Below are 72,089 nucleotides of genomic sequence, written 5' to 3' on the forward strand. Positions count from 1 at the left end.
TTGCTCTCATCCATTGGAGATTCCATTTTTGGACACTATATGCCACTTGAAAGGGTTTAAGGATATGTGATAAAGTCTTCATCATTCAAATACCTTACATACAAGATAAACACTCCTTCCATGAACGAATGAATGCATATATCATCTAAGAGAGATTCAAGAAACTTCCTTAGAAAATCCTTAAAAGAAGTATTCATAAGTCGTTGGAATGTGGTTAGCGCTTTGTGAGACCAAATGGCATAACTTTATAAGCAAGTACACCATGTTCTGTAACAAAAGCAGTCTTCAGGAAGACCAATGGAAATTTGATAATATCATGAGTATCCATCTAAGAAATTGTATGCTTCTTTGCTAAGAGAACATGTTCTGAATATGGCAAGAGGTAATGGTCTCTTCTCGTAAACTATATTTACCTTCTCGAGATCAACACATACTCTCAATTTTTCATTATTTTTAGGTACAACCACAATTGGTGAAACCCAGTCCATCGAGTGTTCAATCTCATAGATGAATTCACATTCAATAAGCTTGTCAATCTCTTCCTTAATAATTTTAGTGTACTTGGGATTCATAGGATAGGGTCCTTGTTGGATAGGTCTAGCGTTTGGTACCATGGGGATTGTGTGTTGCACAACCTTAGTGGGGTACTCTCTTCATGTCATGGTGGTAAGTCCATATAAAGAAATCCTTATATTTCTTGAGGAGAGTTCCACTTCCTAAATTTGGGTGAGGTCTTTTTCTATAAAGATTGCCTTAGGGTCTTCTGAAGGTTCGGCCAAGTCTACTTCTTTTACATTAACCATACCATCATAAACTCCTCCTGCCTCACTTGTTGGTTTTCATGTGCCATTATTAAACACTAACTTATGGTCTTCTCCAATTGTAAAAGATTTATAGTACTCCAGTGCAGGGTGCAAGTTGGCTCATGATCTTCTTTTGCTACTTTAGCTATAGCTTTTTCTTCCTTTACCTTTTGGGCCAGCTCTCTATTTTTCTTTCATCTGGTTGAACAACTAAGCTTTGGTTTGTCAATGATATCCATTTTTGCTATTAACTTAGAGGGAGGAGGGTGGAAATACATAACCTTTTGTAATTCCTCCCCCAATTGTTAATAAACTTGTGATGTGCACCAAATGCATTAACATACTGTAGCCAAGTAGTAGTCATCCTTTCTTGCAGCCTTTTATGATGATTGGCTGCATAATGCTTACATCTCTGCCATTTTGAGATATTCCATGGTTTTTTTAGAATGCTCATTTCTTTCTTTAGATTCGAACTAAATGTCGAGTTTTCATAGCTACTAGTATCTGTTTCAATTTCACTTCCCAAGGTTTCTTTGGATATTATTAGTTGTGTTTTATTCGTGGTTTTTGCAAAGTTGGTGTCGTTTTTGGTTTGCATTTCAGACTCACCATCGATGCTTGTGTTAGAGTCATCCCATGTGGATTCAAGCTCACTATATACAATCCCTTCAATATCAGAGTGTAGACCACGAATCATTTGGAATGGTATAGGGTTTGTCAGTTCTTCACCCTCAAGGGTAATCCATGTAGACCCTCTCATACCCAAGCCATTATATGTATCTAATTAAGATCATTTTCAGGTTCTATGGCTTGTTTTTTAACATTCTTATAGGGCGGGTTCTTCCCTACATTGCTCTCTTCTCTAACAGTATTTCAATGGGACTGAATGGATGGTGGTGTCAAAATGATTTTCAATTAATTCTCCATTTCCCATACAATGTACACAGCCAATGAACAATATCAACCCTGATGATTAAATCATCGAATTGGAGGAAAACATGGTTCTTAGACTAGTCGTGTAGTACCATCATGGCTTCTCTCATGAAAGGATGTCCTAAGATCATTTCATACAATTTAGGCTATTTGGAAAAGTCCATAATGATGAAAGTATGTTTAAATCGATGTTTAAGCACCTCGATCTTAATATATCACAACCACCCAATAGATTTGGTGATTGTTCCATCAACCATCTTGACAATAATATCCGCGACTTCAAGATGCAGCTTGGCCATCTTTTCTCGGTATTTTTGGTAACTATGCTTACTCTCGTGCCCCCATCTAGGACTCCCATTACTATGATGCCCTTGGTAATGATTGCTAGCAATGCATTAGACTCATCACCTTCAAAATACTGGCCTAGTTTATTGAGTGGAATTTTAACCCGGACTTAGTGTTTTATTCTTCCATTAGGGGTTTTGATTCGAGCACGACTCAAGGTGTTTCCATTGCATAGTGGTGGCATGCCTTGTGTATGTGGTAATCCTATGTTGAGTTCTCAATTAAGAAGAGCTCTCATTGCTACAAACAACTCAGGATCTCCAGTTAAGTGGGAAGTTATATTTGTGCTTATCTATGGAGCCATAAAATCTAGCAGTTTAGGAATGTTTAGAGGCAAACCTGTCACCCCCTTTCCATAGGAAGGTGTTGGTGAAAGTGGAATACTCATGTGTGAGATAAACTCAGGGTTATCGTACTCTAATTGTCCTTTTTGAACCAATAAAGAATCAAACTATGAGTAGTGGATGCCTCAAACTCTTCTATGATGACACCTGGCACTTCTAGGCGTTTGTGAGTCTCAACAAGTATTGAGGTGCTTGGGTGCACAGTGTCTAAGACTCTCACCTGTTTGGGTTTTGGTTCTAATTCCTAATGTGTCTTACTACCTAAATCATTGAGCTCTTGGACTTGCTCAATATCCTTTCTAAGGAGGGTTGGGATAAGGTCCTAGTTTTGCTTTGTGTGATTTTGGTTTCAAGAGCTCTTGTTTCCTTTAATGTCTCAATTTTTGTTTCCTTGGTTTTGGTTTGTATGTCCCTACTATGTTCAAAATCAGCTTATGTATCTCATTTTTTGTTTCCTTGGTTTTGGTCTGCTATGTTCAGAATGAGCTTATGTATCTAGAGAATCTGAGTCCTCATTTAGGTCCCTTATGAAGACTAAAGATTGGTTCTTGTGGTGTTCCCAAGTTTTTCTTTTCCATTTCTCTTACTTTCCCATTCTTAAACGAGTTCTTTCTCCTATGGCCCTTCTTCTTTTTAGACCCTGCTACTACCGAGGCAATGAATTATTGTTCAAGTACATGTTGGTTCTGCTAGTAGCCCCAGCGGGTGATAGTGTTCAAGTGTGTAAGATTAAGTTTTTTTAGGATTTGCATTTGCATTTAATCACTCACTTCAATCATGTTTATTGGTGTAATGACGACGAGTCCTATTTGCGGATTTGTTACCGTAGGTTCTTTCTTGGGGCAATCTTTAATGTAATGATCTACGCCACAACGATTATAAGTGGCAAGTGGCATGTTTGAGGATGCAACCTGGTTAAGTTGAGGAAACTCTATAGGGCACTCTGAGACTTGATGGGGACCTTAGCAGTGGTAACACTAAAGAGGCATCCTTTTTCATGTAGTATTGATATCGCCCCCTTGTTAGTCATGGATAAACCAATGCAGTAAAGAAAGAATTAACATTAAACATGATGACATAATTAAACAATAAATAGTTGATTAATACATATAGCAACGACATTGCACATACAATATGAAGACGGAAAATAGACTTTATATTTCTTAAAGTTCTTCTCCTTCTTGATCACCCATTCTTCATTCATGGTTGGTTATAATGAGCACTTTTGAGCATGTATATCGTTATATCAGCTTTGAGAAATAGAATGACACATGATTGTTGGAATCCTATTCCTAAACTACCCCTAAGCTAAGGACATAAGATCAAGGTGGCGGGTTATTTCCTAAGCTAACACCTGGCACACCATCCTTCCCCTTTAGGATACCTAGATTTTAGATCTCTTCCAAATTTCCAAAAGCCTACTGGTCTTCTCTCTGCATCTACTCTTCGATTCCAGTGGTTGCATCTAGAGTCAATTTGTCATGGATTTTCTTCATTTTCTTCTCTCTCAGGAGTAATCCTTTTGCCCCTAATGCTGATGTGAGTGGGTTTAGCACACTACCCATGGTAGCTCTTACACATTATATTTAAATTTTGGTTGAACACTGCATGTGTGCTTATAAGGGTTGCTTGTTTTGCAACAAAGATTACAAAAGTTTTCCAAAAGGGAAATGACCATGATGCCCATGGAAAGGATAAATGCATGAAGGTTTTACCAATTTTTTCCTAGTCAATAACTCCCAAAATTCCCATGAGGTTATTGCAATTGTTCGTGCAGCTATTTCCTCCTTGTTGTAGCGGTTGGGTAGAGCTACTAATTGTAGCTCGCTTGTTTTGTTGCCTTCTAGCTTTTTCTTCTCATCGGCCTTCTTGGCCGATGCAGGCTTCTTGCCGGCCTTGTTGGCCTTCTAGGCCCTTAATTGAGGGTTGGGATCTTCAAGTTTCAGTTCTATCTATGTTGTTACTCTTATGTTTTGCTCTTATGGATAGCCCACAACGCTTTGCTTCTCTTTCTAGTATGAGAGCTTGGCTTTGTTAACCTTATAGCCTAGTGTTTTCTCCTCTGCACTACTTAGACTGATCAAGTGTGGCTCACTAGCACTTAGTTCTCTAACCTTTGATGACCATGTGTGTCCATTTACAACATGAATAGTGTCCTAAACCTTTGGTAGTATAAATAGTTCAACAAGAGCAAATATGACCCTATAACAGCTCCACCTATTGTTGCTGCAAGAAGACCTACTTATGGTCAACTAGTTCTTAGTAAATATATTCTTGAAAATTTACTCTCTTTAGCAAAGAATATGCACACTACCTCCCCATTACTATAAGGAGAAAAGAAAAAACTATTCAACCCCTCATGAATTACTATTTGAGCTTGCAAGGAGCTTACCTATGCTACTTGATCCTGCCATAGACCTATGCATAGCTAGCTCTTGTAACATGTTTAAAACACATGGATCTAGCCATGGCTATGGTGTGGTAAGGTGTATAAAAATGGATTAACATCAACATATTGACAAACAAGACTGTAAGAAAGAGATTAATACTAATGACAAAGTTAATTATAAAACATAAAGCATAATGATAAGAAAGAAGTTAAGACTAATGACAAAGCTAATGATAAAACTTAGAGCATAATGACAAGACACAATTTAGCAAAAGGTCATATGATAATCGATGAGATAGAGTGCCTTTTTATAGACTTGAATAAATCTCCATTAGACATCAATCATGGCCCATAAGCTTGATTAAGTTCTCCCTAATCTTTCCTAGATTTGAGCACCATCTCCCTTGAGGTGAGCACCAAGTTGGCCTCTTCTTTCCCACCTTCTTCTAGGCACCTACTTTTAGCCTCCACAACATAGGTTGGCCATTCCATGCAATCCTTCTCATTTGGGATCCCTTTGAACCTCTACACCATAGTCTATGTCATGGTGACTCGGTACATAGAGATGAATGGGTGGAAGAGAGAGAGAGAGAGAGAGAGAGAGAGAGAGGATAGTACACACACATAAGGGAGAGAGAATTGTTGCATAGCACAATAATCATTATATTATGATAATAATTCCACCATGTACAATGCTTTATACAGGCACCAAGGCCCTATCTTATGTTCTCTTAATAAGAGAGTGTTCACACCTAAAGTGTTTATAAACTTACTAGACTCCAAAATATCCAACATACTCTAAACTTATTGACTCATGCAACTTCATTATCTCAACCATCAAGGCCATATTGGCAATGTGTGTATACGTCCTCTTTTTCTCCTCTAATGTCTTTGATCGGGCTCATCCTCTCAAGCGAGGAAAGGTTTCTCATCAAAAAGCTACTTCACCCACTTTGGATATGACAATATTTGGATATGTAGGCTCCTCCATGCCTCAACAGGCCTAGTACCTTCGTCTTTAGATTCCACCTTCTATGGAATGGGTGTGACCTCCGGGGGACCTCCCCTATGCCATTGATGATGTGGAAGCCTATGGTACTACATATAGTGGATATGCCTACTAGGCTGTATCTTCATTGAAGGATAAAGTGGATGGATCTTTATTCTCCACCTGATGGGGATGTTCCACGAACACCACATCATGGCTAACCACGATCTTCCTTGCCTTAGGGTCTTAAATTCTATAACCCATATTTCATACCCTAGGAAAATAGAATTTCTGATTTTGGCATTCCACTTGGTCCTTGATGAGTCTAAAACATGCATAAAATAACCATATTCACCAAATGTTCTAAAATATGACACTAAAGGCTTCTTGTGAGAGTTGAGGAGTCATCCCCTTCACCACCTTGGTGTATATCCTATTGAGCATATGCATTGTTGTGTTAAGAAATTGTATCTTCCTAGGGTATAGTATAAAGTCAAGGGATTATAGACTTTACAACCCTAAGGTAAGGAAGATCATGGTTATCCATGATGTTGTCTTCATGGAACCACCCTATCAGGTGGAGAAAGAATCTCCATCCACTTTATTCATCAAAAAAGATATAGTTCATCAGGCACAACTACCAGATATAGTATCGTAGGCTCTTGCTTTCAATGAGACAAAGGGAGGTCCCCATTTCATGGGAGGTGAAGTCTAAACATGGAGATGACAGGCTTGCTAAAGCACACAGGAGACTACCATATCCAAAGACTGCCATCTCCAAATTGGGTAAATCAACGTTTTGGCCAAAAAGCTCCCCCAAAAATATCCAAAGACTACCATATCCAAAGACTACCATATCCAAAGACTGCCATCTCCAAATTGGGTAAATCAACGTTTTGGCCAAAAAGCTCCCCCAAAAATAGAGGATGAGCCAACAAGTGTTCATGCTAGTCAAAGGGATTAGGCATAGACATGCATTGTCAATATGGCATTGATGGGATGAGATAATGAAGGTGCAGGAGCCGCAACAAGTTTGGAGGAGGCACATGCAAATCCAAACTAGATTGGGTCCATGTAGAATGAATATGATTCCAACATTCATCATGATGAACCACACTTAGATCTAGTCGATCATCCACAGTACAAATTGGAAAGGACAAGGCATGGCTAGTGATGAAGAACCTTCCATATGTCGAGGCATTAGACTTTCACGAGACATTGCCCCCACAACTAGATTGACCACCATTCGCATGGTGCTAACTTTTCGATAAAGGAGTTAACACAATAGTGCATATACTCAATAGGATTTACTCCAAGGTGGTGAAGGGGATGACTCCTCAACTCTAGTAAGAATCCTTTAGTGTCATATTTCAAAACATTTGGTGAATATGGTTGTTTTATGCATGTTCTAGACTCATCAAGGACAAAGTGGGATGCCAAAAGAAGAAATTGTATCTTCCTAGGGTGCAATATGGGTTATAGAATTTAGGACCCTAAGGCAAGGAAGATCGTGGTTAGCCATGATGCGGTGTTCATGGAACATCCCCATTAGGTGGAGAATGAAGATCCATCCACTTTATCCTTCAATGGAGATCTAGCCTAGCAGGCATATCCACTAGATGTAGTACCCAGGCTTCCGTTTCAATGGCAAAGGGGAGTTCCATACCCATTCCATAGAAGGTGGAATCTAAAGACGACGGTAATAGGCCTGTTGAGGCATGGAGGGGCAGCCTACATATCCAAAGATTGTCATATCCAAAGTGGGTGAAGTAGCTTTTTGATGAGAAAGCTTTCTTGGCTTTAGAGGATGAGCCCAATTAAAGAGTTTAGAGGAGCATAAGAGGACATATACACTAATTGTCAATATGGCCTTGATGGTTGAGATAATGAAGTTGCATGAGCCAATAAGTTTGGAGGATGTTGGATATTTCGGAGTCTAGTAAGTGCATGAACACTTTAGGTGTAAACACCCTCTTATTAAGAGAACATAAGATAGGGTCTTGGTGCCTGTTTATAAAGCATTGTACATGGTGGAATTATTATCATAATATAATGATTGTTGTGCTATATGCAACAATTATCTCTCCCTTATGTGTGTGTATTATCGCATCTCTCTCTCTCTCTCTCTCTCTCTCTCTCTCTCTCTCTCTCTCTCTCTCTCTCTCTCTCTCTCTCTCTCTCTCTCTCTCTCTCTCTCTCTCTCTCTCTTGAGCTTACTTGAGAGCGGCAGTGCTTCTAGGCACATTTCCAAGAGCCTAGGATGAAGGGCTGGCTTTTTGACACCCTCATCACACCAACCTTGATGTATGGAGTAGCTTTTTGGGGGCCAAATTTATCCGATGAGGATTGGCAGAGCGAGTTGAGAGGCCCCAGGTCATGATGTTCTCCCGTATAATCCGTAGCAAACCATCAGTCCCACACCAGATTATCCAGGCAGAGTTTGCTGCAACCCCGATGGTAGTGGAGGCACTCTTCCAGATAGTCACATACCTTCATCGCATCAGTCACATGGATCCCCATAGTACCCGAGGCTTGCCATGGAGTCCTCCAGACAGCTAGCACTTGAGGGGCACTCTAGAGTATGGTATGCACTAGTTTCCACTTGGTTCTCAGTATATGGGCTCTGCATGGACCGCCTACCCCCCCTTCAGTATAGTTTGGGCTCCCTTTTTTTCAACTGTCTCACAAGGATATCGACCGGGTTAGAGCTGTATCTGGCCAATCGCAATCCGCATGGCATGGAACATCATCCTGGAGAGTGGAGATAGGTAGAGCTGAGTGCATCTTCAGAGCTGGGAAGCTTGTACATGAACACCTAGAGAGGAGAGGATCGGGTGACTATGCCACACAAATGTTGAGACGGAGGAGCATTACATATGCCGCTGCCCAGTATACTATGAGATCCGCGGGAGGTTTCACTGTCTCTATTTCGTGAGGGATTCGATCCACTCTCCAGGATCATTGACTTCCAGTACTAGCATTGCCTGCGCCTCTTCCTGCTTGAGCTCCGCAGACACAGGGACACCTTCTTGAGACACAGGCCCCAGCCACCTCGCCCCCTCCCTCGACAGCCAACCATCACCAATTTCTTTTGGACCGAGGAGGTGGAGGACACCGACATAGTGGATCTTGTGGACCCTCCACGAGCTACTCTGGACCTACCCCACCCACCAAGAGGAGTAACCTCGGACCGAGCCTCTGCACTCCAACGTGCCCGACGCCCTCGACCCCACCGGCGGCCCCACGAGGCGGCCCCACGATCACCTCATCAGCTCCAGATCCAGGACATGCTCCACCGCCATCGAGCTACCTTTCCACGTGAAATAGCTGAGGGAGACATCTCGGCCATACTCGTCAACCCCATGCTTGACATTTTGGAGAGTGGTATACCATCTATTCGGAGCTGATGTTGCCCCCATGTTTTTATGTTCTTAGTATTCCATGACAAGTTTCCATGGACAGTTTTGTATCGCCCCAATGAGATAGCTATATTTATGTTTTCATTCTGTTTTATTTTCCATTCCATGATGAGATATGCCACATACATTATTGTACCACTTTGGTCTCATAGGCCCATTGGGTCTTCAGTAGATGCGTAATCTCTCTCTCTATATATATATATATATGTGTGTGTGTGTGTGTGTGTGTGTGTGTGTGTGTGTGTGTGTATTGAGTCACTATGGCATCTCACCATTGTTGAAATAGCAAGTGATGCTGGGTAAATGTTAGGAGCAATGGGGAGTGGTATGTGACTATCAAATGATTGTATGAGTTGCATAATCCATAGAGTGTGGCTTAAAGGTTTAAAGGGATCCCAAATGAAGGACTATATGGAATGGCCAACCTATGTGGAGGCCAAAATTAGGTGCCTAGAAGAAGGTGGGAAAGCAGAGGCCAAGTTGGTGCTCACCTCAAGGGAGATGGTGCTCAAATCTAGGAAAGATTAGGGATAACTTAATCAAGCTTATGAGCCATGATTAATAGCTAATGGAGATTTATTCAACTCTATAAAAAGACACTCTATCTCATGGATCATATGACCTTTTGTTAAATCGCGTCTTGTCATTATGCTCTAAGTTTTATCCTTAGCTTTGTCGTGGTCTTAACCCCTTTCTTATCATTATGCTCTATGTTTTATCATCAACTTTGTCATTCTTTCTTACATTTCTTGTTTGTCAAGATGTTGATGTTAATCCATTTTTACGCACCTTAATCCACCATAATCATGGCTAGATCCATGAGTTTTAAACATGGAATAAGAGCTAGCTATGCATAGGTCTATGGTAGGATCAAGTAGCATAGGTAAGCTCCTTGCAAGCTCAAATAACAATTCATTAGAGGTTGAATAGTTTTTTTTTGCTTAATCTATTTTCCTTATAGTAATGGATAGGTAGTGTCTTTGTTGCTAAAGAGAGTAAATTTTTAAGAACATCTTTAATAAGAACTAGTTGACCATAAGCAGGTCTTCTTGCAACAACAATAGGTAGGTGGAGCTGCTATAGGGTTCATATTTGCTCTTATTTTACTGTTTATATTGCCAAAGTTTTAGGACACTATGCATGTTGGAAATGGACACACATGGTCATCAAAAGTTAGAACTTAGTGCTAGTCAACCACATTTGATCAAGTAGACTATCAAGATGGGAAAGTATCAAAAGCTTTCTCTTAGATGTTACGGTCCATTTAAAATCCTTAAGAAGACAAACTTGAGCTGCCAAAGAGCTCTCGAGTACATCCTGTTTTTCATGTCAATAGACTCCAAAAAACCCTTGTCCATGTACCCCTTTAGATAACCGTTCAATTTTCCTCTCATTCTACTCATGCTCTAGTGCTCATTAGCACCTCTAAGCATGCTAACATCACTATTCCAACACCCCCCTTTGATGTAAGCATGGTCATTACCATACTTTGAGAGATGAAAGTCTCCCCCTTAGTGCCCACTCAGGCCTTTAACAATGTGGTGTCACTTTTGGGTGTAAGATTCTTACAACATGAGATGATTACAAAGATAGAGTCATAAGTCTTGAGCTCATAAGCTTTAAAATAACATGTCTTGGGGTACATCAATTACATCATTGGGTTGAACATTCACATTATTTGTAAACTAATAATTAAATTCATCATGACTAAATTTGTTACATTTCTTACATTGGGGCTTCCCTTGTTTTACAACAAAACTTCTTTATGGCCTTTCATTCCACAAAAGTCATGAGTGCTTCTTGATGGTGCTTGTCCTCATCCTTGTCCTTGTCCTTGTCCTCTTGATGTCGATGCTCTACCTCCTCTTGAATAGAAGGCCCGCTCAATATTTGATGTAGAAGCTTCACCTGCATTTTTTAGTTTGGCTTCTTAGTTAAGAAGAGAAGCCTCTATGTCATGCATTAAGAGGTTATCCATGTTTGATAGATATTCAACAAGGCCACTATACCCTTCAATGTCACAACTGGCTAGGAGAATGGCTTTGGATTCATCTCCTTCAAGATTTTTATCTATGAAAGTAAGCTGCTTAACACTCTTGTACTTATTTATGTGACTCATCATAACATCATTAGATTTAAGCTTGAGATCATATAATTGTATAAGCAACTTAACCTATGAGTGCTTAGATTTAGTGCCAAAAATCATATCTAGTTCATCCCATGCCTCCTCAGCATTAGTAATGTTGAAATTTGTGGTGCCATTGAGATCAAGATATGAATAGAGGACCATGATCAGGAGAATGCAGCCACATCACACTTGGACATTATCCCACATGAGAACATTTGTAAGAGATGTACCCTCCTTATATAAAAAGGGGCATTTTCAAGCAATGAATACAACCTTCTCTCAAGTCTTTCTATAAGTACAAGTTTCCATCTTGTAACCTAATTAAACTTAAGTCAAGCTTGATTAGTCCAATTAGCTCATCATTATGTTTGTAATTAGGCTTCATCCTCCACAAGATTAGATTAGCGTAATTAGTGTGATTAGGGTTAGTTGCCATAGCCATTGATTAGGGTTCTATAAATTTCATCATGGTATCAGAGCCTTTCCTTTCTCCTTGAGATTCTCATTAGTATCTCTCTACCATCATTTACACTAATCATGTTATTAAGGCACTAATTCTAACCTTGTCCTCTCATCTCCTTTGTGGCTCAAACTTGTCAAGCTAGGCAACCCGATTCCTTGGAGGAATCATCATGAATCGACACCTATGGCCTGAAATCCACGCAGAACTGCGAACTGGTCTTTCACGCCATTCTCTCTATAGGCTTGCAATTAGTCAAAACCCTCTTAGGGAAAGCTTAGCCATAGCTTAAGCTACCCATATCTCAAAGGTGAGCTCAAACCATCCACTGTTGAGCTACAGTTTGCAAAAAACAATCGTTAGAAGTCGCTAATTTGCACTGATTTATTAAGTTACCATTGGGGGAGTTGTTGGGCTTGGGAACTTTCACTCAACTAAGGTGCCAAAACCCCCATCAAATTTGCCTTGTACATGCTAAATTTGATCCTCAAAATTAGCTACTATTAATGAAGGATTAAGACCTAATTAGTATGATTAACAGTTCAAAATAAAAATTGATGTTGTAACTTATGAGTGGGGGTAGCATATGACACTTGCAAACACTCACATGCATTTAAATCATATCACTACATGTGTTTGCACTTAAAAGTCCACTGCATTGCCAATTTATAGCAATTAAACATTGTTGAGAATCAAACTCCAGTAAGACATTTACAGTGGCATCAAGCACTATCACAAATGTTGAGGGAAGGATTTCATACCGGGGCCACACAAATGAAATATCTTCTCATGCACAAGAAGCTATGGAAATTAATTAAGAAAAATGCACCTGCTAATCCAATTGAGGATTGGACTGAGAAAGATGAATAAGCACTAACATTAATTAGATTTCACTTAGGTGGTACTAATATTATCATCACATTGATTCCAAAACCACACCAAAACAAGCATGGGATGAGTTAAAGTTAATATTTGGTTCCAAGGCTAAAAAATCCATTTGAAAATAGAATTTTATCATGACCCAATTGGCTGGCATTAATGCAAAGATAGGTGAAAATGATGTAGTTACCATACTTATAAAAAACATGCCAGAGGATATATGGTGTACTAGTGACCACTATAAAGAATTTACTTGAACCAACATTTGAGGGTCGTATTTCATCACTACTTGAAGAAGAGAAGCTGCTAAAGAATGAAACACAAAGTATACCAAGGGAACAAACATTCTACACCAACAAGGGCATAAAAGGATCCTACCACTACGAAAGGAAAAGGCACTTTAAAAGCAAATGCAAGCTCAAACACAAGCCCAAATGTGGACACTGTAACAAGCTCGGAGCACAAGGAAGAAGAATTCAAATTGAAGAACTAGGAGGCCAACTACATGGAGGCTGTATCAAGAAAAGAGAAGATCCCCGGCGAGCATCTCTTCTAAACCAAAGCTACATCGACAAGCCTCACCACCTTAGCCCATGATTGTAAAAGGTCACCGATGAGTAGACCTAGTGCTTTGTATTGTGTGTTTCTTATCACACCTGACCACCTAAGAGTAGCAATTTATGCACCTAGGGGGGGATGACATCTTGTATTACCACACTTGACCACCTTAAGGAGCAAGTTGCACTAAGAGGAAGTGATGGATCTTTTGTAATTCGCATCCAACTACCTTACAACAATAGCATATACATCATGGCACCAAGAGGGGGTATTGAAATTTGTGGTGCCATTGAGGAAAAGGTATAAGTAGAGGACCAAGATCAGGAGAATGCAACCACATCACACTTGGACATTATCCCACTTGAGCACATTTGTAAGAGGTGTACCCTCCTCATATAAAAAGGGCCATTTTTAAGCAATGAATTGTTAACCCATTCCTAGGGTTAACAAGAGCTACCGCCATAACAACAAGGAGTCACGGTAGATACACCAATGGGTCATACATTCAAGATATGAAGCAATGGTGTCCAAAGATACAACTTGGACAGGCGCCCGTAATGGTGTGTTTATGGCGATTTCCACTTCAAGAGTGTGTGGTAGCAAGTTAGGGTGAAGTCCTAAGTAATGTACTTCATGAATATATTATGAGAGTAGTCATTGTAATGGCAAAGGGCCTCTTATGAGCCTAAAGTGCCCGACCGGCCACCACAGTTTAAGTGAGTGTGAACACTTATGGCCATGTATATAAGTGAATATCTCTCATAATACAACATACTCTCCCATTGTGCAATTGAGTCTTGCTCTTGCTAATCTCTCTCCCTAATGCATGCTAGTGAGTATGTGTGAGTGAGTGAAGTGAGGTGAGAAGGAGGAACGAGTACCCGTAGTACAACGCGACGGTGTGACAACGCTCGGCTGGAGGCACAGTGGAATTGCTTCTCAAGGAGTTGTAGAGCTTGGAGACCTCAAGGGTTATTACGAGTTCGGCCATTAGGTAATTTCTTGTTGAATATGTTTCAAGGGGGGTTAGGGTGAGCATAACATTTTTGGCGCTGCTGTCGAGGAGCCATCCCTTGGCTTTTTCCATCGTTTTTCCTCTAATATACGCATTGACGATTATCGTGATTAAAGGTTTCCTATGAAAATTTATGGATTTGATGGTGATTTGTGTGTAATTTGGTGTAGAATAATTCTCTTTTTTCTTTTTGTAAAGAATGCTTTTTGCTTAATTTTTTTATTGTGGTTTTTCATATTCTTAGGGCTTGCACATAGTTTGTATTTGGCTTAGTTTACATCCATTGCATCAAACAATGCAATAGAATGCAATTTTTAGTGAATGTTTGTTCTCTTTAGTGTTAAACATAGAACTAAAATCATTAATTTTAGCTAAGTTGTGTGTTTTTTATTTGAATCATTTGCATTAGAGTGTTAGCAAGTATTAGGAGAAGCTTATTCTTTCAAAAAAAATCTCAAAACTATCAAAAAATCCTTGAATTCGACTAATTTCTCTTAATGGACTGCTTTTTGCCATTAAGAGTAATTAATTCACTTCAAGAGATAAAAAATTTAGAAAATGTGTTATTTGGAGTCTAAATTGATCATGTGAGTAGTCAAAATTAGTATTTTTGAGTGTTTTGAGAGCATCTAGATGCATCAAAACACCTAATTACATTAATTTCTTCATCAAATTGAAGGAATTTGACTCTCTTTGCTTTTGAGTGTTTTGAGAGCATCTAGATGCATCAAAACACCTAATTACATTAATTTCATCAAATTGATGGAATTTGACTCTCTTTGCTTAATTTTGCCTTAAAAGAAGAGACCAAAATTAAGAGTCTAATTAATCTCCTATTTTAGATTAATTTACACATTTATTGATACACCTAGCTTAGCATTCCCTTGCTCTATCCAATGATGTGCTCAATTGTGTGAATTAATTTGGGATTAGTGGATTAGAGGCCTTGATTAGTATAAAAGAGAAAAAGATTAGTGAAAAGATTAATCCTTAATTAGTTCTTAATCACCTTTTTACATAACTCATCAAGTCTATTGAGCATTCAATGAGTAGATGCTCATGAGTTGTCAAATTGTCCATTTTCGGAGTCATTTATGAAGGGTGTAAGAGGTATCATAAAACGGTTAACTTTTTTAATTCCTATTTACCTTTTTGGAAAAATGTCAATATCTCCTTAAATTTAAATTAAAAAATAATCCCCTCCCCCAAACAAGGAAATTCATATTTTCCATTAGACTCCAAAAAAAAAAGTTTGAAAAAAGAATATCTAATTTTTTTAAAAAAATAAGATGCATAGAATTCAAGGAATGATAATTCCAAGATCAATCTTTCTTTTACCTTGCTTCACTTGGTTTAGATGAGGAACATGTTGTAGCATGATCATCTTCTAGCATCTTGTCATCTTAACGTACTGCTTCTTTACAACAGTGATCGAATGTTTCCAGGTTGGATACAATGATCAAGTTGTGTAAGCTATTTTTCTTTAATCCCATCATGAAACATCTCTTCAATTGAAAATCGTTTAATTTTTCCCATGACTTACATCATGAGTCCAAGATGAGCCCTTTATCGGATTCGCAATTTAGGAGATACGAGCCTCCAAACAAGGATATTTTTTTTAAAAATAGTGTGAGGTCTTAAGGCGTGAGACCCTTAATGCGTGAAAGGCTTGGTCGTGAAATGCTTAAAACATTCGATCACTGTTGTAAAGAAGCAGTACGTTAAGATGACAAGATGCTAGAAGATGATCATGCTACAACATGTTCCTCATCTAAACCAAGTGAAGCAAGGTAAAAGAAAGATTGATCTTGGAATTATCATTCCTTGAATTCTATGCATCCTTGCTCAAAAGCTTTTAATCAACATCTCTAAGAGAAGATGGGCTCCTTCAAAACCAACGATCCTTAATGCCTCTACAAGAGAGGAGTGAAATGCCTTGTGTTCAGTGCAATCACTATGACCATGCCAATCTCCATTGTGCATACAAGGCACCTGTTTTTTAATAGTGCATATATTGTAAATCCTTTGATCATGATACTAAAAAGTGTCCCAATTCATCAACAATTGACTCAAAACCTCCGTCTCCCATGCACCAAACACAAACAGTCCAAAGGGTAGAAACTACTTTGGAAGCAGTTAATCAAACACTTCAGTGTTTCTATTGTCGTGGACCTCACAAAGTGGTAAACTGCACAATTTGGAATACTTTCATGCCCATAGTCATTGACACTTTGCAACCCATATATGAGCGATGTGGCATTGATCACATGTTCCAAGATTGCCCAAGACTAGCAGCACAACATCACCACTTGCATCTTTAAGAGCTCAACATGAGTTATACACTGAGACATAAAGTACTCCATAGAACAGAACTATAAGGATTCACAAGTTTCCAAATAGACCTCATTTAGAATTGTCAGGAGACCAAGTGTACTAGTGTACACATTGGCTACTCTTGAAAAAACTGAGAGCCAAAAAGAGGATGAAAGTGAATGGGAATATGAAACAGAAACAAGATTTGAAGCTGACACAAAAACTGAAACATCCATGGTTCCTCTTGAAGATTTTATCATGGTATGGTTAGATTTTCCTACAAGCAATGATGTTAAGTGCAAACATGTGTTGATTAGCTCTCGAGCTAGTCATAACATCATGACAATAGACACTTGGGTGTCATTGCGACAACCTAAACTTATCCCTACAGACAATGGTCTTGCAAGAGGAGCCAATGGACAAAGCATTGAAGTTATAGGTTACTTTAGCTATACTACTCAAACAATTGGTGGAGATGTGGAATTTACATTCCATGTTACCCTAGATTCCCTTGAGTATGATGTCGTCCTTGGTGGAACTTAGATATGTGACTCGTATTCAATAGATGAATCCATGCAAATAGTCACCTTGAACACTTATGAAAGCAATGTATAATTGCTATTAACAGGAGGAAGAGACCTTGGAGGAGCTGGAACTTCCAACATATCTTACTAAAAAGATCCCCAGGATCCTGGTTGAATTGGAATTTTCAAATAAAATCACCACAGCTCAAGTACAACTTTATCCAACATGAGAACATAATCTCATGACCCTTGAGTTATGGGATTTTTTAGGTCAACCAACACTCACGGCACATCTTGAAAGAATTCCCTTTACACAAGACTTGAACATGCCATGTTTGGGGTACTTTAAACGTACAATGTATATTGAAACTAACCCCCTTACTTGCAAGTTTTTTGTGGTTGAGTATGTGTTAGAAGCAAATTTGATCTTGGGGCATAAATGGACTATTGCTGCCGCTTTGCTAGCAACAGAGTCATCATGGTGGTCAACAACAAAATGTTGACAATACCATATTGCAAGGAAGAGGATCCAACTTTAATGGATTCCTATGACGCTGAACGCAAAAGGTTACAAGCCTCTTCCACAAAAGCCCCTCTACACAATGACCTACCATCTGCTTCAACGATCGACTCTGATAAATCATCTACTCCTTCAACCCCATCCTCATCAACGAAGTTCAATGCCAAAACCTCTCAATCAACAGCTATTCTTGAAAAAGTTTCCACAACACAACCATCTATCTCTAACAAGGAACTCAAAGGAAAATCCTCGGAGCCTATGCCTCTTCATCAACAAACCTCACCAAAAGAGACAACCGCATGCTCGAAAGCCTCATCATTGACAACCACTCCACAAGAGACTCTTGCCTCATCATTGTCAAAATTACCCATAAGTCTCAAACCTACAGCCTCAATGCTACCCAATGTGAAGGAGATCCCAAAACCTTCCACTTCCACCAAAAAGAAAACTCCACCAAGACAGCCAAGATCAAGGTATCTTAATGGTATCAAGATGTGGGTGGAGAAGCAGCTACTTGTTACTCGAGGCTACTTACGAAGGTGCCAATCAAATTTGGATGCCTTGACAGTCAAAGCCTCTTCCTCAATGCAGCACTCAAAGGCCAAGGAAAAAGAAAGTACTCCACAACCTTGTCCATAAAAGCCTATGCAAGTTCCTCAAAGAACTCCACCAAGTCAACAAGTGTGGGTACCAAAAGGATTACTGCAAGCACAAGGGTACTACCAAGATAATACCAAAGCTTGGATTCCCAAGCACTTCACAAGAGCCCCCTAAGCTTGCACACAGAAGGAAACCTCAGCACCAAATGCATCAGCCACCAATTTATAATGTTCATCAAAGACGGGTGCCTATGAATGTGCTTCAACAACAAAGATATTATGATGGTAATCCCATCATATGGTTGCCAAAATCAAACAACGTGAAGAAAACCTCACAACCGACTTCAACCCCAACAGCTTCATCTAAAGTTTGACAAGAATGGAGGCCCAAGCAACACCAAGCAAGTCACTCAACCACTCTTGTGCATTCAACAATACAAGAGCTTGTGTGTTCAAGCAACCAACCAACAGTCTTATCTATCGCCTCGACAAAAAAATCTCATGCACCCAGGCATATTCACCTTCTCTTGTGTGTGACAATTGCATTTCCTTCAAGTTCTTTCTCAATTCTAGGAAATACATCTTGAAACGAATCAAGCATCTTCTGTAATTCTTTGCTTTCAAACACACTTAATTCATTTACATCCATGGAAGGGATGAGAAAGGAAGAAAGTGGAATCAATACACAATGAAAAGCGGTATACAAAGAGATGATTGAATTTGTATGCAAGGTCATTTGTCATTTTTTAGGAAACATAATTTAAATTGTTTATTGTAAGCTAATGCATTTTCTCATCGGTCTTCTTTTATGACCTGATGAGTTACTTGGTATTATTATGAAAGCTATTCTAGATGAGTGTTATGGACCTTGTTCAATTTTCAGCAGATGCTGTATCATATAGAAATTGGAGCTACAAATGTTCTTAGGGTTTTATTTTGAAGTCTCTACTTTGGGAGGAAGGAATACCTTTACATAGAGTTGTAGCTGTAAGTATTTTTAGGATTTTTTATTTTCAAGCCTCTACTTTGGGAGAAAGGAATCACAAGGGGCTCCTCTTTTCGGTACTAGAGCTCCTCTATACAACTGAGTGTTGCAATTCAAATGTTGGTATGTGTAGTAAAGGCTGGGGGGGTACTTTATCCAATATGCCTCATGTAGTTACATAAATTGGAAAGTTGGAAGCTATTCTTTACAATATTAGTTATAATATAAAGCTTCCATACAATATTGGTTATAATATAGACCTTCCATCTAGAGATTCGAGAAATTATTGAATGCTATTGCTTTATCTAGTTTGGGTCTGATTGTTGCTATTTATATGTGCTTTACTTGCTTGGTCATGCCCTTGCTTTACACTAGTGCTTCATCTTTGTAAGTGGAGGATGCAATCCTCTTGGAGAGTGTAAATATCTCTCTTTATAATGTTTTTTGGATTGATAGTGACTTTTTCTTTTGTCAACTGGTGTAGCAATTTCTCATTTGGAGAGACAAGTCTTCTATATATCTAATTGTTATTGTATGTAATGTAAGTCTATCATGCATCACCCTACTATTCAATCAATGGGGTATTTTTGGATGGTTGGAACTTTCTTTTTGGTTTGTACTATGCCCTTCTAACTTGTAAGTTACTCAGATATGGGTCCCAAATTTTCTTTCGCATTAACTAATTAGTTTAGAGAAGAGAACCTCAAAGTAGAGCATTTGAAAAGAACCATAGTTGATGCGACGTTTGAAATTACGTGGCATGTGGGAAAAAAAAATCGAATTGTGAAGATTTCTCATGATTCTTCCTGACCGCCTCAAAACGCGAATAGAATCTCTATGGCCTCCAACATGAGAGAGAGAGAGCGAGAGAGAGAGAGAGAGAGAGAGAGAGAGAGAGAGAGAGAGGCTGTGTGAGTTTACGTGAGAGAGAGCAAGACTTTTTTTTTCGTTTTTGTTGATGAACGTCGTCGAGCAATTTTAAAAATGCACGGATTTATAAAATAACAAGAGGGAGGAATAGATGAAAATGGAAATGGTGATGGAGAGCATGGTGTAGCCGCTAGGAGGTGTTGATGTTGGTGATGACGTCAATTTATTTTCCCTTTTTGCGTTTTTGTTGATTGACCTGGGGACATACTAAGGTATAGATTAATTAATCAAATATTCCCAATTAGAAAAATAGACTTGCCATGTACTCCGTAGCGTTTTTTGTCAGGCTTGATTAATTAATCAATACCTATGTAGAGCGAATAATTATTTGCAATTATATGTAATATGAATAATATTCCCACTTAGAAAAATAAACTTGCCACGCGGAATATATATTGCACGCTTTAAGTTCAGACACAACGGACATTGGTTAGCTAGTGTGTTGGTGGGCCGACCAATAAACGGACACAATGACATCATGGTTCTTGTTTTGGCTGCGCACCACACACCCCTCACCATTTCGGAGCACAAAATTAGGGTTTCCAGCTATCCTCATCAGTGCACAGGTAGGGTTTTCTGGCTCCTCTCCGAGCGTCTTTGCTGCGAGCGTGCGAGCCATCTCTCGAGCTGCAAAATCAGGTAAGCACACGTCTCCCCTAAACTATCTGTGTGCTATAATCTTCTTGAACGATACAAGCAGAGGAAACTTTTGTATTTTTTGATAGTCTTGTTTGATTTGGGCTGAAATTTGTCTCAGCCAATACATGAATTTCGTCCTACTGATGTTTGAAGCTTGCCCTATTCGATGTTCCAAATTACCCTAACATGCACTTGCAGTACAGGCTTTCGTTACGCCCTAAAGAGCTCTCTGAATCCATCCAAGTCCGTGTGGAAGATTTTGGTCGCTGAGTTAGGGAAAGATGCAGGCCTCTCATTTGTTGTTGGAGGAGCCCATTCGGTTGGCTTCCATTCTGGAGCCGTCTAAACCTGTAAGCAACTGCTCTCTTATTTTTTGTGTTTTCCTATCCTACGTCAGCATAGCACATGGTGAATTGTGTGTATTTTCCTGCAGTAGCATAGCAGGTGTATGTTCTGTGTGTCTTTTCCTTTGTCAGTGTAGCATTTGGTGCTGTTATCTATGTGGATGGATGCATGGTTTCATGTTTTGTGCATGCTTTCCTGCAGTAGTTTAGCAGCTGTTATGGGTGTGGATGCGTTTTGTTTGTGTTTGCCTTCATCAGCATAGCATATGATGACATTATCTATGCATTTTCCAATCTCATCGAATTTGTTTGTTCCACAGTCGTTTTTTCCTGCCATGACTAAGATCATTGGGACACTTGGGCCAAAATCACGCTCCGTTGAAGTGATTGAGTCGTGCTTAAGGGCTGGAATGTCTGGTAGGTCCTGCATGTTCAATTGTTTCATTGGTACAAGTTACCTTGGATTGTATGTATCGTCAAGTGGTTGTACAGCATCAATTATCATAGATGCTTAGTCTTTTAACTTTTAATTTGATAGCTGTCCTTAGTAGTCCCTTGTATTGTTAATGTTATTCTTTTCAAAAGCGTACTTTTATCACTTTTGGGTTATAAAATAATTTATTACTGTGTGTCCAGTGGCGGGTGTAGACTGGTGTGTTTTGAACCTGGGTCTTCACCATGGGAAACAAAATACAGCAGGCTACACGCCCATGGACCAAAAAAAGCCTAGTTTTGAATTGGAAGATTTCTTGCTAATAAACAATCTTTATGGTAGCATTTTATTAATCTTGGAACTATGTATGACTTTGTAGTGGCTCGCTTTGATTTCTCATGGGGATCAGAAGATTATCATCAGGGTACCTTGGAAAATCTGAAAAAGGCCGTGAAGAACACTAAGAAGCTTTGTGCTGTAAGTCTGGAATCTCCAGAACTACTTTTGAGTCTTTCTATGAATACTTTTTTAAGGGATTTGAGAAATGTGCGCAACAAGGTTATGATGCAGAGTAGGACTCCTCCCCAGGTCTTACAGTAGTTGGTACTCTCAAATTAGTGTTCGATGACGTGATTTATTACTAAGTGGATATAAACTGGAGGTCTCTAAGAGCACTGTAAAAGATTGATTTGTGTTGAACCTTGCCACTGTCAAAATACGCAGCGGAAATGATAACCAAACTTGAGACCACAAGAGCAAGTAGAGTGCAGAAAATAGACAGCACAAGAAAGACAGAGAGATAGGCGTGTAAACTCTTCTCTTTATACAAGATCCTGAGAAAAACTAAATGAGTACAAAGTGGGGATCATGGGGCCTATTTATATGGCCCCATGGATGTAGTCGGCCAGCGCATGAAGTGCCACCAGCCCTCCACGACTGGGCAAAGCCAGTCGGCCAGCAGAAAAACACCACGACCTCCTCTGATCAAGTCGGCCAGTCTCCAGTCGGCCAGTAGAAAAACACCACGACCTCCTCTGATCAAGTCGGCCAGTCTTCAGGAACACATGAGTGCAGTCGGCCAGCATCAGAGGCTCATGCCAGCATGTGGCATCCATCCACACCAAGGAAAAATGGGAAAAAAATACGGGGAGTGAGGAAAAATGATAAAACACCTATACAGGGCGGGCACACTCACAACAGAGGCCTTGGTGTCTGATTAAGACAGGAGATGACTTCTAACACCCCCTCAGAGCTCCTGGCTGTGAAACCAACCACAAGGAGCTAGGGTGCCGCCTGAGCAAATCGTGAGATAGCGACTTCGTGAAGAGGTCCACCGTATTGTCCTCCGTCGAACAGAACTCTAGCAAGATGTCATCAGCAACGATATGTTCACGAACAAAGTGCGTGTGGATGACCATGGGTTCCTTTAGTGGAAGCCCAATCTTGCAATGCAACCTCTGCAACCTCACCACCTCACAAGCAGCATCACAAGCAGCCCAGTACTTTGCAAAAGATGACTGCCTCTTACTGCTCCATAAAACTGCTCCTGGGCCTGAAGTAGATCTCCTCGTGTTGTCCGGATCTCCTACCCAAACTGAGTCACTCCCACCGTGGAGTCGGACTCCATCAATCAATCTCCCTCCTCTACAAGAGTCCACGATCCTTCGCATGCCGCAGAAACCACAGGAAACGCAATCGTGCCTCCCAAAAAGTCATGTGCAACCATGATTTGCCTCACGAGGAAGCTCCCGTCCAATCTGATGTCCATCAACCAGATCAATGAACCATTCTGCTTCTGAGTCAAAGAGGCATCACACTGCTCACAAGGATCAACACCATTTACGGTGCAAAAACAAGTCTTGGAAACCTGCTGAAGACCATGCAAGGCCTTCTGAAACCTGTCAACCACCCCCTCTAAATCCGGAACCACAAAGCCTGGAGTATGCACCTCCTTCTGCAAGTAATCAACTGCCACTTGCCTGGCTTTCCGAAAGGTCCCCGTGGAAAGAACATCCTCATCTAGAGGAGGTTCTTTGTCTCGAATACTACGAGACATGAGAGCATAAGTTACCTGTTCAGTTTCCTCTGACTGACAAACACAAGAACTATCAACATCAGTACTGGAGAGTTCCTGCCAACTGCTGCCATCTACTGGCAAGCTGTCCACCATCTGGTCCCGGAAAGCTTGCACCTGCTGGGTATCCACACTTAAGTGGCCATTACCAGACTGCCACTCATCACAATCCTGAGGACTTGGGAGAGAGAGTGCTGAAAGCTTGTAAACTCCATTCTCCACTCCGCCTTCCCAAACTACCTGGCCTGTTGCTTTGTCCCAGAGAGCAACAAAGTGCTCATCAAACTCCACCCGTACGCCAGTCTTGCAAACCTGATGCACTGACAACAGATGAAAACCAAGTGACGGAACATACAACACCTGGGAGGAATACTTCCCCCCTCTGCCATCGGGAACTATCTCCAACCTGCCCTCACTGTGAACTGGGATAGTGGATGTATCCCCAGTAAGAATGTGACCAGAAAACCTGCAAAGATCTTGTAAACCGGAACGGGAAGGAGTCATGTGCCTGGAAGCACCACTATCTAGAATCCAGTCCCCCCGAGTATCCTTTGCGGAGAATCCTCCAATCTCCTCCCTGCCTGAAGAAAATGAAACATTGGTGTCCATCACCCCCAAGTGCACAGAAGCCGGAGTTTTCATGATTGCTGCTGAGGAATCTTCACCCTTCTCGGTCTTCCGCTTGGGACACTGCCTCCAATAGTGGCCTTTCTCGCCACAATCATTACAGGTCCTCTCTGCCTTTAGTTTCTCGCGGTCAGCGTCGGACTTCTTCTCATAAGACTTCTCCGACGAAGCCTTTCCTTTGCCTGTGTTACGGCCTTTCGACCGTTGGCCAGTTAAGGCCTCCGAACCTCCACCCTGAGGAGGGTTCGTGAATTGTTCCTCCTGGTCCAAGACCATGGGCACAAGCTCCTTCTATGTGATGGTGCTGAGCCTGCCACTGGTAATCAAAGACGAGTAAAATGCTGAGTAATGAGAGGGCAAGTGCGACAACAACGTTATGGCCATGTTCTCTGACGATAACTCCTTCCCAGCTTGAAGAACTTCCTGCTGAAGAGCCTGCAGCTTGTTAATGTGCTCCCACATTGTCGATGACTTTGCAAGGTTCATAACCCGCATCTGCACTTCCAAGGAGATCCTCTTCATGGGCGATACCCTGTTGTAAAGAGAGGCCAAATGCTGCCATATACCTCTGGCCAGCGTCATATGCTTTACATGATTGATTGCCTGCGGGGTGCAGTTGAGAAAGATAAACGAACAGACCCTGGCGTTGACATGATCCCACATCTGTGTTTGAGTCTCCCGGTCCTTGCGGATCGACGGTAACTCCCCTTCCTCTACTTCCGGTCGTGGAACCCCAACAATGACGAAATTAGCGAGGTCGTAAGACTCCAGAACAGATTCCATCATAACCTTCCCAATGCCGTAATTGTTCCCGTCCAACTGACGGTCCACTGGGAACGTGGGGAGAGTCGGGATCTTCACGTGCTTCTCAGCCATCTCTAACAAATTTGCCATCGCGGGGATGTAATTGAAAAAGGGTGGGTCGGTGGGAAAAAAAAACTAAACCTGCAAGTGGCTGTCCAGCATCTTAGCTCGCCTTCCTCTTGCAACTTCTCTTCCCGAACAGTCCAAAACAGTCCACCAATCAGCAACTTAACTATCCCCCTCTTGCTCAGAAAACTCCCAAGATCTATCAAGAGCCTAGGGCTTTGATACCATGTCAAAATACGCAGCGGAAATGATAACCAAACTTGAGACCACAAGAGCAAGTAGAGTGCAGAAAATAGACAGCACAAGAAAGACAGAGAGATAGGTGTGTAAACCCTTCTCTATACACAAGATCCTGAGAAAAACCGAATGAGTACAAAGTGGGGATCATGGGGCCTATTTATATGGCCCCATGGATGCAGTCGGCCAGCGCATGAAGTGCCACCAGCCCTCCACGAAGACTGGGCAAAGCCAGTCGGCCAGCAGAAAAACACCACGACCTCCTCTGATCAAGTTGGCCAGTCTTCAGGAACACATGAGTGCAGTCGGCCAGCATCAGAGGCTCTTGCCAGCATGTGGCATCCACCCACACCAAGGAAAAATGGGGAAAAAATACGGGGAGTGAGGAAAAATGATAAAACACCTATACAGGGTGGGCACACTCATAACAGAGGCCATGGTGTCTGATTAAGACAGGAGATGACTTCTATAGCCACAACCGTTCATTCCTGCGTTCTATGGGAGGTCACTTGCAAGGCTGCTTACCCATCAGCATCCATAACTAAGATGCTGCTATCTTTTTGTCTAGAATCCACTTAACAATGGTTTACCCGCTTATCATACACAAGTAATTGAGTGGTTGGACAGGTTATCTTGTGAATGTTGGATTATATCATCTCTAGAGGGTCTACATCACCTTTTCATGCTTGTACTGGTCATTTTATGAGACCCTACATTGGCATATTTTAGTAGATATTATTCAGCAATTTTCTACCATTTTTAGCATTTTTAAAGCATTTTATGCTACTTGTTTGCTGTCGGCTTGCCACAACTGGCCAAGCTAGCTGACAAGCACCTTGGGGGAGTATATAAGGGCTGACTCCCCTTTCCCCCATTTAATCTCATTCTGGCATTGGCATATCTGCTGGAGGTCATTGGCTGTAGAGACAGTCTCTTATGCTTGTAAGCACCTACAGGCTTTCCTCGTGCTCATTTTCAGCAATAATGAACTGTTCCCAGCCTTCTACAGTTTGTGGTTTGGGCCTACAACCTGTGTTTGCTCTTTCTTTCATGGTATCAAAGAAAAATGCTGACCTATGAGGAGAAGAGAGCTGCGTTTTCTGTTTTGGAGCATAGGCTTCGATAGTTTGCTGCGTTTTTTGGAGATTTCAGCGTAGAAGCAAAGATTGTTGATTTTTTTATGCTGATTGGATTGCTGAAGCCCTCTTCTACGTGCTGAGCTTGGAGAGATCTTTCTTCTTCCTCTCCTTTCAGTTTCCCACCCTCCCTCCCTTTTTTCTTGCTGTGCACAGCCTACGAGGAGGATTTACTGATTTTTTTAGTCCCTTTCTTAAGAGAAGCTTTCTTGTCAGAGGACATGGCTTCACGAGGTTTCTTTACTGTTGCTCCTTCTCCTATTGATACTCCAGCACCATCATAGCCTGGATCCCTTTCTCTCGCTCCACAAGTGGTTCCTATTCCCAATCTTTCCTCTTTGAGTTTCTCTCATCCAGGTCTTGCTCCCACCCCAACCCATATACGATCCTACAATCCTCCCCAAGTCAGTGACTCCATGAAGCTTACAGCAACCAACTATCATACTTGGTCTTTCTACACTCAGTTGTTGCTGGAAGGAGCCGATGTGTGAATGACTATCTCCACACCTCACTTGGTGGACCTTGCTTTGAGAAGCATATTGGATGCTCGGGCTCGTCTTATCATCATCCATTGAATGACTCCATCTATACAAGCACGGTTTGTCTCTACCCCAAGTAATGCTCATCAGACGTGGACAGAGATTCAGAGGAGGTATGCAAGAGTTTTGATAGTGAAGATTGCCAAATTGGAGTCAGATCTGGAGAAGCGTACAATCAATGAGTGAGATAACTTGATTGAGAAGATTGGAGAGTTCAACCGTATCAAGCACAGCGCAGCTTGAGGAGTACAGGAGTAAAGTTGCATACATGGCAGTCACAGATTCGTCCACTTCACAAGATTCACTCCTCGTGATCACAGATTTGACTTCTCCTGAAGATGTTAGTGACACACTTGAAGCGGTGGAATGGGTTGGTGATAGTGGCGCTTTTGCCCACATGACCAATCAGACTCATATCTCGTCTTCATTTCGTATCGGCGACAACTCTTCGCTTCCTGTCACCGGTGTTGGTAATGTTTCTTTGGGTTCCTCTACCATCTTACATGATGTTCTACATGTACCATGGATTCTCAAAAATCTGTTTTCAGTATACAAAGTTTTTCAGAAGGGACTTGGTGTGTATTTTGATGATGAGGTCATCGAAGTAATTGATAGGAAGACTCTCTGGGTTGTTGCCAATGGAGTCCATGATGGGGTCTCTACAAGATCACCAATTTTTCTTCCCGGATCCCTCACATTGATTCCCATATTCATCAGCTTTTCTCCCCCTTGATGACTTTCGGTTTCAGAGGCAGATACTTCTTTGTGGCATTCTCGCTTTGGTCATGTATCCATTGTTGCCTTATAGAAGTTTCATTCTAAGAAGGTCGTCATCGGAATACCTCAGCTAAGGTCTCCCAGATAAGAAAAGGACCACACTCACACCGAAGTCAAAGAGAATGATCTTCACAGGCTACTGTCTGAGATCCAAAGGGTATCGTTTTTGGGATATGGAGGTTGATGACATCATCATTTCCGGTGATGCTCGGTTTGATGAGAGCTTGTTTGGCATTGATTCCTCTCCATCTGATGCATCTTCCAACTTTCTGGATGATCCATTCCCGGCAAATGCTAGTGATCTTATATCTCTTTTACGTCCAGCTCCTCCTTCTCCTCCCCCTGTTGCAACCCTAGTGCCAGCTGCTACTTTACAGCCACCCGTTCCTGTTGCGCAAGCTTCTGCAGCTCCCAGTCCCTCTTTGGGTCGTGCTTTGACTCCGGGATTACCCTTACCAGTGCGTACTTCATCACCACTTCCAGTAGCATCGAATGAGTCCTCTACTGCAGTTGCATCTTCTTCTTCATGCTTTGAGAGGACGGTTGGCCTATCTTGGTGGGTTCGGCAACTCTTTAGAGATTCTGGTCTCACAAATGCATAGCTGCATAACCAGATCTCTACCACCACCCTTGGACCTCGCCATTTATCTCGGGCTTCCACATCTCATCACATCCAGGAGATCAATGAGCCTGAGAGTCCAGAGGAGGCTCTTTCACAGTCGCAGTGGTGGCAAGCCATGGAAGCAGAGATGACCTCTATTGAGAGGAATAACACTTGGTCTTTGGTGTCGCGGCCTTTACATCGTCGTGTTATTGGTGTGAAATGGATTTTCAAAGTCAAGTTTCATGTAGATGGTACTTTGGACAAGTACAAAGCCCGCCTTGTTTCTCGAGGCTATGCTTAGAAGACAGGTGAACAATTTGATGAGACATTTGCTCCTACAGCAAGGTATACCACCATTAGGATTGTTTTGGCTCTAGCTGCACACTTCAGATGGCGTGTGTTCCAGACGGATGTCAAATCTGCTTTTGTGAATGGAGATTTAGAGGAGGAAGTTTATGTTGAGCAGCCTCCTGGTTTTGTGATTCAGGGACAGGACACCCATGTGTATCTTCTGCAGAAGGCTCTTTATGGTCTCAAACAGGTAAGAAGATTGATGCCTTCTTGTTATCTCTTGGCTTTGAGAGGGCATATGCTGACATCAATCTCTATGTGCTTCTTTCTGATGATAGTAACTGGGGAAGTGTCGGCACAGCACAAATGCTCCAGAATCTGCCTAATCAAAATCTGTGAAGCCAACCAAATCAACGCCATTGGAGTACATGATGCCATAATCTGAAGTACCTTGAAGATAACAAAGAACTCTCAAAGTTGCTTGCCAATGAGACCTTCGAGCGGCTGAGGACACTCATAGCATAGGAGATGTCTGGACGGGTGTTCGCAAGGTAAAGCAATGAGCCAACAATCTGCTAGTACTCTGTGGAATCCACCGAGGGTGTATCATCCTCCTTGGATAACTTGGCATTTGGATCCATGGGACAAGAGAGAGGTACAATTTGACAACCCATAAAGTGAGAGCAGCTTCTTCACATACTTCTGCTGAGAAATGAAGATACAATCGTCTTTCTGCCAACCCTCCAGCCCATGAAAATAATGTAGAAGGCCAAGATCAGTCTTCTCAAATGCCTCTGAAAGCTTGGATTGAACCTATGTGACCAACCCAGTATCTGAGCCATAAAGAATGAGGTCATCAACATACAAAACAATGACACAAATATCTCCTTCTCGGATTCTCAGAGTGCCTTTGCTCTAGCACAGAATCCTATGATACGGGGATGATCCGAGCATATTGAAGTGCATTATCATTTTGTACGCGACTCGATCGAGTTGGGACTTCTTCGGTTGGGCTAGTATTCTACCAAGGACAATGTGGCTGATCTCTTCACCAAACAGCTTCCAAGAGCTACTTTGGAGGTGTTACTTTATCGTGTTGGTATTGGACTGTCCCTTTGGCGTCGAAGAGGAGGTGTTGGATTATACAATCTCCAGAGGGTCTACATCACCTTTTCATTTTATGAGACCCTGTAGTGGCATATTTTAGCAAATATTATTCAACATTTTTCTACCATTCTTAGGCATTTTTAAAGCATTTTATGCTACTTGTCTGATGTCGGCCAGCTGGCCGACGAGGCCGACTAGGGAGTATATAAGTGCTGACTCCCCTTTCCCCCATTTCATCTCATTCTTGCATATCTGCTGGAGGTCATTGGCTAGAGAGACAGTCTCTTATGCTTGTAAGCACCTACGGGCTTCCCTTGTGCTCATTTTCAGCAATAGTCAACTGTTCCCAGCCTTCGACAGTTTGTGGTTTGGGCCTACAACCTGTGTTTGCTCTTTCGTTCAGTGAATACAAGAAGTGCTTGTTCACTTAACATTGTGTAACAGTCCCATACAACCTAATATGCTTAACAAGTAGAATTAACTATTCACAATCACTTACTTGACTCAAATATACAAGAATAAGAGATAAATTGTAGTCATGTACATCTTATCTATATGAAATCTGAAAATTAAGTCTTGAATGATATGTGTAAGATAGAAGTGAGAGAAAGAGAGGAATAAGAGATACGCATAGAGGGTTAAAGGTGGAGCAACCCCCCTTGAAAGGAATCATATTGCTGCTCAATCCAAGTACTTTAGGATGAGCTAAGTTACGATCAACTTAAGACGAGAAAAAGAATTCCCACTCTCACATGTTATGCAAGACATGTACAACTATTCATGCTAATAACACACATGCAAAATATGAGATTAAAATATGAAATATATACAATACTCCATTAAACTTGAGGCTCAACCGAGAAGAGGGGAGAGAAAAATGAGCCTTTATTTGATTGCTTAGTGATTCCTTATTTGATTTCTTTCACAATGGAGAGTCATCTTGTGAAAGATGGTGAGAGTTTTGAGAGCTAATTATAAGTTGAAGAAATACTTATGAGATGGTGTGGAGTAGAGTAGAGCTTGCAAGAAAGAGAAGGTAGGGTTGTAATGTAACATGCAATGGAAGTCTGCGTATTGGAGGATCCTGTCACACAAATGCTCACACCGTCTTTTGTATCCTGAGTTTCGCGAGTTTAGCAATCCACTTTAATACTTCAAACTTTAGACATATATGAGAGAGAGAGATGAGAACTGTACACCGTATGGGGTTCCGAATTACCCACTGAAGGGCCCCCTATCCCGTTATCGAGATAGTATTTGCTTTATTATCTTTAAAGAGACTGATGGTGTGACTGATGATAAGCCAAACGCAAGACCTTTGAAGACGAAGTGTTGGGCTGAATTGTGCACTACTGTAGAAGCACCAAAGATGTCCAATCTCGACTCTCGAGCCTATGCGCTCTTCCCAATGGTATGAGGGAGGGATGCAAAGCTAGGGTTGAGAGCAGGGTTGTTTGGGACTATTCTAGATTGTATATGAATGTTGTAAATGAATGAGAATGCTGCGTTTTACCTTCACCAAGAGGCTAGAGCAAAACGATGATATGATGAATGCTGAAAACTGTGTGGATGCAGAGAACGTAAGGTTGAATGCTGAACTGATGCGTTTGACTGATGTAGATGGCAGAATGCTCATGCATTTGAGGTGCCTAGGGCTGTAGGAGACAAACGCTGAAGAGAGAGGACTGAAATTGCAATTGCTTATGCTCTTGAGGCTGAGGATGACAAGCGCTTCTCTCTCTTGCTGAATATGATGAATGATTATGCAAAGCCTCTATTTATATGGACAAGATGTGCCAGTCGGCTGGCTACAGTGTTGGCCGACTGCACATGTCCAAATAAAATGTCTAAATGATGTATAAAATGATGGGAAAAATACCAAAAAAATCCTAGATATATCCTAGATGCTATCTGAGGTTCCTGCAATGGTCTAGATGCTATGCATGAATGATGTGCAATATGCAGGATGCTTTCTGATGCAAACCCTAAGGTTTCTACTGACTGTATATGCATGAATGCGTCTCTTTAAGTGGGTTAAGGGACTTAGACTGACTGACTATGGCTGAGAATGACCTACGTGGCTCGTGCCTGACTTATCCTGGATTGAGGATATACAATGGGGTCACGGCGTACGCCAAATATCATCTTGAATGGAACTAATACTATACAAATGTTGCACCGATGATGATGAGTTAGTTTGTCACCATGCACTACAGTGCAGAGTGCATGTGACATGTGTCGCCAATTGGCTGACCATTTGGTCCATCTCCAGTTTTTGCGTCTCATTCACTTGAGGCCAGGCCGGTGTCTCATGTGAAGAGGTCAGTATTTTGCTGACATGGACGGGAGCCAGACTGGTGCCACCCATGTGTTAGCAGGATGGTGTCGTATGGACGGGAGCCAGACTGGTGCCACCCGTGTATGACCTGGACTGTGTTTGACCCATGGGATTGTCACGCCATGGAAGAGCCAGTATTCGTGCCGTGTTTTGCCTATGGGACTGTCACTCCATAGGGAGGCTCGTGCCTGAAACTGTCTTACCTATGGGGTCACTCCATAGGAAGACCAGGTTTTTATGTTTTACGTTGTGCCATTTTTGTGTTGACAGATATTTTGTACTTGTTCCATGAACGGGAGATATGTCCATGATACTATTTGCACATGCACTCATGTTTTGCATGTTTGAAACTGTTTTCGCATGACTTGTATTTTTGTGTTTGCCTGCTTGACGTGTCACTGAACGGGGACGCCTGCCAGTGAGTCGTGAAGTCTGCTCTGTCTTCTGACAAGTTTTGGTGCATGTGAATAGGTGATAAGTGTACTGCCCATGTTGGTTTAACATTTTATATTTCTAACCCTTTTGTTTATAAGGTTTTATGTTCACACTCACTTAAAAGTGGGCACCCCCTTTGGGCACCCACTTAGGGGCCAAGGTGGGGAGCCCCACTTAAGTGTGTGTGTGGGGGTGGGTGCATGGTCACCTACCCACGCTGGTCACCCACATGCAAGCGTGGAAATCACTATTTGTTTACTCCAATACTCATAAAAAAAGGCGACCACCTTTCGTAGGACTCAACCGGCGACCATCTCTTACGCCTCTGCTCCCAGGCGGCTGAGCTGGTTGCGCATGCTCTTCCAAGAGGCTGTGCGCTCCACCTGCAACGACTGCTGCGCATGTTGCCTCTCCCATACAGGTTGCGCATGTTGCCATCTCCTACTGTACGGCTGCTTCTCTCTCCCTTACCAGGTGGCTGTGGTTCCATCAGTAGGCGGTTGCACAACTGCAGGCTACGTTGCTCTTTTTCGCTTGCAGGCAGTCGTGGGCCCCCTCTAGCGAGTTGCGCCTGTTTCTCCAGCAAGCTACCCACTACAGGCAGCTGCGCAGGCTGCAGCCAAGTGGTTGTGCACAGCAGCCAGGTGCCTCCCCTATACATCAGGCGGCTACTTTTCTCTCTCAAGCGGCTGCCTGTCTTCAGTTGGCAACTGCGCAAGCCTCTCCTTCCGTTTGTGTTCTTCACGAGGCAGCTGCATCACTAGGCGGCTGTAGCAAGACAAACTCCTCCACAAGAAGGCAGGCTGTGTCCTGCACAACAGGTGGTTGCACTTGTTTTCCATAGGCGGTGTCCATAAATGCAAAACTTTGGACGAGGCCATTCATTTCACTCGTATCTATGATGATACAATGGTCTGTTCCAAGTCTAAACCCGTTACCGAGCAGGGGAACAAGTACAAAAGGAAGTTCTCTGCACCGATGACTAGCACGACAGAACGAAAGTCTTCGGACCAACCTTCGAAGAATTCAACTTCGATCCCAGCAAAGAAGAAACGTCTCCTCAAGGCTTTGAAGCTCAAGAAGGAGGGATGTTGCTTCATCTGCAAAGAAAAAGGACATATGCGTAACGAGTGCCCGAAGCAAAAGGGTGCAAAGACTTACTGTACTTTCTTGCCCTCGTACATGTTCTGATTGTCTGTTCAACTCTAAAGTTTTTGGCTTGCATGATCTTCTCCGAGTTTATGGAGAAGTGAATGGCCATAGAATCCACATTCTTCTAGACCCTGGTAGCTCACACAATTTTATTAATTACAAACTTCTGCAGAAATTGAGTCTTGATACATTACCCAACGATTATACCTATGAGGTACGCCTACCTGTGGGTCGGCAAGTATGGGATCGAAAGATGGAGACGCTACCGATCCGGATTCAGGACTACAAAGATACTCTGGAATGCTATATTATGTACCTAGATCATACTTATTATTAGGGATTGAGTGGTTTAAGACTCTTCAAGTCCAGATAGATTGGTCTAGTCATATTTTTTCTTTTGAACATAGGAGCACCCAGTATAGTATCTTAGGTGATTGTATACATCCCTCTCAGAGACCTCTTGTAAATATAGTTGATTTTGGTAATATTATGGATTCTTCTTTGTATACTGCTTTCCATTGTGTATTGATTTCACTTTCTTCATTTCTCATACCTTCTATGGATGTCAATTAAGTGTATTTGAAAGCAAAGAATTAAGGAAGATACTTGATTCGTTTCAAGATGTATTTCCTAAGGAACTGCCATCGAGCTTACCACCTGAAAGGGCAGTAGATCATCGTATTGACCTGATTCGTGGTGCTCACCGTGTTAGTATTCCACCTTACAGGATGAGCAAAGCTAAGGAAGATGAGTTGGCCAAACAACTCGAAGATTATTTGAGGATGGGTGAAATTCGTCTAAGTAAATCACCTGGGAGTGCACTTGTGTTGCTTAGGAGAAAGAAGGATAACACTTGGAGAATGTGTATAGATTACAAGAAATTGAACAAGGTGACAATTAAGAATCGTTATCCTCTCCCTAGATCAGATGGCCTGATTGATCGGTTAGCCGGAGCGAAGAGAGAAGAGAAAGCTCGATGGGCTGAATTAATGGAAGATTTTGAGATTCGTTATAGAAAAGGGTCCATGAATAGTGTCGCAGATGCGCTTAGTCGAATTAGAGAGGTGAATACTTTGTCGTTCACCGAGATTTCTACTGACTTATTTCAGTCATTGAGAGGGCTTTGCAAGATTGATAGTTATTTTGGTCCATTTTGGCAGAAGATCCAGGACGGGAGCTCATTGATTGACCAAGACTCAATGACTGAGCAGCCTACCATTCAGGCTGTAGGAGGTCAGTGGATGATTCGGAATGGTTTACTATTCCGTAATGACAAAATTTGTGTGTCACAGATCTTGGATATTAGGTCGAAGATTCTTAAGGAGTGTCACGACGCCCCTTCTGCTGGACACCGTGGGGTATACAGGACATTATCGTCAGTGGATGATTCGGAATGGTTTACTATTCCGTAATGACAAAATTTGTGTACCACAGATCCCGAACATTAGGTCCAAGATTCTTAAGGAGTGTCACGACGCCTCGCGACGTCCCATACCGCCACGAAGCTGCCCTCGCGGGCCACGAGATTGCTGCCGGCCTCGGCTGCATAAAGCAGGTGCACGTCTGCACTAGATCCAGGCTCCAAGACCATAGAGCTCTCACAAACTCGCGAGACTCTCTATGCTCAATAACTAACCTTGGCCACCCTTTTATAGGCTTTTGGCCGGTCATCGGGCGTCCACACTTGGCCGCCCGCCCGTCCATACTTGGGTGCCCGCCCGTTAGTATATCCCTAACTCAGCTCGTCAATCAGCCTGCCTAGTTCCAAGCTTCCCCAAGCCTCGAAACTAGTCTTGCATGCGTATAGCACACGGTAGATACCCACTGTGCACATGACACTTTCTGCTGGACACCGTGGGGCACACAGGACATTATCGTTAGTGAAACACACTTTTTATTGGCCAAAGATGAAAGAGTATGTAGAAGATTATATTCTCAAGTGTCAAGTTTGTCAAGCAAATAAAGCTGAACGCTTTAGACAGGCTGGGTTGTTGCATCCTTTGCAAATCCTAGGTAATAAATGAGAAAGTATTTCCATGGATTTTATTATCGGATTGCCAAGAACACATCAAGGCCACGATTCTATTTGGGTTGTGGTAGATCGCTTGACAAAAATGGCTAGATTTTTACCGACCCGGAAGACCATTACAGCTACGCAATTAGCAAGGCAGTTTATCGAGCAATTGTTTAGACTGTAAGGGTTACCGCAGGACATAGTCAGTGATAGGGACTCTAAGTTTACGAGTGATTTTTGGAAACTTGTTTTTGAGAAGTTGGAAACAACTTTGAATTTGAGTTCCTCAAATCATCCTCAATCTAATGGCCAGACTGAAAGAGTGAATCAGATTTTGGAGGATATGCTTCGAGCATATGTATTCCAAAGGTAGAGTTCATGGGAGGATTATCTTTCTATGTTAGAATTTGCATATAACAGTACTAAGCATACGAGTACATGTTTTAGTCATTTCATGCTTATGTATGGTTTCCAACCTAGATCACCTGTTACAGTGGGATTCTCGAGACTTCAGCATGATGCAGCACGTAATTTTTTGCAAGATATGCAAGAAATGTTACAAGTTGCGAAGGAATCTATTAGAAGTGCTCAAGACCGAGATAGATTTTATTCTAATAGACATCGTTCACCCAGAGAGTTCTTTGAAGGAACGATGGTGTATTTGCGAGTTCCGAAAGATTCCGAGACTTTACGGACAGGTCGATCTCCGAAATTATCCCCTAGATACTGTGGACCATTTCGTATTATACGACGGATTGGTTCAGTCGCATATGAATTGGATTTGCCTTCTCATGTGAAAGTTCATCCTGTATTTCATGTCAGTAGACTTAAGGAAGTACTGGGTGCAACATACCAGTTAGTTACTCAAGAAATTATAGATGTCGAGGACATGACATTTGCTCCACACGAACCTGAAAAGATTCTTGGATTTCGCGAAAGAAGATTGCGTAATACGCTTATCACGGAATACAAGATCAAGTGGAAGGATCGTGTTGAGAAGGACGCTACATGGGAGACATTGACTACTCTTCAGAGAGATTACCCTGGCTTTTTAGTGAGCTCAAGAGTGAGCTCTTAGAGGAAGGGGAGTATGTCATGTGCACAGTGTGTATCTACCGTGTGTTACACGCACACAAGACTAGCTTCGAGGTTGGGGAAGCTTGGAGCTAGGCAGGCTGATTGGCGAGCTGAGTTAGGGATAAACTAACGGGTGGGCACCCAAGTATGGACGGGCGGGCGCCCAAGTGTGGACGCCCGATGACCGGCCAAGAGCCTATAAAAGGGTGGCCAAGGTTAGTCATTAGTCATATAGAGTCTCGTGTGTCTTTGTGAGAGCTCTATGGTCAGGAGCCTGGATCTAGTGCAGACGTGCACCTGCTTCATGCAGCGAAGGTCGGCAGCAGTCTCGAGGCTCGCAAGGGTAGCTTCGTGGCGGTATGGGACGTCACGAGGTAGAGATTGGTCGGTACGTTCATCTAGTTAGCTCAGCTCGTGGCTTGGTGGGGACAGCCAAGACTTGTGGGCTTGCCCACGGCTGTCAAGGTTGGGAGGTGAGTCGGGCCTGCATCCCCGTCATGCCTTCATGTTTGTTTGGTTTGTTTGCAGGTTTCGAGTCTTGTACCAGGAGCGTTCTACGAGGAGATCCTTTGGGGATTTGACAGAGTCCAAGATAGTGGTCTGTACAAATTGACCGCTCTGCTTTCTTCTGGTGCTTCTTCTGCTCTTTGGCATGCTCGGTTTGGCCATTTGAGCTATCAGCTTCTACAGTGAGCTTCAGAGGATGGGTTCAAGGCTCCATCTTCTGCTTGTTTCTCTTGTTTACAGGGGAAGCAACATCGAGCCGCCGTTCCGAAGGAGGCGACACACAGATCTTCGACATCACTTATGTGGTCCTATGAGTACCGCGTCTTTGAGTAAGGCGTTGTACATGCTCGTGATGGTGGATGATTTCTCCAGATATACTTGGGTTTTCTTTCTGAAGACCAAGGATGAGGCTTTTCAGCACTTTTGTGATTGGAGAGTTCGACTCTTGGTCTTCCGAGATCTTGCGTTTGGCTCATCGTCAGTCCACCGTCAGTCTCTTCAAAGTCATAAAGCAAATACTATTGTGGTAATGGGTCCTCTCTTTGTGAAGTAGTTCTTGTGGTTCTAAATCAAAGGTGGATCCTTCGTGGTAGGCTCCTCTGGTTCTGTTCCCACATGAAAAGCATTATGGATTTTCCAATGGAGACGTAGTTCAAGCTTATATGAAACTTCATTGACTTGATCTGCTACTTTGAGTGGTCCATAGTATCTGTTGGTGAGCTTAAGGCTATCAAGAATCCTCTTTGAGTCGGCTTTTGTCAAATTTTAGCAAAATCCAGGTGCCCTTTTTGAAAGGCTAAATGTCTTCGTTGTTTGTCAGCTTGTTTCTTCAATCTTTTCTTAGCTAGCGTGATGGTGGCTTGTGAAACATGGCTTCATAAGGGCTGTGGCACAGGTACTTAGCTTATCTTCAAGAAAACAACAATTTCACGCTTAAAACCTTGAGAAAATATGAAAATAAACGAGAGAGAGAGAGAGAGAGAGAGAGAGAGAGAGAGGGAGAGAGTAGAGATAGAAGACACCACACTAGGGGTCGGAATAGCCTTGGGCTGACCTCCCCTCTTCGAGTTATATTAGATAAAACTCCTTGGACGAGTCTTGAGTACAAGTTCTTAGAGCTAGAGAGCTCTCTTGTCTTTTTAGATGTCTCAACAATGAGAGAATAGCTAAATTTATAGTTCTTGCCAAAAAGCACTTTAAAACTCACTTATAGTCCAAAAAGCATCTTTTTAATAATAAAAGCTCTTCTTTTTTAAGTTTTTAAAAAGCTTTTAATCTTTTGCTTTTCAAAAGCTAGTCACATCATTCCAAGTCTGTAAGGTGACCTTGCGTTGTTTTCTTGCCACATATCACCATTGCCACGTTATCAGTGCCACGTTACTTTTTTTTTCCCAAACTTTTTTTTTTCTATTTTTTTTTTTGTGCGTTGGGTTTTTGCATATCAGCAATTTGTATTTTGGTGCCTCTATGACATCATCCCCCAACTTATTAAACAGTTGTCTTGAACTGTTAGGTCTTGCTTTTCTCTGCTTTTTTTATGGGCTTAGCTCTTCTCTCTCTGACTCTTGAGACATGGTTCTTCTTGTGGAATGTCCTCTTCTCTTGTGCGTGGCTTTGGGGAGCATCTTGCCCTCACGGTTTTCACCCTTCACATAGAGTGACCTTGGGTTTGACCTGTTTGGTAGATACTCCCACCCCTTGCACCCCTAGAGTCGCCCTCAGGCAGGAGTTTCCCAGCATGATTCTCTTCCTGTCAAGATCAACACACATCCGTTATATGTCGGAAGACACAAACATATGCACACATGCTCGTTCTTGGGTTTAACCGGGCGTCCCCGATCCTGGCACACATACACAAATATGCTCACAAGCATAAATCAAATAAACAAATGAATGCACAAATAGTTTCTTGGTTTTGACACCATTTTCTTGGTTTTTACACTAGTTCCCACTGCAGTCCAACTACCCATGTTAGTGTTTGACTATGGTAGACTAACAGTATTCATATCCATGTACTCAGTTCTAATTTCCTTCAGTGATAAACAGTGCCTACTGTTGGATATTCGGAGCCTTATTTAGTTTAATGTGTTTGTCTGTAATCATTTTGAGGGTTTTGTGCTTGGCTCATCAGAGAAGTAAATATATATCTTGATCCTTTCAGGCTACTGTATGGCTGATCTGATTGCTGTTTGTGACAGATAATGTTGGATACAGTCGGGCCGGAGCTACAGGTGTTCAATAAAAGTGAAAAACCCATTGCTCTTGAAGCTGATGCGATGGTGACCATAACACCCGACACCACAAAAGAAGCTTCATCTGAAATCCTTCCCATCAATTTCGCTGACATCGCCAAGGTAGCATAAATAAATTTACCATGCTTATTTGACCATGTTTCTGTGTTGTCTTGGTGTCTTTTTGCGTCCGATTGCTTCGTCTATCCTTAGATGTTATTTTTCTGCAGGCTGTTAAACCGGGGGATACCATATTTGTAGGACAGTACCTGTTTACTGGGAGCGAAACCACCTCAGTCTGGCTGGAGGTTAGATACTTATGTTTTAAAACCCAAAACTGCCAACCTTGTCTACATACACATACATATGTACACACATGCATGTACACTCGTGCATGCGCACGTGTGTGTACACGTGTTTAGTGTACAATTTAGATGTGTACATGTATACGTATATAGTGTGCAATCTAGTAGTGTTGAAGAGCTTTGTAAATTGGCCCATTAAACTTTGGAGCAGTTAATGCATTTAACCTGATAGCTTGCATATTTGCAGGTGGTGGAAACCAAAGATAGGGATGTCATCTGCTATGTGAAAAACAGTGCAACCTTGGCGGGTTCACTTTTTACTGCACACGCCTCGCAAGTTCATATTGACCTCCCCACCTTGACGGAAGCAGACAAAGAGGTATTTTTTTCAACTTGAGGTCGATGCTATTGGATTCAGCATAATATAGTATAAATCATGTGTTGAAGAAGTTTTAGGGAGTTTGTAGGCCTTGCGTACTTGACAAATCCAATGATGGTGGTGGAGGTCCCCCATCCATTGCGTGCATAGCTGAGGCATAAACACCCTGGGTTTCCATAAAAAATGTGCATCACTGTGTGCGTGTCTGTGTGGGGGGGGTGTGTGTTTCTCACGCGCATGCCTAACTTCAGAGCAGGACCTGTGTGATTATCTTGTTTAAATAAAATTGACTTTGTATTGTGACGATTCCCCTGCCCAACATGATTTTGACAAATCCACTGATGGTGTGGGACAGGGGAGTTTATCAGGCTTGGGCTGGGAGTCTCCCCATCCGTTGAATGCATGGCTCACTCATGATAAAGTGATGCATAAACACCTTGAATTTCTTTAATGGATGCATATGTGTGCATGCCAACTTCAAAGCAGGACCTGTATGGCGGCATTATTTGGTTAAAGTCGACTCTGCATTGTGAGTCTTATGTATTCTTGACTTGGCCTTGTGGTTAGGCGATTGCAACATGGGGAGTACGGAATAGCATCGATTTCCTCTCCCTGTCTTATACTCGACATGCAGAAGATGTCAGGGCGGTATGTCTTTTTCAATTCCAGATGCTTGATATTTATACTAATAATAATTGCAGACTGTTTGGAGACTGTTTGCTGCTTGTTTTTTAAAATTCAAATCTGTGTGGGTGCTTGAGTTGGTATTGTGTGCGCTCTTGAATTTCTAGGTGTACTGTGTTGAAGAGGGCTTTTTAAAGCTCTATTTCCAGGGCTCTGATACTATGTTGTAAATCTGAATTGGTGAACCAATGGATTTTATTTTGAGTTGTTTTTTAGGCTCGGGCTCATCTTTCAAAGTATGGGGACTTGCACCAAACACAAATATTTGCAAAAATCGAGAATGTAGAGGTATGGAATCCGTTCATCTTAGGGGATTGAATGGGCAATGGACTCTTTAAATGTTTTCTACCCTATCTTAGGAGTTTAATCTTTAGGCTAGACCATTAATACTCACAGAGTGATAAACAATTGTTAGTAAGACAAGCTATGGTCTGCTGGTCTGCTGTTTTCATGTTTATGATTGAGGTTCATATCTTTCTATGGATCATGAATGCAGGGACTTAAACATTTTGATGAGATTTTGCAAGAAGCGGATGGGATTATTCTTTCCCGTGGAAATTTGGGGATCGACCTTCCGCCTGAGAAGGTGAGTGGCACATGTTCATAGTAATGCCAACCTGTTTAAGTAGCCAAAACATCTCTGGATGCACTACTAAACTAGAGATTTTGAATCCTTTTTTTTCCTGCTGCAGGTCTTTCTGTTTCAGAAGGCTGCAGTGCACAAATGTAATATGGCTGGTAAGCCTGCCGTCATCACCCGAGTGGTTGACAGCATGACAGATACCCCTCGCCCGACTCGCGCGGAAGCGACAGATGTGGCAAATGCTGTTTTAGATGGTAAAATTATTTCACCCTGTTTTTTTTTTTTTTTGGGGGGGGGGGATTGAGTGACTTTATCCTTCGGGGTTGGAGGGGGAAGAGCCCCTGTTTATGGGTGAGATCTCCCATTTTTCCTAGACGAGCAGCGTGTGTTGTTCATTCAGCTAAGTTTTTTTTAAATGTTTATATTTTAAACAAATTGCAATGGTATGTTACTGCTTGCAGGCACTGATGCCATCCTTCTAGGAGCAGAGACCCTTCGCGGTCTTTATCCCGTTGAAACTATCTCAACTGTTGGAAAAATATGTGCGGAGGTGAGAGCAGCTCTTAGCTTTTGATAACTTGTTGGTTTCTAATTGAGTCCCTGGGAAAGAGTTGATGGGTTCTTGGGCGAGTTTTTCTGGCTGCCTGACCTTACTTGAGTGGCTCTCGTACTGTGCTGCCCAGAAGAGGGGTGTGAGTTGGAACTTCGACACCTACAATATGTAATATGTAACACACAACCAAAAAAAATTGATGTGTTTTTTCCCAGGCTGAGAAGGTTTACAATCAATCTGTATATTTCAAGAAAACAGTGAAATATGTTGGAGAGCCGATGTCACACCTTGAATCGATAGCTTCTTCTGCTGTAAGTTCCATCTTGGTCATAAAAGTCATGTGGAAGTCTGGTTTGGAGGCAAGCTTTTTGCAATACTTGCTTTGATTGAGGGGTTAGGTCTTAAGAAATTAGTTGATAAAGGTGATATTGATTTTGTTTTGATCTATCTTTTGTGTAGGTTCGAGCTGCTATCAAGGTCAAGGCTTCAGTAATCGTGGTGTTCACTTCGTCTGGCCGAGCTGCACGGTAGTGCCCATGGACAAGCAAACATTCTGTAATGCCTGGTCTCCTAGAATGCATACTTTTTTGTGTGAATGTTTTTTAATATATATGGAACCCCTTATATTTGACACATCCACATTGTGTTGTGGTATTGAACGTGGTTCTATCTTGTGCTGGGCAGCAAATCTTGCTTGTCCATATTTGGGCGGCTTAGATGGCTGGGCGGTGATGTTCTGTTACAAGCTATATTGGGGACTGGATTCAGTTGAGCAAGCCTTTTGTGCTATCTATCATGAATAGACTACCCACATGACCTACTCATAACGACACTCGTAACTTAAAGTATCTATTGAATTTCTATCTTAGACTACTCACATGACCTACTCAAATGACATTCGTAACTTAAAGTATCTATTGAATTTCAATCTTATGATTGGAAGATAGCAGTTTCAACACATGATGTTTTGGCGCGGGGGGGGGGGGGGGGGAATGAGTATATGTTTAAAATGCTGGAAACTTTGTCAGCGGACCCTTACCTAAAGCGGCTGTCACCCTGCCCAGGAGGGGGGAGGTGGTGAATTTGAACCCCAGCACCTAGGGCTTACTTGCACACATGCACGTGAAACGTAAAGGAAGGTAGGAAACTTGACTATTTCGATCAGGTTTAATAAGAGGCTCCACTTAATTGGTTTGTACCACAGTCCGGAGACTGGGTTTTTTCGGGCCAAAATGTTAAGGGTCCTCAACATGCCTCAGTCCAAAATGTGTTCTTCGCTGTTTCCAAGGGGTTTGGCTGTTTTCAGTTGTTTTTCCCTGCTGTTTGGGCAGTTTCCTGACATCATCTGCCATCTCCCAGAACCCCCCAATTCCAAGCTCATAGCAGCATTTTGTCTTTCTTATCAAAGTCCTCTCCCATCGGCTACTATCTTTCTTTATCTGTTTCACTATCTGCATTTTCACAGAATGTGTTATATGTAATGTTTTAAACAGACATTTTATAATATTATTTCTTCTGTTTTCTATTAACTAGGTTGATAGCAAAATATAGGCCAACCATGCCTGTGCTGTCTGTGGTCATCCCGAGGCTGACCACTAATCAACTCCGTTGGAGTTTTACTGGTGCATTTCAGGTAAGACAAGGCTTAAGTATCAATGTGTTTTTTTTTTTTCACACAACTACACACACTTGCACTTGTGAGAGCTGCATCTTGTTTGCTGATGTATAAGATAATTGTATTTTAACATCAAGAATCTTAACAATATCTTCACCTTAAGAATGTTGCTTTGAAAAATAAAGTGTTACAATGGATGCCTGTATGCTTTTGGGGACACTGATTCAAGGTAGGGAGCATTGTAATTTCTATAAAATGTCAAGCATCTTAAAGAGATCAAATATTTTTTCCACGGAGTTCAGCTAACTGTGCTAATGACAGCTTTTTTAAGCTTAGGATTACATTCATATATACATACACATACATACATCCGCTCAGATACAGGGGAGAATACATGTCTAATGCATTTAAGGATTATTTGCATGAGAAGGGCATCAAACATCAGTGCACTATGCCTTATACACCACAACAAAATGGTGCAGTTTAGAGAAAGAACAGTTCTCTCATGGAGATGGCAAGATGTATGGTGAAAGCATTGAAGTTGCCTCGTACTTTTTGGATGGAAGCCATCATGTGTGCAACCCATGTGTTGAACAAGTGCCCAACAAAAGCTTTGAAGACCATAACACCATTTGAGGCTCAGTACAACAGTGGATTACATGCGTGTACATTTGGGTGTTTGGCAAATGCTCACATGCCAACGCAACCCAAAACAAAACTAGATGATAAAGCAATCAAATGCATCTTTGTGGGCTACAGTAATGAAAGCAAAGGATACCATCTCTATAATCTAGTGACACGCTAGATTTTTGTCAGTAGAGATGTAGTATTTGCTGAAAATTCAGTTCAACTCATGCTCAGCTTGTATAAAAGTGGTGATATAGGCTCACAGGACATGTTTGATGGGCTTTTAGCCATAGCCATTAGTGGGATTCAGTTCAGCCAGCCCCTATTTAGGATATTTAGGATATGCCCTATCAACTACCTTTTTGTTGTAATAATTCTTTCTATTTGTTATGATCCTTGGTGCTAGACTTCATTATGGTTGAGTCTGCCTTGTATCTCCGCAGCTCTGACAGAAACTCAGTACACAGACCTTTGTATGAATGAATGTTGTGTGTGCGCGTGGGAGCATATATTGATACCAAGTTCTACACCCACTATTGGACATTGATGACGTTAGTGGGGATGTCATAGTATCTAGTCCATACTATGCATGATGGAGTTGATGGTTTATTATCTTGTGGATGACTACCATGAGGTTATAAATTGCACTTTCTTATAAGGTGAATTTGGGCATGTTCTTGGATTCATCTAGGTATATATATGCCTCAATTTGAACAAGATGTAAGGCATATGGAACAACCAGCAAATCAGTCCCCTTCTATGGAAGAGATTGAAGATGTTGTCAGAGAAGAGCAAACAACATACATGCATATGCTGGCTGAATGTGAAGAGGAGCTTCCTTACTTAGCTTGGAGTCGACTGGATGCTGCAAACTTGTTGGGCTGCCTTGGGGCTGGCCTTAGGGTCTATCGCCTTCCACATGTAATGATCATAAAAATGCCTAATAATGCATCTAATGCTAAGGCTGACAAATACATGCTCCTGAATGATGCTTTCTCCAAGTGGGTTAAGAGGACTGACATCTGACGGACCTCTAAAGCTCAGAGATTGACCTACGTAGCTCGTGCCTGACTCTTCTTGGACCGAGGGCTCACAATGGGGTTACGACGTACGACAAATAATCCTAAAAAAGATTCTACTTCTGTATAAATGTTGCACTGATGATCATGCTAGTGTGTCACTATGTACCCCAGTGCAGTGCAGGGTGCACGTGACATTCCCTCTTGCTTAACTTGGCGGTAGGTTCAGGGCTTCCAAGTACTACTCCCCCTGAAAGAACTGTTCATCCAGTCAAACTGCTTCATGGGTTCCGCGGTCTTTAAACTTTGTACAGAGTCGGATTTTTTGACCGGATCCATGCTTCTATCTATGGAGGAGAATTTGCTCTGGCTCTATGACTTCAGCTTCGTCTATCGTATCTGGTTGTTGCTTTTCGGATATATCCTGCAATGCTAGATCTACATATGGCTTCAACCAAGAAACATAAGGACATTGTGCATAGTCCAACTTTCTAGCAACTTTAACTTTAAAGAGACCATAGTAGTTAGGGGGTTGTTTAAAACGGGCTTCCTAAAAGTTTCAAACGAGTTTCGTAAAATCAGTCCAAAGTTTCCTCAGGTTTTTGCATGTATAAAATTTCAAATATATATTGTATAAAATATGTAAAAATAACATTGAATGCATAGAATACATGGAAACATCAATTTGAAGCCTACATGTAACTTGTAATAATTTACAATTAGAAATAGTCGCAATTTTTAGACGTTGGATTTGAGGCAAAAAAAACAAGTCAAAAAAATGCATGAAAGAAACGCGTGAGGAAACGTTTCCAAGTTTTCTACCTTGAAGGAAACGGGTTTCTTGGCAACTATGAAAGAGACAATACTTAACTTTTGAATGACTGGAAATAGGCCAAAATTTCGGAATGATAGTTTGATGTCAACTTTAAGCAAGGGGATTGGGTATATCTTCGAATCATGAAACAACAGCTAAAGCAAGTGGGCAAGTGCTGGGTAAATGCTTCCTGAGCCTTGGCAAGGCACATCTTAGTTGACTCCATGATTTCTGAGAATGTCTCGGTGATTTTATTAGTCTCAAGAGATGGTGACACGTGTCTCGTCAAAAAGAGATGAGAACCGGCGACGAAATGCTACCTCATACGGCATCCGGCTAATACTCAATGAGCAAGTATCATTTAGGATTTGCATGAACCAAAGGAAGATATTAATCCCATTTCGACTGCCAGTCATGGAAGTATGATTTGAGAACGTCAAAGGCCGATTGATTGTAAATTTGTGTTTGGCCATCTGTTTGAGGGTGGAATGCGTTGGACAACTTCAACTTAGTCCCAAAATTGTCAAACAATGCTCTCTAAAAATGGGATGTAAATTGTGGATCTCTATCTAATGTGATAGTTTGTGGCAAACCACCAATGGGGTACCAAAACCGAATGAACAAGCGAGCTATGTCCTCGGCTGTGCCTGTCTGCTTGCATGAAATGAGCATGCAAAACTTACTGAATCTGTCAACAATGGTTGTCAACAATGGTCATACATTGTGTTTCTAGATCCAGCTTAGATAGGAAGAGGGCCTACGAAGTCCGTATTGATGTCGTGAAAGGGTCCCTCAGGAATAGCAAAGGTTGAAGTAACCATGCTTGTTTAGTATGAGGAACTTTTACTTTTTGACATATCTGGTATGATTGGACATGTTGGTAGACATCCGTCGCATCTTAGGCCAATAGAATGACCTCACTAACTTCTCCAAGGTACTGTTGATACCCCTATGACCCCCAACAAGAGAATCATGGACATCGTGGAGAAGGACTTGACACTTTTGTTTGAGTACACAAAGACGGTTCTTGAAAAACAACCAACCATCCTGTATACTGTAGTGGCCTGGTTTTGAACTAAGGGCCAACTGATATTGAGTCCCGAACTCTTCCGAATCCGGATAGTGTGCCTTCATACTGTCTAAGTCTTTGCCTTGAATTTCTAGCATAGTGGACGTACGACAAATAATCCTAAAAAAGGTTCTACTTCTGTATAAATGCTACATTGATGATCATGCCAGTGTGTCACGTGTACCCCAGTGCAGAGTGCACATGACAAACTTTGAAAGATATGCTATAGGCCTTTGTTTCAAAGCGGCAAGTCGGAGTGGGAAATGTATCTTAGACAACTTGAACTTGCGTACAACAGTAATAAGCATTTGGCAACAGGCTTCAGCTCTTTTATGCTTATGTACGGTTTTCAATCGCATTCACCGATCGCCATTGAATTGAGTAAAATCCAAGATTGGCAAGCCAGAGATTTCTTGCAAGATATGTAGGAAGTGCTCAACCTTGCTAGGGACAGTGTAATGACAGCTCAGGATCGAGAGCTCAGACTTACGCTAACCAAAAAAAGATCTTTGAGTGTCTTTGATGTTGGTAGTTGGGTGTACTTGAGGATACCTTGCTAGGGAGAGAGTAATGACAGCTCAGGATCGAGAGCTCAGACTTACGCTAACCAAAAAAGATCTTTGAGTGTCTTTGATGTTGGTAGTTGGGTGGTTGGTAGTTGGGTGTACTTGAGGATACCTAAAGATTCCAGTAGTATGCGTACAGGGAAACATTACAAGTTGTCTTCCAGGTTTTGCAGTCCGTTTAGGATCTAAAGAAAGATAAGTGATGTTGCGTACCGTCTTGAACTTGGAATCAAGAGATTACGGTTCATCCTGTCTTTCATTTCAGTGGATTGAAAGCACGATTAGGTGATTTTGATACGATGGTTCCTATTCCTGCATTAGTTGAGGAAGAATGAACCGCGTATATTCCACGTGAACCCGAAGTGGTTCTGGATCAACGAACTAAGTATTCATGACGTTCTACATATGATGAGTACTTGATTAAGTGGAGGGGAAGGTCTGAGAGACTTGGGAATCTGTGAGGAATCTCAAATCCCAGTTCCCCGGCTTCATTGTTGAGGAAATCAATGGTCCTTAAGTGGGGAAGGATGTTACATCCAAGACACTAGCGCAAGGTCAAGTTGGAGGCCGGACACGGGCGCCTATTGGGGAGGTATCCCTAGTGTGGGAAGAGGCTTATAAGTGGAGGCATTTTTATTAGTAATTTTATGTCACATGCGGAAGCTCTAGGAGTCTCCCTTCAAAAGGTAGCAATACCTAGTCTATGACCTACATAGTCACCAGAAACGAGAAATGGGAATGGAAATGTTTGAGGAATGGAAACGGGGAAACGAGTTTTTAGGGGTGGAAATGGCCGTTTCTTGTGACAACATCACTTGGGAAACGAGAAACAACCATGGAAACGGATGGGGTCCCGAAACGGAGGAACGTGTTTTTAGGGGCTGAAACGGCCATTTCTTGTGACTATGATGACCTAACACCCAAATAGGTGGAAGATGTCTAGCATTGAGCTTTGTGTCTGCCTTGTATAGGCCTTGGAAGCATATGTGGACTGGCCGACCTGCTATCGCCAGTTCCCTGGACATGGCCGTTTCTTGTGACAACATCACTTGGGAAACGAGAAACAACCATGGAAACGGATGGGGTCCCGAAACGGAGGAACGTGTTTTTAGGGGCTGAAACGGCCATTTCTTGTGACTATGAAGACCTAATACCCAAATAGGTGGGAGATGTCTAGCATTGAGCTTTGTGCCTGCCGCCTGCCTTGTATAGGCCTTGGAAGCATATGTGGACTGGCCGACCTGCTATCGCCAGTTCCCTGGACACAACAATTCTTGTTGCCAACAGCCTCTTGATAAGTCTTTTATCTGCTGGCCAACAGCCACCTGGTCCCACCACAGTATCTTCCATGCCAATATTAGCTGCTGTAGCTCCATAATCAAGTCCTAAATCTGATCTTTATCTGTTGGCCTTCAAGGATTAGCATGTTCATGTGCATGCACATGACATTATAGGGTTAAAAGATTATAAAAGTGTCATGTGCACATATGCCCATGGACAAGTTCCTCAGCTAGTCCAGTAGGAGCAGAGTTTAGAAGCATGTTATAGTTTTGGGCCAAGGTTGGACTTGGAGAAGGACGTGGATACTCTGTCGGCTACATGACTTGGTGCTGTCGGCTGCATACAGATGTTGTCGGCTGTACTAGAGGGGCAAGGCGGCTGCAGGCGGTTGCTGGTCGGCCAGCACTCCAAGAAAATCCAATAGCCTATAAATAGGCGTGTATGCCTGTTGATGAACTTATTCAGTCCTTTAGGGATTGAGTCCCTTAGGGTCCAAGTAGGGACCAGAATTTTGGTGTTTATCACCCTTTTATGAAGACAGCCTAGGGCTGTAGCAGAGTACCCTTTTTTGTACTATAGCAATATACTGAATTTCCAGCATCTCTCTCTCTCTACTCTGTCTCTATATCTGCGTTTTGCATCAGATGGTTTCCAGGAGTGTTTAGGGCTGAAAGAAAGACTCCCAGAGCTTCCGCACGTTACATTGGTATCAGGGCATCAGGCTCAGCAAAGCTAAACACTGATTCGGTCCCATATGATGGTGTACAGGTCCAAGGTACAGGAAAGTACACGGATACGAAGCCCAAGGCAAGGAACACAGATCGGGAAGAGCTCCCAGGAGGTTTGTTGGTGGTGTTCCACAAAGCCAAAGGGGATGGCAATCCTCTGAGCCAGGTAGGTCCACGGGCAACGGTCCCAAGGGAGGTTTATCCTCCAAGGGTGATGTGAGAGTACCAGACTCATTTCTCAGGAATGAAGACCAAGACGGTGTTCAGAGTCGGGGCAGGAATGGATTGTGGACTTGATGGAACCAGATGCATAGATCTTAGTCTGTGACAGAGTGGTTTGGAGAACAGGCCGGGCTTTCAGAGAAAAGGGTTGCCAGGGATGGATGGATGACAGAGGGACTTTGGGAAAAAGAATGGGATGATGACAGTCATCCAAGAGCAGGTTGGAATCCTGTCATCAAGTTTAGCAGAGGGGAATGTCATGTGCACGTATGCCCATGGACAAGTTCCTTAGCTAGTCCAGCAGGGGCAACCAAAAAAAGACGAGAGTTTAGGAGCATGTTACAGTTTTGGGCCAAGGTTGGACTTGGAGAAGGACATGGATACTCTGTCAGCTGCATGACTTGGTGCTGTCGGCTGCATACAGATGTTGTCGGCTGTACCAAAGGGGCAAGGCGGCTGCAGGCGCTCCAGATTCAGGCATTTATGACCAGTCGGCTGGCCGATTGCTGGTCGGCCAGCACTCCAAGAAAATCCAATAGCCTATAAATAGGCGTGTATGCCCATTGATGAACTTATTCAGTCCTTTAGGGATTGAGTCCCTTAGGGTCCAAGTAGGGACCAGAATTTTGGTGTTTATCACCCTTTTATGAAGACAGCCTAGGGCTGTAGCAGAATACCCTTTTTTGTACTATAGCAATATACTGAAATTCCAGCATATCTCTCTCTCTCTCTCTCTCTCTCTCTCTATATCTGCGTTTTGCATCAGATGGTTTCTAGGTGTGTTTAGGGCTGAAAGAAAGACTCCCAGAGCTTCCGTGCATTACATTGGTATCAGAGCATCAGGCTCAGCAAAGCTAAACACTGATTCAGTCCCATATGATAGTGTACAGGTCCAAGGTACAGGAAAGTACACGGATACGAAGCCCAAGGCAAGGAATACAGATCGGGAAGAGCTCCCAAGAGGTTTGTTGGTGGTGTTCCACAAAGCCAAAGGGGATGGCAGTCCTCTGAGCCAGATAAGTTCACGGGCAACGGTCCCAAGGGAGGTTTATCCTCCAAGGGTGATGTGAGATTGCTAGACTCATTTCCCAGGAATGAAGACCAAGACGGTGTTCAGAGTCGGGGCAGGAATGGATTGTGGACTTGATGGAACCAGATGCATAGATCTTAGTCTGTGACAGAGTGGTTTGGAGAATAGGCCGGGCTTTCAGAGAAAAGGGTTGCCAAGGATGGATGGATGACAGAGGGACTTCGGGAAAAAGAATGGGATGATGACAGTCATCCAAGAGCAGGTTGGAATCCTGTCATAAAGTTTAGCAGAGGGGGATGTCATGTGCACATATGCCCATGGACAAGTTCCTCAGCTAGTCCAGCAGAGGCAACCAAAAAAAGACGAGAGTTTAGGAGCATGTTATAGTTTTGGGCCAAGGTTGGACTTGGAGAAGGACGTGGATACTCTGTCGGCTGCATGACTTGGTGCTGTTGGCTGCATACAGATGTTGTCGGCTGTACCAGAGGGGCAAGGCGGCTGCAGGCGCTCCAGATTCAAGCATTTATGACCAGTCGGCTGGTCGGCCAGCACTCCAAGAAAATCCAATAGCCTATAAATAGGCGTGTATGCCCATTGATGAACTCATTCAGTCCTTTAGGGATTGAGTCCCTTAGGATCCAAGTAGGGACCAGAATTTTGGTGTTTATCACCCTTTTATGAAGACAGCCTAGGGCTGTAGCAGAGTACCCTTTTTTGTACTATAGCAATATACTGAATTTCCAGCATATCTCTCTCTCTCTACTCTCTCTCTATATCTGCGTTTTGCATCAGATGGTTTCCAGGAGTGTTTAGGGCTGAAAGAAAGACTCCCAGAGCTTCCGCGCGTTACAAAAAGCATTGGGGATAATTATAAAGCCAAGTGGCCTATATAAGTGAAACCTAGGCTCACAAGTTTTTACGATTGTTTGGTCTAACATTGTTGAGCATGAAACCTAGGCTCATATTTTTTTAAGATCGTCTGGTCTGACATTGTTGAGCATGACCCATTAGGGATGTTCACCGCGACGACAGCAGTACTGGTGGTACGGGTAACAGGACTGAGGTCTTATTGTGGGGGAGCTTCTCCAAGGATGTAGCTATGGCCTCTAGCTCAGGGTTGAGTCCAGAGGACTCTATGGCTGGGAGGTGAGCCTTAAGCCTCGCTCCTATGTGGTTTCTAGTCAGATTGTGCTAGGGCTAGGTCTAGGGAGACTTTACATATATATCCCCAGCAGGATCACCAAATGTGAGCAGTGGCAATGCATGTGAGTGGTGACATCGGTATGCTAGCAGCACGAGTTTTACTCTGCCAGGAAGGCAGTATCTGCAGTCTGCTTATTGGCTTTTTATTTCCAGTACAATATTAGGATTTCCAAAAGTCCGTCTTTTCCAGAACTCACATGTGGCATTGGTGTCTCATCTTCCTATCCCCTCCACCCTGAGAACATGATTGAGTGAAAAGGGTAACTTCTGGGATCGCCAGCCTGCAGCTCATTGAAGCGGTTCATTGAGAAGTGAATGCTGACAAACAAAGATAATTTACTAGAGGTGACTAACAGATTTCACAGTCAATCCTCTTATCCCCAATTATTCGGAAATAATTACTGATTTATTGGATATTAAACTAGCACACACATACTGGGAAAATACAAGACAAAGTGCATGATTATAACAAGATACTAAAATGTCTGAATGATTGCCATTTGATTATAAAAAGATGTTTACAGTTAGAATTCCGTGAAGTACGGAGTATATTCAGATTACAATTCAGGTTTATCTTTAAGCATCTCCAAAAGTTTAGAAATCCTAAAGTTCCCATCTCTCTACTACGGAACAATGATTCTTATTTATAGCTGTCGGGTTTACAGCTTCTAGACCCTTGCTGCTAATGACCTACAGTTGCCTGTTATATTTACCGGGACTTTATACAAAATATACCTGGATTCTACTATTCTACAACCCAAGGACTTGCTCCTACCCTATTCCACACTAGACTCATACTGCTTCATCCAGTTGCCTTGCCGCCTCATTGGCAATATCCAATCGCCCTGGCGCCTTTGCTTTTATACTCGTGCTTCTTGCCAGTTTCAAAATGTGCCTCAGCTGCAGCCTTTACACTCGTGTGCGAGCCTCAATAGTATGGTGTCGTTCTTGTATAATGGCTGCTTGGTTATAACAGTGACCCATGCGCTAACTTTGCAATTGCAGTCTGCTGAGCCTGTCACACACTGTTCCTATTTGTCAAAGAGTCGCTGTTATGTCTTTGTCCCACCTCAACTGAAGGTCTGTGTTGATATTATTACCTATTTCTGCCTCCACTGTTCATTGTGTCGCTTGCTTTGTGGATGGTGATAGTCTTTTTAGTGTTCAAAAGCCAGCTCACTAAGAGCTTAACTAAGATGGTCTTGTATATTTGTAATGTGTTGTTTGAAGGTCTTTGTGCTCCGTAGCTATGTTATTCATGGCTTTGGTGAAAAGAAAAGAGCACATGTGGCCTATTATGGTGGCCCGTTTGTCTTGAATATGGTCCACATGCTTTGTTGTAGGAATTTTCTACAAGAATGTGACTCTTGGGTGCTCTTGGGTTTCTGTGTGTTTTGATTGATGCTTTTCATTGATAGATGATTGGTTCTTTATCATGCAGGCAAGGCAATGCTTGGTTATCAGAGGGATATTTCCAATGTTGGCTGATCCTAGGCATCCTGTAAGTGCCAGCTTTCAATCCAGTTGTAGCTTTCTGTTTGTACAGGATTGGCATGAGAAAGATGGGTGGAGATGTCTTGTGCACAAATTTGACATGGCCTGGTTCTGCTGGTTTTACAGGCAGAAACAACCAATGCCACTAATGAATCTGTACTGAAGGTGGCAATGGATCATGGGAAATTGGCCGGAATTATTAAGCCTCATGATCGCATCGTGGTCTGCCAAAAAGTGGGGGATTCATCTGTTGTCAAGATCATTGAGTTAGAAGAGTGAGTAGTCAGAAGAGGAGGGCCATGCTATTGCTTTCTCTTAGCTTGTGTAAGGTTGACAATGATTCTCCAGTCCCTTGAAGGACTTTGGTCAGTCATGAAGGGCTTTTTACGACAGCCTCAAGGAAAGAACCATGTGAAACAAACTGGAGCACCTTTTTTGTTGACAATTTGTGGGCGCTTTGTAATTTTGTTAATGCTTCGTCAAGGAAGCTGCATTCTAAATATCGGTCAGAGTGCTATTTTGCTTTAACAGAGTTCTTGGCCTGCACATGTGAGGCAGCTAGTGTCAAGACACCAATAACAGAGATAAACTCACTGTAAAATGAGCAATTGCCACCCATTTTGGTAAGGGTTTTTTGGATTAGTTTTTATGATGACTATAACTAAAGCGTAGTTATTTAGACTTCTAAGGGGTTTTAGTTTGAGCGATGACTATAACTAAAGCGTAGTTATTTAGACTTCTAAGGGGTTTTAGTTTGAGCACATTGGCATTTTCAGTATGATGGTTTTCTTTGATGCGATAAATATTCACAAATCGCATTGAATTAATACCTCGCGTTTGCTTGATTTTGTTTCTTCATAGTCATATAACATTTCTTCTGGAAGACTCTTTGTTCTCCATGTCATCATCATCATGCCTGGAGTGTAATATAATAGGAAGCTTGGAGTTGGAATGGTTCTTTTTGCAAAGTTTTGTTGTAAAGTGGGAGGACGACTCCTTAAAAAATTGTTGATGACAGAAAGTGGAGCAGAACATTTCAATGTAAAGGAAAGAGAGGTGCTGAAAGTTCAGGAAATAATAAGCTTGCAGGTAGAAGAAAGATCAATGAAGATAATTTATCAATCCCTCACTCTAGGTGGTGGAGACACCTTTGAGGGATTGATGAATTATTCAATACATGTGGGCTGTGTAGATTGATGAATATAATTACGATGGAGGAGGTGCATGTAGTCTCGGTGGACTCTCTCCTCAAAGCTTTGTCTAATTGAGAAGTCCAAAGTTTATGCGACCTTGTACTTATGTCCTTGCAGGTTCCTCTCGAATTCCCCTCTTCCTCAGATTGATGAACCAATAATGATTTATCAATATAGAATTAAAGCTACAGTGTCGTAGAAAGAAGCATTGAGTGTGCTACTCGCCCTTGTAATGATCATAGAGGTAAAGAGGTATGAATGTCTCGTGTTGGAAACCAATGCTTCACGCTTGTCACTGTGCTGACGACGGGTAGCTGTACTTTGTAAGGTCCAATGTGTGGAGCACCCATACACCTAGCAGCTCCTAGCCTAGACATTGGATGTTGACCATGTGTGGCAGGATGGTTAGGAGACAATGTATGTAGACTTGGCGCCATGCTAAGTAGGATGCATGCTAGTAGGTTACTGGCGTTAAGAGGAGCCAAGTATTTTACTCTGGATTACTCCATAGGGGATATCCGGAAGGATTGGATGCCAAACATTCAAGCTTACAATAATTAATGGTGTCAAATTATTGAAGCCGATGATTAAAACCCTACCCGTTGAGCCTTTTCTTTTACCCTTTTCGCCTTGCAAACAAACCTTCGCCACTGTCACCACTCCACCCACGCTGCTCCTGGCCGCCCTCTGCACAGCCTTCCTTTCTATGTTGTGGGCTTTCCCTTTCTGTGTGCATCTAGTCAAATGGGAGAAGGAGAATGTTTCCAGTGACACCTTGGAGGCTGCCTGCATGGCCTGCCAAAAGTCCACTACCCACAAGGATCAGCTTATTGTTCGATTTACCAACCAGGACATTATTGCACAGGGCTACCTACTCTCATGAGCCACCTCCTATGGCCTTCAATGTGACCTTCAACTTATGCTGCATCTTACTGCACAGGACTCCTATTGGCCCGCAGGGTTTTGAATCAGTTTCAGCTTGATGAGGAGCATGTTGGAGATGAGGAGGCTAGAAGCTGGTGTGGAGCGTCGTCCTTTCAGGGCACTGCTTGATGTTGGTCCTTAATTTCAACACTTATGGCATCACAATAAGTAGCACATTCTTTTAGCATTGGCTTGTTAAGTTTACACCAATTTTTCAAGATAAGCGGTTATGAGTTGCCTCGGTGTCTAAAAGTGCAAGAATTTTACTAATTTTTCCATCACAATCGCCATTACTTTGTTGCACTGTCATTGATACACCTGGACCTTGTGACTTCATCAAGAACATGATCATTGGAACTTCACTGCCTGATTGTGCTTTCTTGATCATTGATTCCACAACACGGAACGTCCATACCCCATGCCAACAGCTTGCAATCTAGTCTTACCTTGTCTCGTCTTCTTCATTGCGATTCGTTCTTGCTCTTCTAGCCCTCTTTCCATCCATGAATCACAATTCTAATATCTACACACTCACAAGGGCTACTAGCCTTTAATCCACGCATGTGTGCTTGGACTTCATGACAATGCCATCGAAAAATCCTACATCTTCCCCAATCAAAAGTGCATCGCAGTCGTGGTCCATGGAGTAGTCGGATCCACACACCCAAACAAAGATCTTCACACAAAGCAATGATTCAATCAACCATTATCGGCATCTCCCTCCACCACAGCACAAAACTCGCCTACATTTGTGCTATTCAAACAAGGTAGAGATGCCCAAAAGGTCAAAGCAACACCACATGCCTAATGTAAGCATTGCTCGTCGATAATCCAAACTTCCAATCCCAAGCCATGAAAGCTCTATAATACTTTCATGCTTTTGTTGACATCACCATGCTTCAAGTAAGCAAGCCAAAAAGCCACCAACACAGGAGGCTCAAAAAGTGCTTGGATCCATTTGACCATGCCCAAGTTTGTGGTTTTTCCATGTTCCTACCGACTTGGGTGTCCTAAATTCTTCCATTGTCATAGACAACACAACCTCATTCACCCTCACCTTTCGGACAACATTGTTATATATCAACAATCGAATCCCTATCTCAAAAATATCAAAGAAAGCAAAGTGTTGGAGTTTTCACCGAAAGAAGCTTCTACACGGGTCCATCTTTTTGCTTGATGGCCATGCACGTCACTTTCAATATCCCACGGGCTCTGCATGTAAGACACATTGGCATTGTGCTTTCTGTGTTGAGCCTCATCATCAATAGTCGTCCAAGTACATTTCTGGATGTCGGGACCATGGCGAGCATAAGCATGGTATTACCCATCACCTGGACCTTCCTATAATTAGCAAGAACCTTCCCTGCCTTATCTTTGACCACTTTGCCCATTCAATCCACCGTGCCTCTGGCCCAAGTGCTCGACAACGCCAAATCCATTGAGTCATCTAGCTCCATTGTAGCCCACACAAGCATGCATCCTACTTGTTGGCAGAGTGCCAAGTCTACATAGTTCATCTTCTAACTATCTTGCCAGACGTGGCTACTATCCAGTGTTATCTAAATTGGGAACACTCGGGTGCTCACCACAATGATAACTCCTCACTATCTGGCCAGACTTGGCTACCATTCAGTGTTATCTAAATTGGAAACACCCTATAGAAAACTCCAAAGAGGCATCAGAAGAATGAGCATGAGAGCTTTCAAGCTATGCAAAGACTCATGTGTGCTATGTGGGATACACGTGAGAGAGAGTGAGAGAGCTATCCTTCAACTTCTTGTGTTGAATTCACATAAAGGTTAAAGTCACTTCAAACTATGAGTCTACTTATATACATAATAAGTTTAGGGTTTAATATCCCCGACTCCAACACACTCATACACACTACATTGGTTGCCATCACATGCTTTACCAGGCACTCACACACATTACATGTCCTGCTTACATAGACGAAGAGGTTCCAACACCCACTTTCAATGCCAACATGTATCACACCATGAGCATTTCATACTCATCTTCACTCCATACAAGACTACATTGCATGTGTAGAGAACATGTGTCCATAGCCCAATGCTTCATGCATCCAGGCTCCTCTTCCTACTAGAGGATTCCATCTTTGTTATCCTATGAAGTGCTTGCATAATTTTTCGCATCCCGAGGCTTCTGCAGTCATGTGCAAGATGGCCAATCTCTCCACAAGTGTTACGCTTCCTAAGTGATGGATCATTCAAGAAGCATTGAGCTTCATCATGACCCTTCTTCTTACAATATGTACACTTGATCAAACTTGATACCTTCTTCTTCTTACCATGACCCATGGATAGGGCCTACCCTCGAGAGGATATCGATGACGATTCTGTGTCTCCCCTCATTGCCTCGATGCTCCTCTCCTCATCAAGCAAGGCACTAATGATGTTGTCCAATGTAGGATCAGGAAGATGCTTAAATGTCGTGACTAGGCTCTCATATGGCTCAGGGCATGCTTTTCAAAAGCATTGCAATTGCATCCTCCTCTTCCACCTTCACATCGATGGAGGCCAGCTGAATGGTGATGCTATGTAGCTCACTGTTGAACTCACTAAGCTTCTCCTACTCGAAGAAACATAGGCCAAAAAATTTGACCTTGAGAGCAATCCGAGAGTGCTTGGCTCTTGCTCCATACAACCGCTCCAACTCATGCTGCCTTCGAGGAAATAGACCCTGTGACCAAGTGAATTAGGTTGGGGTGCAAATTTAGGGCTATGATAGCAGTTGCCTGCTCATCTGCATCCATTTCATCTGTATCACTGATGTCAACCTGCTTCATGCCTTTCACAGAAGGCCACAATCCTTTGAACATTAACAAGTGCTTGATCTGCCTCTACCAGGTGTGGAAACCCTCTCCAGCAAATGGCTTAGTGCTACTCAGTGAGAGCTCCTTCGTCATGACTTATCACCCAAATTGATTCCAACCTACTTTGCTGATTGAGATTGTAGAGAGAGGACAGAGGGAGAGAGAGACAGTTGCACCTCTTTCATAAACAAAACTGAAAAATCACAAGGCTGCAAAATACCTTGTTGACATGTTCTCTCTTGACTTGCTTGCTGTTTCCACTTGTTGAAGACCTGTACAGCTTTTAGCCAAGCTACATTTCAGGTTACAGGCCCACACAGCTTCCATATAGCAAGTTTCAGACTCTGTAAAGTCACACTACCTGCTGGTCCAAGCCCTGCAAACTCAACACAATCTTCACGCAAAGTTTCTCCAGACCCTGCACATTTGCTAGCTCTTTTCTTGCTGCTGTCCACTTGCAGGTTACATGCGTGGACTTGCACACTCTATTCTTGCTGTAGTAGGGGTGTGTAAGCTGCTTTCCAAGACTTGCAAATAGCTGAGGCACACTCTCTAAGGTGATGAGAGACGTCCCTACCAGGCTCTTCAAGTCTTCAAACCCCTTCTACCAGGCTCTCAAGGAGCTACGCCCTTACCACCAAGCTCAGAGAAGGGAAACAACCACTTGCCAGGCTCCAAGGAAAACGTTGTGTTCCACTGTGATAAGCTCCACGCCACATACGTGTTTTAAAACACGTGCTTTTCTTTCAACAAGGCAGGCCATAGCCTTAGCGCTATGCTACAAGAGCTGTCGTGTGGCTTCTCCAAGGTCAACGTTGGAGACTCTAGCCAGCTCGTGAGACTGCAAAGGACCAGCATGCTAGCAAGATCTTCTGTGAGAGCGCTCCCTCTTTTACTCCGGAGCCTGCGTGCAGCTTTTGCCAGTGTACCACTTCCAAGAAGGCTTGTCCATTGTAACCTCTCTCTCAGCTAGCTGACAAGGCTTGCTTCATGCTGCAAGTCCACTGCTCACACAGATTCCAGGCTTGCAACTTCAGTGAGCTCTCTCCACAGTAGGTGATTCCTCATATCTCTTTGTTGTTGGCTCTGATAACATGTAGAAAACTCTAGAGAGGCAGCAGAAGGATGAGCAGGCTTTAAATTTGGCACCCATACGGAGCCTTTCACAATTTCAAGTGCCAAATGGCACCTCCGTTTTTTGGTAAAAGTACCAACGTGGCACTTTGAAAAAACAAGGGAAGTGCCCAATGGCACCTAGCCTTAGGGGTCTAAGTGACCAGGGGTATATATCCTATATAATATACATAATATAGTACCCAGGGGTAATGCTGGGCGCCTTGGGTTGCGTCACTCCGGAGCTTCTGGCCAAGAACGTCGTCAAGTTCGGCGAGGCGGTGTGGTTTAAGGCCGGCTCCCAGATCTTCGCCGACGGCGGGCTTGACTATTTGGGCAACCCGAGCCTGGTGCACGCGTAGAGCATCCTGGCCATCTGGGTGTGCCAGGTGGTGCTGATGGGTGCCGTGGAGGGATACCGCGTAGTGAAAGCAAGAAAAATGATTGAATTATGATGCTTTTGATTGGAATAACTTGAAAGTCTTCAATAATTTATGATGTCTTTAAAATTCTCTTGCTATAATGTATTTTGTGTGCTGAGAAGACGTCTTTTGAATTGTGAAAGCTTAATGCACTTACAAAACTAATATGTTTTCATTACTCAAAGTAAAGTGGTTTGTTATTAAAAGGGGCACTCAAAATTTTAGCCAAAGGTGACATTTTGACACCCATGGTTGATGGCAAAAGTGCCACTAGATTTTCTATGGCACCTAGACTTAGGTGCCAAATTTAAAGCCTGAGGATGAGCATGAGAGCTTTCAAGCTATGCAAAGACTCATGTGTGTTGTGTGTGATAGATAAGAGAGAGAGAGAGCGCTATCCTTATCCAACTTCTTGTGTTGAATTCACATTAAGGTTACACTCACTTCAAAATGTGAGTCTACTTATATACATAAGTTTAGTGTTAAATGTCCCTACCTCCAACACACACACACACTACACATTGGTTGCCATCACATGCTTTGCCATGCACTCTCTCTCTCTCTCACACACACACTACATTGGTTGCCATCACATGCTTTGCCAGGCGCGCGCGCGCACACACAACATTGGTTGCCATCACATGCTTTGCCAGGCACTCACACACACATAACAATGTCCTGCTTACGTAGACAGAGAGGTTCCAACACACCCAGGTGTTCACCACAATGACAATTCCTTATAAAGGGGCCTTACAAATTAGAGCACATCCTTTACCTACAGAAACAATACGAGGGTGAAACATTGAGAAAAATCTTTTCAAACACCCCCCTCAATTTCCACCCATAGGTAAACTACCTCTTGTGTCCATGTTGAGTCGATGAAGATAGTGCTCTAGCAAATATCTCTCTAAAGCCTTTGGGAAAACGGTTGCATAATTCTCTATCCTTAGGCAGTAGACAAGCTCCACCTCTCTATCCACTATAAGCTCATGCACATAATGATATTGTGTCTTAATGTGCTTCGTGTGAGCATGAAACACCAGGTTCTTGTTGTGGTGATCGTTGTGCAACTCTCATTATCACACAACATTGTTGTGTTCCCTTTTGCGCAACACCCATGTCTCTTGAGATCCTCCTCAACCAGACTGCTTCACATGAAGCAAAGCATGCTGCCTTGTACTCAGCCTTGTGTAGAATAAAGTGCTTCTCCCGTTCCTCTGTCCATAAAGGGGACAAGATGATCTAAGGGCTCTTGGGATTATGCACATTTAGTCAAGGTGGCACACGAGAGATCATCATTTTTTGTGATCATTATTTAATGGGTCTCAAACACAAACATTAAGTCTTCCTTCTCAGACTTTGTTTCTCCTAAGTCTTATTGCTCTTTCATATTCTTGTTCTATCTTGTGTTTATTTACTTTTAACTCCGTGTAATTAGGATATTTTCTTGTATATGAGATCCAAAGCTTTGTTGGACTCCTTCAGTCTAGACTACCTTTCTTTTATTTGCTTCTTACAAGTCTTACAACTCTGAATAGTTTTTTTTTCTATCTTCTTGTAATTAGGACATTTTGTTGTATGTGAGATCCAAGGCTTTGTTGGACTCCTTCAATCTGGACTACCTTTCTTTTACTTGCTTCTTGTAAGTCTTACAACTTTGAATAGATTTTTTGAAAGCAACACATCTTACCAAGAAATGTCTCAAGTCTTTCCAAATTTGAGAAGGAAATCTCTATCTTAGACTCATCTTCTATGGGTTTCCTTTTTGTTGATTTGGCCAAAATAATTTGGTGTACTACACAACAAGATTGCCAAATGTGGATGGTCCAAAAGTGGTGTGGTTCTCAAGGCACTTTTCAAGTTGTGGAAACCTTTGTTGGAAATCATGGTGCCCAACTCAAGAAGGGAGTAGGAGTGGTAGTAGAAGGAAAGGTGGAGAGATCGCGTCATGGTGTGTGGAAGCATAGACATGGATATGGAAGAGAGAGAGAGAGAGAGAGAGCACATTAACACAATGATTGTATTATGAATGATAATACTCATATCATGTACAATGTATTTATAGGAACAAAGGCCTCATTTTTGGTTCACACCAGCAGACTCAATACTTTCAACAACCCCCCTTGAAATAAAGGTGGTGATATACGAATGCAAAAGAAACAACCAACCTCCAACTCCGTCACATCTCTGTAGAGAGGCGATCTAGCCATATTATTTAAAAATAAGGAATGTATAGTGTTTTTGCATCTTACCATGAAAAACAAAGGTGTAACGGTCTCGCGTGTTCAATGTACATGTATCTCCTAATATATAGTCAAAGTTTCCCTTTCATCTTTGGTGAAGCCCCCACACAAACACGCGTGAACACGCGCATTATATTCCCCACATCTACATGAGTTGGTTCATAACCATAGAGTTACTTATTATCACAATTTGAATCTAATTATAGACCATTTGTCTTATTTCAATTTTTTGAGCAAGTATTTTGCGTTCATGCGTTAAGCTTGATATAGCCTTGGTCTTAAATATTTTTAGTTACTAGAATTGTCCATCGCCCCTTGCATTTTTTTACTTCAAAGGCAAATGTTTCCCTTGACAAGCAAATCTTCATATAGACTAACCAACATGTTAATTTTCTGTCCCAACTAAGTTAGTGTAGTGGTCAAAGCTTGTGACTTGTAACCTCTAAGTTATGAGTTCAAGTCCCACTAGGCTCTCTCATCTTATAAAGGGACACCTATGCTCGCTTGATGTGTTTGGTTGCTCGGGCTCTTGCCCCTTAAACACTCGAGTGACTCCTCCTCCTCGGGTGGTGGATCACCCGAGATAGGAGGATCCGTACAAGACCCCTCCGTTGTTCCAGCGCTCGACTCATCACGGTGGTCATGGGGGACGCCTAATTCGTGGCTCTTGCCCGATGGTGCGTGGCCCTTGCCCGACCATGATAATTGGCTAATTGTTGGAAGGGGAAATCGGCTCCACCCACTTGAGTGGGCCCCGGGTGTGCGGAAAAAAAAAACATGTTAATTTTCTATCTAATTCCAGCCATGATGTACTAAAGAAGAAAGCTAGCCATATGTTGTCAACCATACATTTTCTTAGGGTTTATCGTACAACAAAAAACATTGCTGGTCATGTAGAAAAGACTAGGCAAAGCATATAGCTCCCCACTGTAGTTTTATGTGACAAAGCATTTCTTTTCTTAACGTAGTGGAAAAGATAAAGATTCATCAAGAAGTGACTATCTTTAGCACTGCTTGAAGGTGAGGCTGTAGTGAGTGCGTGTTAGTAGCCATAGATACACTGTATTCCATCTCATTCCCGGTTACCTTGAATAATCTACTGATGCTTTTAACCTAAAAGCCAAGAAAAAAATATCAGGAAATATACCATAAAGTAAAATTTGTATTGGCAAGAATTATCCCAATATTGGACCAACTTAGCATGTAAAGACTGGGCAAACCTTAGAAGCATTGGCCACTGTCTCACTTTCAAGGATTATTGATTTTTCCTCTGCTTTGAAAGTGCCCTTCTGCACATGGCATCAAGCAAAGAAAACCTCATCATCCATGTAAAGTGCCAATAGCACTTCAATTAAAAATTTTAACTACTTTGAAAAACAACCTTCTCATATGTCATAAACCATTGAAATAAACATGAAAGCAACTCCTCTAGTAAATTGAAGGAAGCGCTCACGCACACCAACACACACATGCATGCATGCACGTGAGTACGCACACACTATATGTATGCATGCATGTGTATGTATGAATTTATGCATCCATGCTTGCATGGATGTATGTACGTACATACATATGGTTTGTATCTATGTCGTATGCATGCATGCTTGCATGATGTATGTGTATGCATGTATGGATGTATGCATGTCTATACGTACAAACGTAATTTATGTATGCATGCATGGATAGATGAATGATGCGTGTGTTATTTACACAAAAAAAAAAGGACCTGAACTTCTGCAAGGCCTGTGCTTTGAGCAATAATCACTTCTATGGATCCATCAAGCTTGGGCCTCCAGTAGCCACTCTCTGCATGCATTGGCTCTCCCGATGCCAGCTTCCACGTCTTTTGTGCATAAGCCATTACTGGCTATGGCCAACAAGATGCAAGGTTAGCAAAAAATAATAATCTTTAAAGCAGTGAAGTATAATGTAAATCCTACCAAGATACGAGAGAGAATTAATTCATGTGTTAAAAAACCCCCAACCATTACAGTCCTAACAAGACTGAAGCCAAACAAGCAATTGTAAGGGGGCTTCCCTGATCGACCAGTTCAAGGAAAAGACTAGATCAGTTCAACGGAGTATATGGCCAGATGGGTGGGCGGTAACACCAGTATATGCACTGCAAAAGGCCTTACAACCAACATATACTAGGACTTCTTTGAACACACAGAGGAAGAGAGGAAAGAACTGGCAATGGAAAACTTGATTCTCTCATCATATAAAGTTTGCATATTTAAAAAGAAACTTGCTAGATCTGCAGAGAACTAAACTGAGTATTACTCTCAATGTGTTACGCCCAAGGCTAACCACGGTTAAGACCTTCAAGTTGGGTTAACCATAGCCTAGGGGTTAGGCATCTTAAGTGGGGATTAGTAACTTTTATGAGACATGTACTATATTTGGCTCCTAGCTTATAGGAGGCCTATATAAGTGACTTTATAAGTTCCCAAAAAACCACAGGTCTTCATGCGGTACAACCGGTACGACTCTCCATTCAGCCAATACACCCCCCCATTCAACCGCTACAGCAAGTACATGGGCTGGTACAGCAGGTACAATGGCTGGTACAATGAGTACATGGGCTGGTACAGCAAGTATAGTGGCTGGAATATCTAGTACAGTGGCTGGTACAGCAAGTACAATGGCTGGAGCAACAGGTATAGTGGCTGGAACAGTAGGTACAGCCCTCAAATCAGCCAGCACATCACTTGATGCAACCGGTATAGTACATAAATCAGCTGGTATAGCTTGGTACAGCCATCAAATCAGCCAGCACAACACTTAATGCAACTGGTGTAGTACATAAATCAGCCAGTACAGCTCGGTACAGCCATCAAGAGGCTATAGAAATACAGAGACCTTCTGTTGAGGGGAGTAAAGGAACTCTCCATAAAGTGTTCTAGACAAGAATGCAAGCAACTATCATAGTAGAGGCTAGTCTGCAGCAAGAGAGCCTCTCTAAATGAAGAGAGAGGGATCCAATTTATAGATTTGGGACTCCCATGAGTGAAAATCGAAAGATAAGGCTATGATGACAAGTGGAGAGCCACACAATATATACCATCATAAGGCCATATGAATCTGAACTTACGAATAATTTTAAAAGAAAGAAGAGAATCACTAAAAGTCTTAATATAGACACTCGAGAAGAAATAATAATAATAACTAAACTAGACAAATACATAACTAAATCACACACGCCCACATAGACACACACAAATTCTTTATTAAACCACAACAAAAGAATTTCTAACAAACAAGCTAAACAAATTTTGAATGACTAATTAGCAACGACAAAACAAACTTTAAATGACTAATTCACTAACACAAAACAAGCAAAGATAAGAATACAAAAAGTGTGAACTTTACCTCAAAGATTGTTCAATCATGAAGTATACGATCATCAACTCCATCATGCATAGCATGTACTAGGTGCTACGACATCCCTACTCACGTCATCAGTGCCCAAGAGTAGCTAGAGGTTTCCATATAAAAATTTTGTCCTAACCAAGAGAACACAATTTTTATGCAGAGACCAACGAGCCACACAGTAGCTAAAGTGACAAGTGCACGTTTGTCTCGTCTCTTTCTATTACCTAGCCTCTAGGCTCTAGCCTTGGCCCTCTTTTTATACTCAATTTTTTGTACTTGTGCCTAGCATGTATCGCACCTCTTATCATGATTCATGATTCATCTATGCTTACGTACTTTTGTTTGTCACTTCTAACTTGTTTTTAAGAAAAATTTAGTTTGAAACAACTTCTCTAGAGTCTACCCTTCCAAATTAAAAAAGTCTAAGTTTGTAAGTGTTTTTTTAAAAAAAAACGTATTTTATCGTATAGTATCCCAAATTTTCATATCATACAAAAAATCTCTCTATAGTATCGTATTTTCATACCGTGACAACTATGATTATACCTACAAGTACAAGATGAAATCCTAATTGTACCTGCAAGTACAAGCTGAAACCCTAACTATACCTGCAACTATAAGCTAAAACCCTAATAGTACTTGCAAGCATAGGCTAAAACCCTAACTCTACCTGCAAGTACCTGCCAAATATCATCCTACATCTATAGAACTAGATGTACGTGCTATGAACCAGCACCATGTGTACTTGTTTGAGTACTTACTATTAACACTGCATACCGGTACCTGCTTGTGTACTTGTACCTGTCCATGTGCATGTACCTATTTGAGCACTCACACCAAGAAGGCTTGAGCCACGGTCTTTGCAAGGGTGTGAGTCGAGCTCTAGTACGGGAGTGCCTATTTGTGTGTAGTCTCAGAACAATAGTTTTCACCTTCACTTCCCTCCAGGTGTATAAGACCAGCGGCCCGGCTAATTTGACTCATTCAACAATTGCGGCATCGACAGTCTACTCCAACATACTTTTGTTTGGGTAACTTGTCTTCATGCTTGCATTGCATTGGATTATCTGGTAGACAAGCCCTTGGAACTTTGTACAAATTAAAATGCTCCAATAATATACTCAGTATTGAGGGGGGGGGTGGTGGTTCATGGTCCTAGTAGTGGTGTCATTGTGCAATTCTACTTTCACCTTTGTTATTTACTTTGATGGAGTGTCCATTGCTTAAGTGTTGACGTGCTATCTATTTTACAAGATAGTATCCAACAACGTTCACACCTAGCCGGGCGAATTACATCACCCATATCATCAATATATGAACTATGTGCAGCCTCCTTTGCCATCTAGACAGCCATCACCCACTCCTCAACCTTTGGCAGCTCCATTTGTGGACTCTTTGTATTCCACTGTACTTGATTTATAGAGACAGTTGGCGGAGATATACTCCCAGGCTCCCCAAGTTGCAGCTAGTAATCCTCCTCCTCTTCTTCAGGTTTCCTTCCATTCGAAACCTTTCTCTGGTGAGAAGAAAGAGTGTGAGGAACTTTACTTGGATGGCTGGCTTGGGAAGTGGACGACTTTTTTAAAATATTTACAAGTACACTAATGCTCAACGTATTAGTCAAATTCAAATTATGCTTCGTTCAAATTATGCTTCAGCATAAAGCGTTTGTAACATGCGGAAGCTTCGGGGGAGATCAGTAACTTCAATGCTCAGAAATCAGCACACTTGTCGCGACGAAATTAACGCACAAAATTGAATGTAGATGTGCAGAAAAATAAAGAGAGAGAGAGAGAGAGAGAGAGAGAGAGAGGGAGGGAGAAGAGGACATAGTATTGGGTCCCGAATACCCTCTGTAGGGCCCCCACCACAAATTGTGTATTTGCTTTTATTAGAATAATGCAAAACTGAAATAAAAGACTGAACCTGAACCTTCTTGGCTGAGGAGGATCCTCTACCCTTGACCTTCAATTCTTCACCCTTTGCGTTAGCTTCTCCTTGGTTGTCCTGGCCCTTGAGTTAGCTCCAGCACTTTGTGAATTATAAGATGAATGAACTGAAATATACCTTGGGTATTTATACCCCTTCAGTATGCTGGTCGGCTGGTTGCATTTCCCTCCACGACCTGTTTAATAGCATTTAAATGCTGAGAAGATCTGCGCATTCACACTGCCTTAATGGCTGGCCAGGCTGCCCAATAAATGGACTGCTGGTGGGCAGTCTTGCGCAGCCTGTTTGGGCTGCCCAGCCAGGTTGGCTAGCTGCCTATGGCTAGCCCACGGTCTGGCCAAGCCTTGTGGCTAGCCGACTAGGCTGCCCAGGCCTGCAATGCTGGCCGACAGCCTGCCCAGCCCCTCCTTGGCTGGTGGGCAAGTCCTAGGCCCTGCTTGGCCCCCTTGGGGTGGCCCATAGCCTTCCTCATGCCTAGACCTGATGCATACCTACATCTACACAACCGTCTGACATTTGGTCTCGCAGACCAAACATACAGAACAACTGACATCACTCCAGAGGGAGACTCACAGCGCGCACTGGCACTGTTTCATGCGCAGGACAATGCACACCTGACCTTGGACGCATGTGCAGGACAATGCACACCTGACCTCGGACGATTGGAGTGGAACCCTGGCTGACTTGTCCTGGACTGGGCTCACATGGGACCAGTTTTCCACCCAGGTCCTGCACCTTCTGTACAGATATGTCTACGTGGCATTCAAGTGCGGGATGCACGTCACGGAAGCTACATAGCCTCCAAATAATCCGTCTTTCAGGACTTGGATCGCGATGGTGGAAAATCAGTCTGGGGGTAGAGTTTCATTCCTCCGGACTAATAATGGTGGCGAGTTTGTACCATTTGATGACTTCCTTGCTTTGAAGGGCATTCATTGACAAACTACAGTTCCTTACACTCCTCAACAAAATGGAGTTGTGGAACGAAAGAACCGGACCGTCAAAGAGATGGCTCGTGCTTTGTTGCATCATGCAAGTCTCCCTCCTGCTTTCTGGGGTGAAGCTATGGCTACCTCAGTTTATCTCATTAACCGCTCTCTCACAAAAGCAATTAAGGGGATGACCTCGGAGGAGGCCTTTACAGGACACATTCTGTATCTCATCTTCGTGTTTTCGGCTGTGTTGCTTATGTGCATGTCCCAGATAAGAGAAGGACCACACTCGCCCCGAAGTCAAAGAGGATGATCTTCACAGGCTACAGTCTGAGATCCAAAGGGTACCGATTCTGGGATCCGGAGGTTGATGACCATCATTTCCCGTGATGCTCGATTTGATGAGAGCTTGTTTGGCATTGATTCCTCTCCGCGTGATGCATCTTCCGACTTTCTAGATGATCCATTTTTTACAGATGCTAGTGATCTTTTACCTCTTCCACGTCCAGCTCCTCTTCCTCCCCCTGCTGCAACCCCGGTGCCAGCTACTCCTTTACAGTCAACAACTCCTCCTACAGCTTCCAATCCCTCTATGAGTCCTACTTTGACTCCAAGACTATCCTCACTAGTGCTTACCTCATCACCACTTCCAGCAGCATCGGATGAGTCCTCTACTGTAGCTGGATCTTCTTCTTCATGCTTTGAGGAAGGTTGGCTAACCTCGGTGGGTTTAACAACTCTTTAGAGATTTTGGTCTCACTGATCCATAGCTCCATAACCAGATCTCTACCACCACCGCTCGACATTCATCTCGGGCTTCCACATCTCATCACACAGTGAATTATGCTCTCATGAGTTCTCTCCAAGAGATTGATGAGCCTGAGAGTCCAGAGGAGGCTCTTTCACAGCCGCAGTGGCGGCAAGCCATGGAAGTAGAGATGGCCTCTATTGAGAGGAATAACACTTGGTCTTTGGTACCACGGCCTTTATATGGTCGTGTTATTGGTGTGAAATGGATTTTCAAAGTCTAGTTTCATGCAGATGGTACTTTGGACAAGTACAAAGTCCACCTTGTTGCACGAGGATATGCTCAGAAGGCAGGTGACAACTTTGATGAGACATTTGCTCCTACAGCCAAGTATACCACCATCAGAATTGTTTTGGCTCTAGCTGCACACTTCAGATGGTCTGTGTTCCAGATGGATGTCGAATCCGCTTTTCTGAATGGAGATTTAGAGGAGGAAGTTTATGTTGAGCAACCTCTTGGTTTTGTGATTCAGGGACAGGACACCCATGTTTATCTTTTGCAGAAGGCTCTTTATGGTCTCAAACAGGCACCCCGTGCCTGGTATCAGAAGATGTTATCTCTTGGCTTTGAGAGGGCATATGCTGACAGCAATCTCTATGTGCATCTTTCTGATGGAGATATCTATGTCATTGTTTTGTACGCTGATGACCTCATTCTTTCTGGCTCAGATATTGGGTTGGTCACTCAAGTTCAGTCTAAGCTTTCAGAGACATTTGAGATGACTGATCTTGGCCTTCTACATTATTTTCTTGGGCAAGAGGTTTGGCAGAAAGATGACTGTATCTTCATTTCTCAGCAAAAGTATGTGAGGAAGCTGCTCGACACTTTATGGGTTGTCATATTGTACACCTCTCTCTTGTCCCATGGATCCCCATGCCAAGTTATCCAAGGAGGATGATACACCCTTGGTGGATTCCACAGAGTACCGGCAGATTGTTGGCTCATCTTTACCTTGCCAACACCCGTCCAGACATCTCCTATGCTATGAGTGTCTTCAGCCAGTTCTCATCAGCCGCTTGAAGGTCTCATCAGCCGCTTGAAGGTCTCATTGGCAGGCAGCTTTGAGAGTTCTTCGTTATCTTCGAGGAACTTCAATTATGGCATCACCTACTCTTGTGGTGCTGATTTGGTTGGCTTCACAAATTTTGATCGGGAAAGCTGTATTGATACTTGGAGGTCTACATCTGGATATTACTTCATGCTTGGTTCTAGATTGGTTTCTTGGAAGTCTCAAAAGTAGAGGACTGTTTCTACTTCTTCCACTGAGGCTGAGTGTAAATCCTACCTTCTCTCCTCTTCTGAGGCACTTTGGATTCATCAGATTTTGGAGCATTTGTGTTGTGCCGGCACTTCCCCGGTTACTATTTCTCGGATTCTCAGAGTGCTATTGCTCTAGCAAAGAATCCTATGATACGGGGACGATCCAAGCATATTGAAGTGCATTATCATTTTATACGCGACTGGATCGAGTTGGGCCTTCTTCGACCAGCCTACTGTTCTACCAAGGACAATGTGGCTAATCTACCACTTCTAAGAGCTACTATGGAGGTGTTACTTCAGCATGCTGGTATTGGACCGCCTCTCTGGCGCTGAAGAGGTGTTGGATTATATCATCTCCAAAGGGTCTACATCATCTTTTTCATGCTTGTATTGGCCATTTATGAGGCCCTGCATTGGCATATCTTAGCAAAGATTATTTAGCATTTTTCTACCATTTTTGGTATTTTTAGGCATTTTATGCTACTGCCATGCTGTCGGCCTGCTACAGCTGGCCGACCAGCATCCTAGGGGAATATATAAGGACTAGCTCCCTTTCCCCCAATTCATCTCATTTTTCAGCATTCAATTGAGATCATTAGCATCGTGCTCAGATTTCAACAATAAACATCAGTTTCCAACATTTACAGGTCTTGTACCTGGGCCTACATCTGTGTTTTATATTTGCTTCACTTTCTTTCAGTTTTTTGTCAATCTTGTCATTAATAGACTTGGGTGATTGAAGGATGCTCTTTGTTTTAGGTTTTTAATATTTTTTGCTTTTTTGAGTTGTTAAAAGTAGTATAGAATGTTTATTATAATATTCGCAAGGTGACATATTCAATTAATTAGTGCGGGCACTAATTAATCGAAAGACTAAGATGGTGCACCTTAGGTTTTGGGAAACAAATAAATTTGCAAAAAGAATAAAATTTTTATTATTAATTACATTAGTTACATAGATGCAACGGATGGACTGGATTTAAATACATTTACAATATAGTCGGACTGGATTTAAAAACATTTGATTTAAAGACATTTACAATACAGCCAACGAAGTATTTATAAATATTTGGAAACTTACAAAACCGCATCACAACTGAGATCTAGATGGGGTGCAATAGGAATGTATTCACATTGTTCGATTACAGCACGAAGAAACTCTTGGATCTTCTCTTCCTCATCTTCCATTTCGGTTGGATCCATTTCTTCGACCTCCGCGTTGCTGGGATTTGAAAATTGCATGGTACCCTAGATCAAGTACTTGTTCTAGTTGTAACCACCTCTAGTCACCTATGATGTA

At 42.4% G+C, this 72,089-nt stretch overlaps 2 protein-coding genes across 3 annotated transcripts in view; one reads left to right on the plus strand and one right to left on the minus strand.

Moving 5' to 3' along the window:
• The first annotated feature begins 20,550 nt into the window (after positions 1-20,550).
• LOC147627288 (pyruvate kinase 1, cytosolic-like) lies at positions 20,551-54,441 on the plus strand. Of its 2 annotated transcripts, none has more exons than XR_015268479.1 (17): positions 20,551-20,771; positions 20,975-21,121; positions 21,436-21,532; positions 21,928-22,025; positions 39,532-39,687; positions 39,795-39,872; positions 40,117-40,248; positions 40,816-40,896; positions 41,149-41,220; positions 41,429-41,518; positions 41,625-41,769; positions 41,977-42,065; positions 42,284-42,379; positions 42,528-42,623; positions 43,602-43,701; positions 53,684-53,743; positions 53,863-54,441. XR_015268479.1 is itself a non-coding variant. In XM_086815920.1 (17 exons), the coding sequence occupies exons 2-17, from the start codon at positions 21,053-21,055 to the stop codon at positions 54,013-54,015; spliced, it is 1,584 nt and encodes a 527-aa protein (XP_086672046.1). In that variant the 5' UTR covers positions 20,551-20,771; positions 20,975-21,052; the 3' UTR covers positions 54,016-54,441. The 2 variants fall into 2 exon arrangements, 1 of the variants encoding a protein (XP_086672046.1); XM_086815920.1 differs by having other exon boundaries at positions 42,528-42,595.
• Positions 54,442-63,277: 8,836 nt separating this feature from the next.
• LOC147627289 (nitrobindin heme-binding domain protein) overlaps positions 63,278-72,089 on the minus strand; it is an 11,286-nt gene continuing 2,474 nt past the window's right edge. Inside the window, exons 2-4 of the mRNA XM_086815919.1 lie at positions 64,191-64,331; positions 63,685-63,753; positions 63,278-63,577 (exon numbers count right to left, since the gene is read on the minus strand). Of these exons, the coding sequence (XP_086672045.1) occupies positions 63,452-63,577; positions 63,685-63,753; positions 64,191-64,331 (336 nt within the window). The 3' untranslated portion in view covers positions 63,278-63,451. The remainder of the gene's footprint in view (positions 63,578-63,684; positions 63,754-64,190; positions 64,332-72,089) is intronic.

This window comes from Cibotium barometz, chromosome 21 (assembly GCF_041138505.1).
Source record: "Cibotium barometz isolate CiBa-2024 chromosome 21, ASM4113850v1, whole genome shotgun sequence".
Classification (NCBI taxonomy): Eukaryota; Viridiplantae; Streptophyta; class Polypodiopsida; order Cyatheales; family Cibotiaceae; genus Cibotium; species Cibotium barometz.

Bases quoted from the DNA above. Each gene is read 5' to 3' on its own strand.
- LOC147627288 (XM_086815920.1), top strand. From the start codon at position 21,053: ATGCAGGCCTCTCATTTGTTGTTGGAGGAGCCCATTCGGTTGGCTTCC. The intron at 40,249-40,815 runs GTATTTTTTTCA...CCTTGTGGTTAG, and splicing joins TGACGGAAGCAGACAAAGAG to GCGATTGCAACATGGGGAGT. The intron at 40,897-41,148 runs GTATGTCTTTTT...GTTGTTTTTTAG, and splicing joins ATGCAGAAGATGTCAGGGCG to GCTCGGGCTCATCTTTCAAA.